Here is a 59,857-nt window from a genome sequence, read left to right as displayed (position 1 = left end):
AATGGAGAAAGGGAAGAAATGGACTTGTTGGGTGACCATGAGGAAAATCTGGCAGAAAGGCTCAGTAAGATGGTGATTGAAAATGAACTAGAAGATCCAGCTATCATGAGGGCAGTGCAGACCAGGCCAGTTTTACAACCCCAACCAGGAAATCTGAATTCCAGTATCTGGGATGGATCTGAAGTTATGAGGCAAATCCGAGGACCACTGCTCACTTAGGAAATGTCTACAGTGTCTGTATTAGAATATGCCTTGCCTCAGAGGCTCCCCAGGGTCCAGAAAATGATTGGGACCTTTCTGAACATGCATTACCAAGGTGGTCAACTTCACCTGTCATTGGCAGTCCTCCTGTTAGAGCTGTCCCCATAGGCACCCCACCTAAGCAGATGGCCGTACCCAGCTTTACCCAACAGAGCCTGTGCAGTCCTATTCCACAGACTTTCCTCCGCCTGAAACCAGCAACTGAAAACGAAAGCCAATTTGGAAGATTCTGCGTTCAAAGCCTGTCCATTTTTCGGCCCCCAATGCCACCATGTTATCCTGGTCCCTATGATGAGAGGATGCCTCCAAATCAGCTCTACAGTGTCCTGAACTCTTCCCTCCTGGGTCACCCTTTTCCTCCTAGTGTTCCTCCTGTTCTCAGCCCCCTTCAGAGAGCACAGTTCTTGGAGGAGCACAGCTACAGCCTGGACAGATGTCTCCCAGCCAGTTTGCATGGGTCCCTGGATTTGTTGGTAGTCCACTTGCTGCTATGAATCCCAAGTTGCTACAAGGGCAAGTTGGGCAGATGCTTCCCCCAGCACCAGGCTTCCATGCCTTCTTTAGTGCTCCACCTTCTGCTACACCACCTCCACAGCAGTGCCCTCCTGGCCCAGGACCTCACTTGCAAAACTTAAGATCTCAAGTCCCAGTGTTTAGACTGGACACAACTCCCCTCCATCCACAACACCATTGACTCTTGCATCAGAGACAGCAACAGAATAGAAATCAGCATCAGAATCTCAGTGGTGCAGGAGATAGAGGAAGTCACTGGAGAAGTCATCAAGATCATCTCCGAAAGGATCCATATGCCAATCTCATGTTGCTGTGGGAAAAGGATTGGGCCTCTAAAATTCAGATGATGCAACTGCAAAGCAATTGTCCCCACCTGGATGATTTTTATTACCAGAATTACTTTGAAAAACTGGAGAAACCATCAGCTGCTGAAGAAATACGAGGCGATGGCCCTAAAAAGGAGCACACCAAGCTTATTACCCCTCAAGTGGCCAAACTGGAGCGCACGTATAAGCCAGTACAATTTGTGGGCTCTTTGGGAAAGCTTACTGTTTCTAGTGTGAATAATCCCCGAAAAATGATTGATGCTGTTGTGACATCTTGGAGTGAGGATGATGAGATAAAAGAAAAACAAATTCGAGACAAGAGAAGAAAAACCCATCATAATTAAGAAAACCTACAGTTTACTCCTTGATGTGGAGGACTATGAAAGACATTATCTCCTAAGTCTAAGACAGCGACCTGCTCTAATGGATGAGCGAAAGTACGGAATTTGTAGCATGTATGACAACTTAAGAGGGAAACAGCCTGGACAAGAGAGGTCTAGTGATGACCGCTTTGTACAGATCATGTGTATCCAAAAAGGGAAGACAATGGTTGCCCGTATTCTTCCTTTCCTCTCCACAGAGCAAGCAGCTGACATTTTCATGACAACAGCCAGGGACCTCCCTTTCCTTATCAAGAAAGATGCACAAGATGAGGTGCTGCCATGCTTACTGAGTCCCTTCTCTCTCCTCCTCTATCATCTTCCAACAGTGACTATCACCAGCCTTTTGCAACAGCTAATGAACCTACCTCAAAGTGCAGCTACACCGGCTCCCTCCAATCCTCACTTCACTGCTGTGCTCCAGAACAAATTCTGACTGGATTCCACTGAATCCCTAGATCATTTGAGAAATGACTTCTAAACATTGGGTCTTCTCATCTGTGATTATGGAAGATGTTTCAATTTATTAAGGCCTTCCCTAGCGTCTCTCAACAAAATTGTGTAATTTTTAGGTAGTAGTCTTGCATCTGTTTTGTTAAATATATTCCTAAGTATTTTATGTTCTTTATCAATGAAAAATTTTTTGATTTCATTTTCAATTGTTTGCTGTGATAGAAAAATTCAATATTTTTGGTATATTGTCCTTGAAACTACCACTAAAAATCCTTTCCGCAAAGAAAGGTTGACTCAGATGACTTCAATGGCAAATTGCCCCAAGATTTGTCAAAAAAACAAAAAGAATATCTAGGGAAAATAAACAGCTAACATAGAACTTTATGATAAATTATTGACTGCTTTTTCACTAAAGTCAGACTCAAGGTAAGGATGTCTGCTCTGATAATTTTTTTTTTTAAGACAGCGTCTTGCTCTGTTGCCCAGGCTGGAGTGCAGTGGCACGATCTTGGCTCACTGTAACCTCCACCTCCAGGGTTCAAGCGATTCTCCTGCCTCAGCCTCCCGAGTAGCTGGGATCACAGGTGCACCACCACACCCAGCTAGTTTTTGTATTTTTAGCAGAGATGGGGTTTCGCCATGTTGGCCAGGTTTGTCTTGAACTCCTGACCTCAGGTGATCCAACTGCCTCAGACTCCCAAAGTGTTGGGATAACAGGCGTGAGCCACTGCGCCCAGCCTTGCTTTGAACATTTCCATTCAACACTCTACAGAATGCCCTAGCCTGTGCAGTATGGCAAATAAAGGAAATATAAATTAAAAGGAACTGTCTTGACAGATGTCCTGATTGTGTTTATAGAAAATTCTAAGTAATTTATAAAAAATAAACCCTGCTAGGCCAGGCGCGGTGGCTCACGCCTGTAATCTCAGCACTTTGGGAGGCCGAGGCGGGTGGGTCACGAGGTCAGGAGATCGAGACCATCCTGGCTAACACAGTGAAACCCCGTCTCCACTAAAAATACAAAAAATTAGCCAGGCGTGGTGGCACGTGCTTGTAGTCCCAGCTACTCGGGAGGCTGAGGCAGGAGAATGGCGTGAACCCGGGAGGCGGAGCTTGCAGTGAGCCGAGATTGCGCCACTGCACTCCAGCCTGGGCGACAGACCAAGACTCCATCTCAAAAAAAAAAACAAAAAAAAACCCTGCTAAAGCTAAGTGAATTTAGCAAATCATAAAATGTAATATCAAGATACAAAAATGTAAATACTTTAAGGACAAATTGTTTCTAGGTGTTAAAGAACAGATCATTACAACTCTAAAATCTTACCAATAAAATAAAAAGAAACTATAATACTGCCTTATTTGACTATAGATGAAAAAGTTCTAATTAAAATATCACCAAATGGACTCTAGCAGTATGACAAAAATTGTAGCATATTACAAGAAATGTTTAAAATTTAATAAAGTCAGAAGTACAAATCAATACATCAATAAATTTAAGGAGAAAAACATAAAATTAAAATAGATAACAAAATGGCCTTGGAAAAAATTCAGCAGTTTTTAAATTAACAATCACTACAAAAGTAGGCATCCTCCCTCTACCCCTACATATATTGAAGGAAATTTAAAGTCAGCAGAGAATTTATCCCCAAATGAAGAGTGAATATTATAGTAAATGATTAAATGTAGGTTCTTGAGGAAACACAGGACCAAAGAAAAAAATGTTGGGAAATATTCCATTAAATTTGGAAACAAAAGATACCTACTACCATAATATTCAACTGTGTTCTGAAGATTCTAGCTATTGCAATAAGAAAAATAAATATAAATACTGGAAAATAAAATTTTATTTGTGTAATCTGCAAAGATTACATAACTGATAACCTATAAATCTTAAAATGTCTCATAAAGATAGAATGCATGGTCAGGCTATATGCATATGGTGGAAAATACTGCATCAACATAGCAAAGTATCCAGAATGACATTCACGTCAATTAGAGGGAAGAAAACAACAAGACAAAAATAATGGAGAAAGCCAAGAATATGAAAGTCAAAGTAAAGGAATGATGATAGGCCAAGAAATACATTTGAAAAGTGGCTTAAGTCAAAATTTAGGAATGCATACAAAAACATACCTAAACTGAAGCTATAGCACTCAATTTACCAGTTCTCATGAGTCTAAGAGAACAATTTGGAAATATCTAGTAGGGTATACAGAACCCATGGTTGATTTAGTATTATCTAACATAACTGAAAGAGTGTATGATGTATGAGCAATTGTACTTCTATGTATATACAGCTACTGAAATTCCAATTCACATAAACCAATGATCACAGACAAGGATATTTATTGAAGTATATTTGAAATAGTGAAAACCTGTTAAAACATAAATACCAATGAAAGTTTAAATTCATTATAGTACGTTCAAATAAAAAATTGAGCCATCCTCATTAGTATAGTAGTGAGTATATAAAAACAAAACTGGGCCAGCAATTTATTGCAGAGGAATATGTGAGCAGCAGAGAAATATACAGTTCACTTCCTTTCCCAGCACAGCTAAGCATCTGCCATTAGATCTGAATATTCTATCTTTGGGGTCACTCTTTTTTGGTTATGGCATTTCCAATGTGGGCTCACATCCCAAAATATTAGATATTCTGAATGAGACTTCCTTAGTAAAGTTTATCATGCACTAGATAAAATTAAGCAAATTTTCTTTACTGAAAGACTCAAATCTTTTGATAGCCTGATAATAAGCACTTTTTTAAAAAAGGGATTTAGTATTCAAAACTTCACAAGGCTGTGTGCCCACAAACCAATTCTCAAGTGTCATTAAGTACTACTGTTCCCAGAGACGTTCTTTTAGATATGTTGTGTTAAGGCACTGGTACTTTGGAGGAACAATCCACTGATACATTAACAATATTTTGCATTAATATATGTCTCAAAATACTCTGCTTTTTGTTACATCCAATTATTGTTATTTGTAAAAATAATTTGCAAATGTTGAGCAATGATATAATTAGATGGTAAATGACTTGTACAATGATATATTATGGCTGTCTTATTTGCATAAAATGGACCTGGAGTTGCAAATCATAATGGATCCATGAGATCACAGACATTTTGGTTGACAATGGACATTAGTCTAAGTTGAGGAAAGTGGTAGTATGGTAGTCTTAAAGAAATGAGTTACAATTCTTTTTAAGGAAGAATTGAATTTCAACTGTATGTATTCACGCAAACCCCTACATGCCATTAAATCTATATATTTTGGTGCAGATGCTTTTGTATTCTTACCGGGAAGGCTTTTCACAAAACTGCTTGATGACTGCCACCTGGTTGGAAGTATTGTCAGATGCCATAAATTGTAAGATACACCTTGATTTCAAATATGTGAAAAATTGTGCTCAGTGTTAAGCATTGAGGAAATTATCATATCCAATCTAAGCCACAATTTGGCCATTTAAAGCTAAGAAAAACTGAGAACATGGATCTTGAAGATACTTGGACTGGATCAGCTCTTCCTTTCCCATCATTAATTTAGAAAACTAGAACAGATCTATCCCTGGACAGTCCAAGTAAACAAATTATTTTGCTTAATTGCTTTACTAGGTTTTTGAATGAATGTGCTGATGGTTTAGAATTTCTGCTTTCTTCGTAATGACTCACCTACATTTTTGCCTTTTAAGAACTATCCTCATCTGTTGTATTATCAGGATTATAATATCAGTGTAGAAAGAGCGAGTGACATTTTGATATTACTTCCTCCTTGAAATTTTCAATAAAACAAAAAAATATCTCCTCCATCTGTACTTACATCCAATTCTCATTCACAATGCTGTGATTATCTTTTTCCTTTGATTAGCTATACTAAAATCAAGTATTAATATTTTTTCACAAAGCCTTAATAAGTCTATTTTATTTTCAAATTCATTAACTCCTTTTAATGATCCTCCCTTCTTTCTTATATTGACTTATTTTTCCCTTAGTTTCTTGAGTTTAATGCTTCTTCATTCTTTTAACAGTTTTATAAGTGATTACTATGTTAAAGAGACAGTATTAAGTCACTGGGAGTAGGGTGGTGAGCAGAAGAAACAAAGTGCTGGCCCTCAATATTTGTTTCCTGAATATATTAACAGGTTATTGACTTTTCACTGAGCACAGGTTTGGCCACATTCACAAATTCTGATCTTACCATTCATTTCTAAATTGTCCTTTATGGTTTCATTTTCTTTTTGATCTAGTGTCATTATATTATTGGAGATTTTAAATTTCCGAAATGCCAAAGTACTACTCTACAGATCGTTTACTAAATTAAAAGATTTAGCTCTACAACAGAGAAACCTGGTGATTACCATATGAAGCAAGTATTTCAGTTACCTATCGCTGTGTGACAAACTACTCCAAAACTTAGTGGCTTAAAACAGGCCATATTTTACACGTAAATCTGCAATTTGGGCAGGCTCATGGGGGAAAGCTTTTCTCTGCTCCACTTAGCACCAGCTAGGACAGCCTGAAGGCTAAGGGTTAGAATCATCTGAAGGCTCATACCCTCATACACTTGGTGCTGGATGCCGGCTGTTACCTCAATGACAGCTGTAATCAGGACAGCTTTACTTAGCTTTTCTATGTGGTTACTTGGCATCTTCATAGCATGGTGGCTGGGCTTCATCCCAAGTGGGTCAGGCAGAAGCTGTATTGCCTTTTATGACTTAGTCGTGGAAATCACAGTGTTACTCCTGCCATAAACACAGGCCCACCTGGCCAGATTCAAAAGGAAGGACCATGAGCTCTACCTCTTGGGGAGTGTTGGTATCACATTGTAAGGTGAACATGCAGAATGGGATATATTGGTGTGGCCATCTTTGGAATGTATGTTCTGCTACACCAAGTGAAAGAACTAAGGATACCATAGTGGTATAATGACATTGTATGCCACCTAATGGGTTACAAATTGAAATACAAAATTTCTCCCATTAAGTATTCTTGCCAAAATATTTAATCTGTCCCTAATTGGGTCTCTAATCCCAAATTCCAGTTAATGGGAAATACTGGGGATAAAAAAGCACATTTAAAAATACTTTGGGAAGGCCGGGTGCGGTGGCTCACGCCTGTAATCCCAGCACTTTGGGAGGCTGAGGCGGGCAGATCACCAGGTCAGGAGATCGAGACCGTCCTGGCTAACATGGTGAAACCCCGTCTCTACTAAAAATACAAAAAATTAGCCGGGCATGGTTGAAGGCGCCTGTAGTCCCAGCTACTGGGGAGGCTGAGGCAGGAGAATTGCCTGAACCCGGGAGGCGGAGCTTGCAGTGAGCCAAGATCGCACCACTGCACTCCAGCCTGGGCGACAGAGCGAGACTCCATCTCAAAAAAAAAAAAAAAAAGTCAGTGTTGCAATAAAGTTGTGGGGGGAAGGGCCATTCTTATTTTAAAAGAGACGAACAATGCACAAATGTAATTCATGAATTTGGTTCCTGAATTTAAAAATAAAATTTAAAAATGCTATGAAAATCATTCTTTACACAAGTGAAAAGAATGAACACAACTGAGAATATGAACACAGACTGAATATTACAGATTATGGAATTATTGCTAATCTCCTTAGGTGTGAAGTTACTGGGGGTCAAATCTTTTGGCTTCCCTGGGTTACACTGGAAGAAGAATTATCTTGGGCCAAACATAAAATATGCTAACAATGGTGGATGAGCTTAAAAAAAATCACAAAAAAAATCTCATGTTTTAAGACAGCTTACAAATTTCTGTTGGACTGCATTCAAAGCTGCCCTGGGGCACAGACAGGTTGGACAATTGTTATATAGCAATTAAGTAGGAGGCAGCCTTTATTCTTAGATGTGACGTGTTATAGTATCTGCAATTTATACTCAAATACTACAGCAAAATATGTAAATATTATGTATAAGCAAACCAAATGTGACAACATATTAACAGTTGCTGAATCTAGATAGAACATAACAGTGTTCATTATTCTTTTAAGTTTTCCAAATGGATAGTGGCTGTTTTTAATTTATCATTGTGGGCAGAAAAAGCGACTGACATACCTGCTTTTTGGGTTATAAAAAGAAAAAAGCATTATAGCTATCCCTGAGTCTTCAAAACTTTACTCTCATAATCTTCACACCCATCAAATCTAGAGATTTCTTTCTCACATTAATTTTCAGAGATAGGTTCTGACTTTATAAATGGAAGTTTAATCTATTTTACTGGATATTATCTCCAGTTAATTATTCCAATCTAAATAAGGAGTGAAAGGTAATGGACAGTTTTTACAAATTCCTTACACCCACAGGGCCTTCCTCTCACATGAACGTACTAAGTGTATCCCTAATGAAAAAAATAAAGCAATATTTATTGATAAAATGCTGCGTGCCAAATACTCTTTTAAAGGTTTTATCTTTTATTAGCATTTCATCCTCACAAAAATACTATTAGGTGGTACTGTTATTACCATTTTAAAAACCAAGGCACAGGGGCATGTTTTGCCAAACACCACATAGGCAGAGGTGGAATTATGAGAATTATATTATTTATATATATCATAAAGATAGGCCAAGGCTGGTCTTTCCCATGTTCATTACATTAACAGAATCATTTTCCGTTACAGTGCTATATAAAGTGTGGTCCATGTGTTGACACTGGCCCACAAATTGTTTGCTTCTGGTCTCTGCAAAAGTTATAGATACCGAGAGCAAGTATTTAGAAATGTTTGCAGCAATCTGACAGAGTTAACTCAGTTAAATACCATAATAAAAAACTGGGGCTTTTATTTTGTATGTCTGTTTTTTTCTTTTCATTTTTCTGGTAATCTATTTATTTATTTAAGAGACAGAGTCTTGCTCTGTTGCCCAAGCTAGAGTGCAGTGGTGCGATCTCAGCTCACTGCAACCTCTGCCACCTAGGTTCATGCAATTTTCCTGCCTCAGCCTCCTGAGTAGCTGGGATTACAGGCACCCGCCACAACGCCTAGCTAATTTGTGTATTTTAGTAGAGAAGGGGTTTCACCATGTTGGCCAGGCTGGTCTTGAACTCCTGACCTCAGGTGATCTGCTCACCTGGGCCTCCCATAGTGCTGGGATTACAGGTGTGAGCCACTGTGCCTGGCCCGCATTTTATTTATTTATTTAGAGACAGGATCTCACTCCGTCACCAAGCTGGAGTGCAGTGGCACAATCATGGCTCACTAAAGCCATGAGGCAGGGTCTCACTATGTTGCCCAGGCTGGTTTCGAACTCCTGTCTTTCCACAGTGCTGGGATTACAGGTGTGAGCCACTTCACCTGGCCCATTATTATCGCATTTTAGAGAAGCATGTTCAACAACAGTTTGTAGGGGAAAAGGCCCTTGATGGTTTGGGATGCAGTGCATCAGTATCAATCTTCTAAAGTCTAACAGGGACTGAGTGATGCTATAGTCTTTCGACTCTTTAACATACGAAATAATTTCTGATAAATTGTGAGCATGAAGTAAAAGGGATTCCCACATGTTCCGTAACAAACAGAAAATTTCTTAAATTACAAATTCTCTGCTAAAGGGCATTTTCTAAAGGCCATCGTATTCTCTTTACATTATGCATAGGACTTCCTCACTAATATGATTTCTCTGATGTAAAGTAAGTTGATCACTACGAATAAAGGCTTTTCCACATTCTTTACATTGATAGGGTTTTTCACCAGTATGAATTCTGTGATGTCGAGTAAGTTCTGAATTAACACTGAAGGCTTTCCCACATTCTTTACATTTATAGGGTTTCTCACCCGTGTGAACTATGTGATGTCGAGTAAGTTCTGCTTGAAGACGAAAGGCATTCCCACATTCTTTACAGCTATAAGGTTTCTCACCAGTATGAAGTCTAAAATGTTGAGTAAGATGATACCGACGACTAAAGGTCTTTCCACATTCCTTACATTCATATGGAAGCTCACCAGTGTGAATTCTTTGATGTAATGTAAGTCGATAACTGCAAATAAAAGCATTCCCACATTCATTACATATGTAGGGCTTCTCACCAGTATGGCCTCTGTGATGTTGAGTAAGATGATAGTGCCGACTAAACGTCTTCCCACATTCCTTACATTCGTAGGGTTTCTCACCAGTATGAATTCTGTGATGTTGTGTGAGATGAGTGCTACGAATAAAGGCCTTCCCACATTCTGTACATTTATAGGGTTTTTCACCAGTATGAATTCTGTGATGCTGAGTAAGTTCTGTTTGAAATCGAAAGGCTTTCCCACATTCATTACATATGTAGGGTTTTTCACCAGTATGAATTTTAAAATGTTGAGTAAGATTATAGCGACGACTAAAAATCTTCCCACATTCTTTACATACGTAGGTGCTCTCACTGGTGTGAATTCGCTGGTGTGAAATAAATTGATTGCTATGAATAAAAGCCTTCCCACATTCCTTACATTCATAGGGTTTCTCACATGTATGAATTCTGTGATGTTGGGTAAGTTCTGCTTGAAGACGAAAGGCTTTTCCACATTCGTTACATATGTAGGGTTTCTCACCAGTATGAATTCTGTAGTGTTGAGTGAGATGATAGCGACTATTGAAGGTTTTTCCACATTCCTTACATTCATAGGGAATCTCACCAGTGTGAGTTCTCAGATGTAAAGTAAGTTGATAACCACAAATAAAGGCCTTCCCACATTCCTTACATTCATAGGGTTTCTCACCAGTATGAGTTCTATGATGCCGAGTAAGTTCCGTTTGAAGACGAAAGGCTTTTCCACATTCTCTACATTCATAGGGTTTCTCACCAGTATGAATTCTATGATGTCGAGCAAGTTCTGCATGAAAACTAAAGGACTTACCACATTCTTTACATTCGTAGGGTTTTTCACCAGTATGAATTTTCTGATGTTGAACAAGGTATGAGCCATGACTAAAGGCCTTCCCACATTCATTACATTTATAGGGTTTGACACCAGTATGAATTTTCTGATGTTGACTAATATGTCGTTGTACCCTAAAGGTCTTGCCACAAACCTTACATTCATAAGGCCTCTCACCAGTATGAATTCTTTGATGTTCAGTTAGTTGATAATGAAGTCTAAAGGCCTTCCCACATTCTTTACATTCATAAGGTCTCTCACCAGCATGAATTGTCTGATGTACTCTAAGGTCTCTAACACGACTAAAGGCTTTCCCACATTCCTTACACTCGTAGGGTTTCACACCAGAATGTATTCTCTGATGTTCAGTAAGGTGATAATGAAGTCTAAAGGCCTTCCCACATTCTTTACATTCATAGGGTCTCTCCCCAGCATGGATTGTGTGATGTACTCTAAGGTCTCCCACTCGACAAAAGGCCTTTCCACATTCCATACATTTATAGGGTCTCTCACCAGTGTGAATTCTCAGATGTTGAATAAGGTATGACTGTTGTCTAAAGGCCTTTCTACATTCCTTACATTCATATGATTTCTCTCTAGCATGAATTTTTGGATGTAGAGGATGAGATATTTGTTTTTGGATTAGCATTTGACTAACGCATCCCATCTGATGTCTCTCTTGTCTCTCAAATTCATGTTTACACTGCAAACCATTTCTGAAAATGGTGTCCTCATGGATGGTGTTTTTACTTTTTTCCCCTGTCTGCAATTGAGATAAATAGATTTTGCAAACATTCTCTTCTGAAAGCAAATTCTTGGTAATATACTTGTATTCCAAATCTGCAAAAAAAAAAAAAAAAAAAGCAAAGAGTAAACAAATGCTATAATGCTATTTTTCTGTGTTGGGGCAGGGATGGGGGTTGTACCTCATAGTAGAAATAAAAGATAAACAGAAATAACATACATTAGAAATAAATGGTTTAGAGCAGGATTCAACAAACTTCTTTAAAAGACCAGATAGTGAAGGTGTTAGGCCTTGGGAGGCATATGGTCTCTGTCACAATTACTTAGCTCTGTTATTACAGCACAAAAGTAGCCACAGATGATAATAAGTGTGGCTGTGTTATAATAACACTTGACTTATGGACACTGAAATTTAAATTTCAAAAAGTGTTTACATGAAACAAAATCTTGATTTTTTCAACCATTAAAAAAATGGAAAAAACAGTTGTAACTTAAGAGCCATGCAAAAACAGGCAGTGAGCTATTTGGCTCATGGGCTATAGTTTGCTGGTTCCTGGCTTAGAGAACTCTAAATTATTGTAGTGCAATTTAAAAGAAGGCAAAATACCTCAGAAAATGATGTGACTTTTAAGAATTGTAAAATAGGCCGGGTGCGATGGCTCATGCCTGTAATCCCAGCACTTTGGGAGGCTGAGGCAGGTGGATCATGAAGTCAGGAGATCGAGACCATCCCGGCTAACATGGTGAAACCCCGTCTCTACTAAAAATACAAAAAATTAGCCAGGCGTGGTGGCGGGTGCCTGTAGTCCCAGCTACTCGGGAGGCTGAGGCAGGAGAATGGCGTGAACCCAGGAGGTGGAGCTTGCAGTGAGCCAAGATTGTGCCACTGCACTCCAGCCTGGGTTACAAAGTGAGACTCTGTCTCAAAAAAAAAAAAAAAAAAAAAAGAATGGTAAAATAGGTGAATAGGATAATAGGGTAAATCAGTGATCCTCTTATTTAGGATGGATTTAGGGGAATTTCTTACATATACTGTTCTTCATGCACCAAACCAGACTAAATCAAAATCTATAGGAGCAAGTCCTGGATATGTGCATTTAAAATCTTTTTCATCAAATGGCTTTGATGGAGATCATTTTGAAAATCTGTACGTAATTCTTTTCCCTTTAGAATAGAGTTTCTCGTTCCCCCTAGAATAAAACCCAAACATATTACCATTGATAAAAACCCCTTTCTTATTTGGAAGACCTCTGCAAACCACCTCTGTAAATATTACAAACAAGTCACTGAGAGGGCAGCTAAGTATAATAACTTAATTTCCCCAAATTACAACATAGTTATGAATATATCTCCCTGATTCCAATCTCATCCTAGTACAGCAATTAAATATGCTCTTTCCTGGATCACTTCCCTTCTGAAAGGGAATAAAGGTACATCCAAAATTGCTCAATCAAAAGTATAAATGGAAAAGTCATTTTTGTATTTCATCATTTTCCAATTACCTATTGTTACCTTGAACATTAGGCATCTCCAAAACTGTTTACATTTGCCCTGTGTGTGTGGCTACTGTTCCTTCTCTTTGTCTCTGTCCCACCTCAAGTACTGAGATATTTTATTTGGTGAGCATCAGTTGTGTTTTATCATTACTCATTCACAGATCCTCAAACTCATTGCTAGTCAATAATTACACTGCAGGTCCTGGCTAGTAGAGTAAGGCAAGGTGAAGAACACAGGCTGTAGAAAGGAGAAAAATAAACGCCTTTATTCTCAGATGTAGTAGGTTGAATTGTGGCCCCCAGAAAAGACATGTTCCTAACTCCCAGTGCCTGTGAATGTGACCTAATATGGAAAAAGGGTGGGCCCTAAATCCAATCACAGGTGTACTTATAAGAGCGAGGCATAGGGAGATCAAGAGAGGGTGCCATGAAGATGGAGGCAGAGACTGGAGTGATGCGTCTGCAAGCCAAGGAATGCCAAGAATGGCCAGTAACTACTATTCTTTTCATAAATTGTTGGATTCAAATGGCTAAAACTTAGTCTAGAATTTTTGTATTTGTGTACATAAAAGATACTGACTTATAGATTTCTTTTCTTATAATGCCTTTGTCTGGTTTTGGTATCAGGGTAATGCTGGACTTGAAGAGTGAGTTTGGAAGTATTCCCTTATCTTAAAGGTTCTGGAAGAGTTTGTGTACAGTAGGTATACAAATGTAAAAATCTAAAACTATAAAATTTCTAGAAAATCTGGGGGCAGTGGCTCACGCCTGTAATCCCAGCACTTTGGAAAGCTAAGGTGGGCAGATCATGAGGTCAGGAGTTTGAGACCAGCCTGGCCAATATGGTGAAACCCTGTCTCTACTAAAAATACAAAAATTAGCTGGGTGTGGTGGCGTGTACCTGTAGTCCCAGCTACTCGGGAGGCTGAGGCAGAAGAATCGCTTGAACCTGGGAGGTGGAGGTTGCAGTGAGCCGAGATTGTGCCACTGCACTCCAGACTGGGTGACAGAGCGAGACTCTGTCAAAAAAAAAAAAAAAAAATTAGAAGAAAACAGAAAATTTTTGTACTTTTTATATTGGGCAAAGATTTCTTAAATATGACTGAAAGGACAATCCATAAGAGAAAAATGTGATAAATTGAACTTAATCAAATTAAGAGATTATGCTATTCAGAAGACACTGTTAAGAGTTTACAGATCATACATTTGATAAAGGACTTACATCCAGAATATATAAGGGACTCTCAAAACCCAATAATTAGCAAACAACCAATGCAATTAGAAAATGGGCAGAAGGCCAGGTACAGTGGCTCACGCCTGTAGGCCTAGCACTTTGGGAGGCTGAGGCAGGTGGATCTGAGGTCAGGAGTTTGAGACCAGCCTGGCCAATGTGGTGAAACCCCATCTCTACTAAAAATAAAAAAATTAGCTGGGCATGGTGGCACATGCCTGTGGTCCCAGCTACTCAGGAGGCTAAGGCAGGAGAATTGCTTGTACCCAGGAGGCGGAGGTTGCAGTGAGCCAAGGTCGCACCACTGCATTCCAGCCTGGGCAACAGAGCAAGACTCTGTTTCAAAAGAAAGAAAGAAGGAAAGAGAATGAGCAGAAGACTGTAATAGACGCTTCACCAAAGAAGATATATGGATGATAAATTAAGAATAAAAAGTTGCTCAGGATTATTAGGCATTAGGGAAATGAAAATTAAAACCACAGTGTGATACCATTACTCACCTATTAGCAAAGCTAAAATTTAAAAGACTGACCATACCAAAGTGCTAACAAGAATGTCGAAGAACTGGAATTTTCATAAACTTCTGCTGGGAAAGTAAAAAGATACAACCACTTTCTTCTTCTTCTTCTTCTTTTTTTCAGACATTATCTTGGTCTGTCACCCAGGCTGGAGTGCAGTGGCACAATCTCGGCTCACTGCAACCTCTGCCTCCAGGGTTCAAGTGATTCTCCTGCCTCAGCCTCCCAAGTAGCTGGGATTACAGATGCCTGTCACTATGCCTGGCTAATTTTTGTATTTTTAGTAAAGATGAAGTTTCACCTTGTTGGCCAGGCTGGTCTTGAACTCCTGACCTCCAGTGATCCACCTGTTTTGGCCTCCCAAAGTGCTGGGATTACAGGCATGAGCCACTGCTACTGGCTGATACAACCACTTTCAAACACAGTGTGGCAGTTTCTTAAAAAATAGACATATATTTATCATATGATCTACCCATTCTACCCCAGACAGTTACCCAAGATAAATGAAAGCATAAGTCTATACAAAGAATTTTACATGAAAGTTTCCAGTAGCTTTATCTGTAATAGCCAAACACTGGAAATAACTCAATGCCCATCCTTATACGTAAATGGATAAGTAAATTGTGGTACATCCATACAATGGAATACTACTCAACAATGAAAAGAAATGAAGTACTGATACATACAGCAACATGGATGAATCTCAAAATAATTTTGCTGAGTGAATGAAGCTAAATTTTAAAAATCACCATATTTTTTTAAAAGGAAGAAAAAAATCACCATATAATTCCATTATACAAAATTCTAGAAAATGAAAACTAAGTTATAGTGACAGAGAGATGATCAGTGCTTACCTGGGCAGTGGGTAGAGAGGGACATGAGGGAGGGATTTCTTTTGGAGGTGATGGATATGTTTGTTATTTTGATTTTGAAATGGTTTCACAATATACAGGGCAACTTAGCAAATTTTATACTTTAAATGTGTGCAGTTTATTGTATGCTAATTATATGTCAATAAAACTGTTTTAAAATGTTATAAAAATTGACACTTAAAATGAGTACATTTTATACTATATAAATTATACCTCAATAAATATGATTAAGAAAATACACTTGTCCTATGACCCAGAAATTCCACTTCCATATATTCCCAAGAAAAATGAAAACCCAAGAGAAATGAAAACATCTGAACACAAAAACAAATGTACAAGAATGTTCACATCAGGTGGCATAATTTACATTGGGAATAAACACCGATGGTTCTTCATCTCAGAACCTTTGCACTTGTAGCTTTTTCTGCTTGTAATGTTCTTCCTCAATACTCATGTGGCCTGAGACCTTATTTTATGTCTCTGGTTCAAATATCATCACCTCAAAATGGCCTTTTCCTGATCTTATCTAAATTAGCCCTACTAACTCCCCAACACTCTAGCTCCTTACTCTACTTAACTTTCTTCACAACACATATGAAAACTTGATTATTATCTGTTTACGTATTGACAACATGTTTTCCTTACTATAATATCAACATCTCTATGACAAGAGTGTCTATCAATAGTGCCTAAACTCTAGCACAGTGCCTGGCTTAGGTTAGGTAAATGGGAAATATTTGATGACTAAAACTTGGACAATGGAGAAATGAATATAAATCAAAATGTTAAAGGAGGCCTGGAAACACACGTAAAATGGTCATCAATGGGGAAGAAAGAAAGCAGCCCCACTTTGAAAGAGGAGAGAAATACGAGAGAAGAGAAACAAGGAGTATGGCAAATTGGGTAAAGTTCCTTTGGTAGCTAATGTAGAGAGAATCTGAATGCTTCCCAGGTATCAGTCCTTTTCCCACAGGCCTCAGGCCTTTGAAGGGAGCTTTCCAAACAACTCAGTGCTGTGCCTCCTCCCTGACATCATGGGTCATAACTTGTGATAGCACCCTCCTGCCTAATTTGCTGTCACTCACCTGTGAACCAATTCCTTGTCCCTTCCCTCATTACTATCCAGGGCTCTTTCTCTTGCTCCAATAAAGTAATCACATCTGGCTTAGGAATGGTATATCCTGCTCATGAGAAAAGAAATGACACATGTTATAGAAAAAACAAAAGCAACCATAACCTTGAAATGACAATTCAGACTTGGTTACATTTGTAAGAAACTGCAGGTGAAAATGGTACTAGACAATGCCATGACAGTAAAGAAGAAAAAGGCCATCTAAGAATATTCACGTTAACATGGACTCACAATTACAGGACTAAAGAGACAAGGTGAGAGAGCGAAAAGGTCTGCTTTGCTGTTAACGGCAGTATAGAAAGGGGACCAGTGAGCACACCCTCTGGAGCCCTACGGCCTGGGTTCAAATCTTCTGCCACCTACCAGCTGTGTGACCTTCAAAGTTACCCTGCACATATTCACTTTTATCAAATGCAAAATGGGGCTGATATTACCGACTTCTTAGGGCTGTGGTGAGAATTAAATGAATTAATATATGCAAAGGCATATAATATGCCCAGTATATAGTATTATTTTGTTGTTGCTACTATTTTCCTAGGAGAAATATACTAAGTTTCCTAAAATATTTCCAGGTTCTTCCTCAGATATTCCTTCAACAGAAAATTTAAATTCACAGACTTTAACTTTCAACCGCAAAGCAGGTTAAGGAGAATATGTCTCCTTTAGGATGGGGTGTGTTGGCTTGAATTTTAAATGACTATTGTTAACTCAATCCACCACTGTATAATCCATGGAGGTTCTTTTGATAATCAAGGAAAACTAGAATTCTGAGACTAGCTGTTGTCTTGTAGGAAGGTCAGATATTAACACAGAACAGCTATAGGAATTCTGAGTATATGCATTATATGAAATCTGATGTCACACAACTCAAACCTGGAAATTATTTAGAAAAGCAAGCAATGACAGGAAAAGTCAGAGGGAGGAGGGAATGTCACTGAGGGTCAGAAAGGTGAAGTTGCTTAACACAGGTGCCCATTTCCACCCCAACACTGCTGAAGCTATGACTTTAGAAATAGGGGGTGTCAGTCAGCCTCTTAAAACAGAGTTCTAAAGTTTGACAGTGGAGAAAGCTGATACTCCAGAAAACAGATTGTAAACGATTTCGAAAGATACCTTACCCAGTGAGACCAGGTTGCTGTAGTTCTCCAACATCACATCCTTGTACAAGTCCCTCTGCACAGTGTCCAGGCACTCCCACTCCTCTTGGGAGAGGTCTATGGACACATCCCTAAATGCCAAAGATACCTGAAATGACAAGCCTATGTATTAAAAAAAAATTAAATGTATTTTCAAGATGGAAAACTGCTTTGCAGGAAAGAAGCAACATAGTAAGCAAATAAACTGGGGCTCAAGCCTGCAATGTGTGTAAAAGAATAAAGAAATTAATATTTCTGAAATAAAGTGTTCATACGCTTTTAAAGAATATTGTTGATGCAAATTAAGTGAAATAGCATAAATAAGCACATTGCCCATTATGTGCCTGCAGTTTAAGTTCTGAATAAATGCAAGTTCCATCATCCTCTCTTCCCTTCAAAAAATTTTTGGAAAAAGAATTTTTTCACCAAAAAGTACTCTAAAATCTCTCTTAGAAAACAGGATTTGACTGACATTACGTGATTTCGTTAAAACTCTGGTTCATGATGATGCAAAATAACCTCATAAGAAAAGTCTTCAGTTAGTATATTTATTGGCTAGCTAATAATATCATCCATCTTAAAGATACAGCAGACTAATTCTTCTTTTATTCTTAGGCATTTAGGTTGGCCAAAATGTTTAAGGTCTTCCCCAGTTCTGTTTCCATCCATCATTAGGGATCAGAGCCTATTTCCAGCCATCATTAGGGATTGGAGGATCTTCCTACCTGCTACCCCTGCCATACCTCAGGAATACTTGCTTTGTTCCTAAGCCAGAGGATGCTGACGTATCCACAATGACACTGATGTCACTGGAGACCAGCACAACCTCCTCAACCACAAAATTGACTTTTGTTTTCTTATTCATCCCTTGGAAATTCCCTGGCTAGATGCCTGAAACTACCATATGCAGGCCCCAATCATACTCCAGCCTAGTCCTCTAAGCCTCTCAATGCATGGGATCTGACCTCTGCCTCTGAGGCTGACATGGAAGACAATGTTTGAGCACAAATAAGAGAAAACAGGAGCAAATGAGGAAGACACTAGGCTATTTGGCACTATCCTTCACTGTGATCAGAGTAACTAGGGAGCAGGTTTCACAACAGGGTTGTCTTAGGAAGGAAGTCTCAAGATAATGAGACTTCAATGATCACATGAATTTAAAAACACAGTATTTCAAGGAAGAAAAACACAAACTTACATTGGCCATGGTTTTAGAACCACAAGAACTTGTCAGTTCTCCTTGAGTTTCCTCCATGGAGAAGCACAGAATCCAGAGAAACCGGGGCTGGGGGGAAGAACAAGTGACTCTGAGACCAGATGTGTGTCAAAACTCCCAAAATGACTTAAGTTAATAAGATCCTGTTATGCCATCATTTATACTTCCAACCCCACCATTCTGCGCAAATAAACTGGGGAAGATATCTCAATATCAAGGCTGGGGTGGTGTAAATTCATGCCCACGGTTGCCAGGTGATGACAACAAAAGTAGCTATTTTTAGGATCTTCTGCATGATGGGTCCTTTATCATATTAACATTTAACCATGCAATGCATTAGTATCCATTCAACAGATGAGGTAATGAGGGCTTAAAATAATGTAACTTGTCCAAATTCACAGTTAGTAAGAGGCAGAGCTGTGTTCTGAATCCACATTTCTCTAATTATAAAGCAAATTATCTTTTTTTTTTTTTTTTTGGAGACAGGGTCTTGCTCTCAACTCTGGCTTTTGCCTCTGAAGCCCAGAATGTTTTCAAATGAAACTTAAGCATGAGCAATTCACTAAAAATAGCAGCATATCATCCACCGAAGTTATTAAATTTCAATACAATGTCAATACCAGTTGACAATTATTAGAATGGCAGACTTAAAAGATTAATAATATGCCAGATGAGCAACATCACAGGGAAATGAATACCGTGTAAATGCTACAGATTTGTAGGACCTTAAAACACGGCATGTAGAAGGATGTGAGAGACTTTTACCATCCAAACCTAATTTTGGGACTCTACCCAAAGCAAATGATGTGTATTAAGATGCATGCAGGTTAGGCCGGGCGCGGTGGCTCACACCTGTAATCCTAGCACTTTGAGAGGCCAAGGCGGGCAGATCATTTGAGGTCAGGAGTTCGAAACCAGCCTGGCCAACATGGTGAAACCATCTCTACTAAAAATACAAAAAAATTAGCTAGGCATGGTGGCACATGCCTGTAATCCCAGCTGCTTAGGAGCCTAAGGCAGGAGAATCGCTTGAACCCGGGAGGCAGAGGTTGCAGTGAGCTGAGATCGTGCCACTGCACTCCAACCTGGGCGACAGAGCAAGACTCTGTCTCAAAAAAAAAAAAAAAAAAAAAAAGATGCATGCAGGTTAGGGGTGCAAAAGGCTTACTGGAAAAAGCAAAAATAAAAAAGATGCATGCAGGAAGGGTAGAATTCAGCATTCTGAGTCCAGCAATAGCTGACTGGTTAGATAAGTTACAGATCATCTATGTAACAGAATATTAAGTAGATATTAAATGCTATACTAAATTGGAGAAAATATTTAAAGGATTTGGGAAATATCCAAGATATGTTCTAAATTAAAAAATAAGGTTAAAACCCAGAATGTACAATATAATTACATTTGTGAAAACATACACACACACACATACATAAAGAAAGAACGAAGGACAGGCAGAAACTAAGAGAGAGAAAAAAGTTTAAAAATGTATATATCTATATGTCAGCACTGCCAAGCTGCATGACATTACTTGATATATTTTTAAAGTATAATCTGTAACTTTAAAAAATAATTTAGGCTGGGCACGGTGGCTCACGCCTGTAATCCTAGCACGCTGGGAGGCCGAGGTGGCTGGATCACCTGAGGTTAGGAGTGCGAGACCAGCCTGGCGAACATGGCAAAACCCCATCTCTACTAAAAAATACAAAAATTAGCTGGGTGTGGTGGCACATGCCTGTAATCCCAGCTACTTGGGAGGCTGAGGAAGGAGAATCACTTGAACCCAGGAGGTGGAGGTTGCAGTGAGCCGAGATTGTGCCACTGTAGTCCAGCCTATGCGACGGGAGTGAGACTCATCTCAAAAAAATAAAATAAAAATTTAAAATATACACACCGGCATACATATGTACTTATTTTTCATTTTGATAAGAGAAAGCCTTTCCTTTGTTGAACAATCTTCTCTTCAACTTGAAGGAAAAGCTTAAGATAATCTAAAACCAGCTGATATATATATAAATATAGTTATATATATAATATATATTTATATATTATATATAAATATATATTATATATTTTATATATATTTATATATTATATATCTATTTATATATTATATATTATATATTATATATTTTTATATAATATATAAATATATATATTATATAAAAATATATTTAATATATAAATATATTTATATATTATATATAATATATTATATATAATATATTAATATATTATATAAATATATAAATATATTATATATAATATATTAATATATTATATATATTTTATATATTATATATAATATATAAAAATATATTTATATATAATATATATATATATATTTTTTGAGATGGAGTCTCACTCTGTCACCCAGGCTGGAGTGTAATGACGCAATCTCAGCTCACTGTAGCCTCCGCCTCCTGGGTTCAAGTGATTCTCCTGCCTCAGGCTCCCGAGTGGCTGGGATTACAGGCACCCACCACTGCGCCCGGCTAATTTTGGTATTTTTAGTAGAGACAGGGTTTCGCCATGTTGGCCAGGCTGGTTTCGAACTCCTGACCTCAGGTGATCTGCCCTCTTCAGCCTCCCAAAGTGCTGGTATTGCAGGCATGAGCCACTGTGCCTGGCCAACAGCTGTTATATTTTTACTGAATGTCTTTTTTCCCTTTAGCTCATAACATTGGAAGCAATTCTTTTGATTTTTCACATATGTCCATGTATGTATGCTAATATATTGCAATGTCTTATACATATGAATGCTGGTCACAATGAAGTGGCTTTTCATGTACTCCTGACAAACATATTGACAGTTTGTGCTCTGAAATTTTCCTTTCAGCCACAATATCCTCCAAACTGCTGCTGAATAATCTTGTCCCATTAGCCTCACTTTGAATCTAACAATAAAAACTTTGTTTTTGAATCTAACAATAAAAACCCATTAGCCTCACTTTGAATCATTACAATAAAAACTTAAGGTATGAAATTGTGCTGTTCAATACAAATATGGTTATTTAAATCAAATTTTAAGCTGGGCACGGTGGCTCACGCCTGTAATCCCAGCACTTTGGGAGGCCAAGGCAGGCAGATAACGAGGTCAGGAGATCGAGATCATCCTGGCTAACATCGTGAAACCCCGTCTCTACTAAAAATACAAAAAAAATTAGCCAGGCATGGTGGCAGGCGCCTGCAGTCCCAGCTACTCGGGAGGCTGAGGTAGGAGAATGGCGTGAACCTGGGAGGCAGAGCTTGCAGTGAGCCGAGATCGCACCACTGCACTCCAGCCTGGGCTACAGAGTGAGACTCTGTCTCAAAAAAAAAAAAAAAAAAAAGTTAAATCAAATTTTAAATAAAATTGAAAGTTCAGGCCGGGCACGGCGGCTCACGCCTGCAATCCCAGCACTTTGGGAGGCCAAGGCGGGCGGATCTTTTGAGGTCAGGAGTTTGAGACCAGCCTGGCCAATATAGTGAACCCCTGTCTCTACTAAAAATACAAAAATTAGCTGGGCATGGTGGCTGATGCCTGTGGTCCCAGCTAATCAGGAAGCTAAGGCAGGAAAATCGCTTCCACCCGGGAGGCAGAGGCTGCTGTGAGCTGAGATCTCACCACTGTACTCCAGCCTGGGCGACAGCGTGAGACTCTATCTCGACAAAAAAAAAAAAAAAAAGTTAGTTTCCCAGTCACACTAGCCATATTTCAGGTGCTTATTAGCCACATGTGGTGAGCAGCTACCCCACACTGGAAAACATAGAACAAATCCATCATCATGGAAAGTTCTATTGGACAGCACTGGACATCTCCTTCCTATGAACTCCCAAGGCCTGTGACCTGAATTTCTTTACTGTTTTTTATTATCTTCTACCTTATACTTATTCAGTCTATTCTGATTTTAGACTCTCTGCTGTACAGTAGCACCTATGTGTTTTCAGTTCTTGTATTCCTCTAATTACTAACACAAGATTCAGTATACTGTGAGCCCTTATGTCTGATATTTGACTAAAATTCCAATTTTTGGCATTTTTTTCTTGCAAGTGGCTATTAAAGCATATTAAGACATATACATAAGACATTTATCATATAACAACTTAAAATAATCAAATATTAAAAATACTAATAGCTATAGTAGGCAGCAGGTTAAATAAACTATGGTCAGTTATGACGGCACACTAAGGCCTTACTAATACTAACTATATTGGTCCATATTTATTTTTGGAGGAAGACATCAATGATGAGTTACTGACTGATACAGGCAAATTAAAGGAGCATATGCCATTATGGGCAGGGTTATAACGTTGTCATTAATAACACAGACTCTGTTGTCAGATTTTCAGAATGTGAATCTTAGTCTGACAGCTACATACTTTTCAGTTAGTTTGCTGGTAAATTAGGGATAAAAACAGCACCTATCTCATAGGGTTGTCATGAAGATTGAGATAATACATACATCCCACTTAATAATATATAATTACATAATAAAAGTTAGCCAGTATTATTAAAATACAGGATATTATGTCCTTTGTTCCACTGCTATTAAATAAAATCATTTTATATTATTTCATTTTTTCTAGTAAAGTTTGAGTCTCATGCCCATTTTTTAATAATGATATTTTAAGTATTTCAGAGCTGAGCCTTGAAGATGCAATTATTTTTAATTAACAACATTCGTAAAACAGACTCCCAGAAAGATAATCAAGAAATCTCTTCTTGGTAGAGCGCGGTGGCTCACACTTGTAATCCCAGCACTTTGGGAGGCCGAGGTGGGTGGATCACCTGAGGTCAGGAGTTCAAGACCAGCCTGACCAACATGGTGAAACCCTCGTCTCTACTAAAAATACAAAAATTAGCCAGGTGTGGTAGTGGGTACCTGTAATCCCAGCTACTCTGGAGGCTGGGCAGAAGAATTACTTGAACCTGGGAGGCAGAGGTTGCAATGAGCTGAGATTGAGCCACAGCACTCCAGCCAGGGCAACAGAGTGAGACTTCATTTAAAAAAAAAAAAAGAAATATCCTCTTTTGTTCTTGCAACTACCAAAGGGGGGACATCATTCTTCAACATAAAACTAGCTAAAATAATCTAATTAAGGCAGGGGTCCCCAACCCCCAGGTCACTGACTGACACTGGACCACGGCCTGTTAGGAACTGGGCCACACAGCAGAAGGTGAGCAGCAGGCCAGCAAGGGAAGCTTCATCTGTATTTACAGCTACTCCCCATTGCTAGCATTAACCACTTGATCTCTGCCTCCTGTCAGATCAGCTGCAGCATTAGATTTTCATAGGAGTGCGAACCCTATTATGAACTGACCATGTGAGGGATCTAGGCTGCGTGCTCCTTATGAGAATCTAATGCCTGATGATCTGTCATTGCCTCCCATCACCCCCAGATGAGACCATCTAGTTGCAGGAAAACAAGAACAGGTCTCCCACTGATTCCACATTAGGGTGAGTTGTATAATTATTTAATTACGTGTTATAATGTAATAATAATGGGAATAAAATGCACAATAAATGTAATGTGCTTGAATCATCCTGAAACCATCTCCGTCTCCCTGTCTGTGAATAAACGGTCCTCCATGAAACCAGTCCTGGTGCCAAAAAGGTTGGGGACTGCTGTAATAAGGCATTCAATAGATAATTTTAATATGAGGTTCAATCTTGTTCTCCTGTTCTATATGGAAAGATTTACATGAATATTTGTAGCTGTTACTATCTTATTCTGTTTTCTTTTTCTTATTCTTTTTTTTTTTTTTTTTTTCGAGAGGGAGTCTCACTCTGTCGCCCAGCCTGGAGGGCAGTGGTGCTATCTCGGCTCACTGCAACCTCCTGGGTTCAAGCAATTCTCTGCCTCAGCCTCCCAAGCAGCTGGGATTACAAGCGCATGCCACCACAGCCGGCTAATTTTCGTATTTTTAGTAGAGATGGGGTTCCACCATCTTGTCCAGGCTGGTCTTGAACTCCTGACCTCGTGATCCACCTGCCTGGGCCTCCCAAAGTGCTGGGATTACAGGCTTGAGCCACCATGCCCACCCTTATTCTGTTTTCTACTGTTATAAATCTGTCCTAGAAAATGTTATTTGCATAATGGAACCCTGAAAAAAACCTAGCCAAGATAAGAGTATTGCTATGTCCTGTAAAAGCAACCTTAAAAATCTAAAAAAAAGAGTATAATCCTGAAGAACTATCTTACTTGATAAATTATGTCATATTAATTATCCTTGATTGGTTTATATAACCCTAAAAGGTGTAAATTTCTCAAAGGGTAATCAAACTTAGCAGGATTCATTGGTGTTTTCCTCTTCTCCCTATGTGCACAGAGTTATAAGAAGCTATGGTTAGGGAGAATTAGTTTTTCTAACTAGAAGCTGGAAAGTCTTGTGTCCTTTGAATAATCAGTTAGTGCAATTTCTATTCTGCAGAAAGAAAAGTGCAGGTGCTGTGCGCACACACACACACACACACATACATACAAGTGTGCTGAAAAATCTTGCTGAAATAGGTCGGGCATGGTGGCTCACACCTGTAATCCCAGCACTTTGGGAGGCCGAGGCGGGTGGATCACCTGAGGTTAGGAGTTCGAGACCAGCCTGGCCAACATGGCGAAACCCCATCTCTATTAAAAATACAAAAAATTAGCTGGGCGTCGTAGCAGGCGCCTGTAATCCCAGCTGAGGCAGGAGAATTTCTTGAACCTGGGAGATGGAGGTTGCAGTAAGCCAAGATCGCATCATTGCACTCCAGCCTGGGCAACAGAGTGAGACTCTGTCAAAAAAAAAAAAAAAATCTTGCTAAAATATAGCTCCCCAAAGTGTTAATAGTGATGCTGGGGCTATTTTAACTTTCTTCTTTATAAGTCCCTTATGTAATATAATGAGTAACTAAATAATTTATAGAAGGTGAATATTCTATAACCAGAAGTATACAATAAATCTATATCCAATTATAAAATAAAATGTTTTAACACATCAGAAGCAAATTGGTTTGACATGTATGGAAACAATAGGAAAACAGCATGACCATTATAAATAAATGCCTGCCAGTTCTTGAACATTCTTCTTCAATTCAACAAGACCTTTTCACTGTTAAGATTCTTCTCTTAATACACAAGCCAGGTGAACAGTGTCTGCAGACTGAATAAGAAAATTTGAACAAAGCAGACAGAGGAGTGTTTGGTTCTCCCCTACTTCTCCAGCAAATAATCAGTTGAAATGTTAATTTAGATATAATGCTTGTTAAATGTCTTTAAATCCTAATATTAGTGAGATTCATATAAAATTTAAAATTTGCAGCTGGGTGCGGTGGTTCATGCCTGTAATCCCAGCACTTTGGGAGGCCAAGGCAAGTGGATCACCTGAGGTCAGGAGTTCCAGACCAGCGTGGCCAACGTGGTGAAACCCTGTCTCGACTAAAAATACAAAAATTAGCCAGGCATGGTGGCAGGCGCCTGTAATCCCAGCTACCTGGGAGGCTGAGGCAGGAGAATCACTTGAACCCAGGAGGCAGAGGCTGCAGTAAGCCGAGTTCATGCCATTGCACTCCAGCCTGGGTGACACAGCGAGACTCCTTCTCAAAAAAAGAAAAAAAAAATTGCGTATTATTCTTCATCACTATGACTATTACTTTACTCAAATGTACTTTTTATTCTTATGACTAACTCTGTATAAAAATAAATCTCAACTCATGGATTCCTTGGAAAAAAATCCCTGCTCATGTTCACACAGATTTCTATGCTTGGACTTCCAATCACATTCCCACTTCTAAAAGCCTTAAAAGCAGACGACCATTATCACTTGCTTACTGACACCAGTCAGGTCATCTCTAATCCTGTCATATTTTAAAACTGAGGTCTTTGGAGAAGATTGGAGAAGATGGATGATGTGATTCTACCTAAACATTAATCTCAATAAGACAAAGTTTTAACTTTAGATTCCAGGATATGCATTTCTCTACCATTATAGAAAGTGAGTGCAGAGGAATGATTTGAAAAATGAGAAAGTCATTTGGAGGCCCGTGAAGAGGAGGGTCCACCTGCATGGTCCATTGTTCACTGGAAAGGAAGGCCTGGGATAGGTCACTGGACAATTCAGGAAAAGCAAAGCAATGTTTCCATTTCCTAAAAACAAAAACATTTTATGCATTTATTTAAAGATTTACTTAAAGATATAGACCAGAGAGTTGCAATTTATGTGACAAATAATTTAGTCTTTTTAGATTGAATCAAATGAACTTTTTCAAAGGGAAAAATGCAAATGAAAGCTACAGAAAGTACCTGGGGATGTGATTTTTGTGACTGTGAGCAATGAGGTGACAGGCTCTGTGGTAGATTGTGGCTGTGCTTGACATAGCAGTGTGGTACCACGCCGTATGACTGGGTGCAGGCAAGGCTGTGTGAGGATTAGAATGTGTGATTTCCATTTTATGAATAAAAAGGAAATATAAACTTACCTGGACCTGAACTTTTAGACCTGCTACAACAATTGTTCCCTCCTTTTCAGGATCCTTGTTTTGATGAATAGCAGAATGGGGGAAGAAAAATAATCATGAGACAGCAGGCCTTTCTTAGAGCACAGACCGACCTAGAATATCCCCTCCAGCGCCACATCTGTGCTGACCTCACGCACATAACAGCTGTGTGAGAGTGAGGCTGGGATCTGTCTCTGAACTCACACCAGGTTTCTAGATCAAAGGTATGGGAATGCAGTGGTTCTGAAAAATGCAGCTGCCCACACAGCGGTTCCAACTGGGCAGTCTTCCAACCTGTCGTCCCAGGAGTCTGTTTTAGGGACACTTCTAATTCAAAAGTCCAATCGCCAACCCAGGTCTGTACCTTCTTGCTGGGAACCTTCATCCCAGAGCTCGATATGTGACTTCCCTTTTGGGGACACTGCTGTGTGCAAACACCGAGGCCGTGAGGGGGGTAGAGGGTCAGTGACACACACCAGAGAGCCAGGCACCTGTCTCAGCCTCACACCCGCACCCACACCCGCCCAACCCGGTCCTGACAGGCGCCCCGTCGCGCGCACACACACACATACACCGTCTGCCACATTTTGTCACACAATTTCCCTTCTCCGCTCCCCAAGCACGCACAGGCCTGAGGCTCCCTCCGGGCACGACACGCCAGGTCTGGGCCCTGGAGCGCCTCATTTTGGGCGGCAGTTCTATCCCCAGTCCTACTCGTAAGAGTCCCGTTCCGCCTCACCTAGCTCGGACTTCTCGCCCGCCTGTGAATAATAACGGTTCAGGTGACTGAACCGTTAAGAACGCAATGTAAAGGGCCCTTGGGGTCCAGGCAACACTGCCCAAGGGGCTTCTGGGAAATGTAGTCCACAGCCGGAAACTGATTCTTTTGGGCGGAGGCGCAGGCGCGCGCGCATCCGGCGGCTTCGACTCACTTACCAGGAACCCACGCAGGAAGCTGAGGAGGAGAACAGACGCCTCTGGGCCACTCGCCGGGCCACTTGAGCGTGGGACCGCCGAGTGTGACCCTGAGGCCGAGTGCGTGCGGGACCGGGCGATAGCTCCGCCAGGCAGGATTTTGTCTGTTTCACCTCTTGAGGTAGTCCCGGCGTGTAGTACCTAATAGGCGCTTAATATGTGTATTGTAAAGAATGAGTGCCTGGCCATTTGTATTTGCCTTGTGAGCGCGTGTGTGTGGCACTGTGAGGGTTGCGGGACCGACGGAACCTCTCTGGCTCTGGCGGGTTGTGTTTCCGCGTGTGTGTAATTTGAGTGTGAGTCGGTGTGTAGTGAGTGAAGGGATCTGACTGGAGAAAACCACAGAAAATACCCGGGGCTGTGATTTTTGTGACTTTGGTCAATGGGACGACAGGCTCTGTGGTAGACTGGCTGTGCTTGACCTAACAATGTGGTACTATGCCGTGTGGTTGCCGGCAAGGCTATGTGAAGATGAGAATGTGTGATTTGGAAAATCTGGATGTGGAACATCACGGGTGCCAGTGGAATTGTGACTCTGTGTGTGTATAAAAGTTTGCAACCATAGGCCTATATGTCTGTGGTATAAAGAGAATATGTTGCGTCTTCTTGGAGTATCAGCTTTATTTAAACATTTGCATCAGAGAGTTGCGATTTATGTGCCAAAGATTTTTGTCTTTTTATATTGAATTAAATGAATTTTTTACAAAGAGAAAAATGAAAATAATAGTAACTTTCAAAAAATATTAAGAATTTCCTTCCACTCTTCTATTCTGGCAATGGATCTTTGGCAATGGGTCTTTGGCAGATCAATTTGAAAAGCTTGGACTGAGGAAATTATACTTGGAAAGCACATTAGGCAGTCAGCCCTTGGTTCCTAAATACCATGCTCCACTGAAAGGAGCAAGGCTCCATGGAGAAATGGCAGATTCCAGAGCTGGGGAAGGGAAAGTTCAGAATGAACTTGGAACATCTTGTGCTTGAAAGTAAGGAAGTGCTCAAGAATGGTGGGGACGTGTTCAAAGGACATGGAAACCAGATTGAAGGGACTTCCACTGACCAAACTTGACATGGTTTGAGCATCAAAATAAATAATGCTAGTTATAGATTAAAACCCATTAAATAACAGAGGGAATCATAATTCCAAACTGATATAAATTAGTACGTGAAAAAAAATTGAAAGTTTGATGAGGGACTGGATGTTTACATTGTTGCAAAGAACCCCTGCCCCCCCCCCCAAATCCCTTAAAAATGTGTCAATATAAGGCTGGGCACGGTGGCTTATGCCTATAATCCCAGCACTTTGGGAGGCCGAGGCGGGCGGATCATGAGGTCAGGAGTTTGAGACCAGCCTGACCAACGTGGTGAAACCCTGTCTCTACTAAAAAAATACAAAAATTAGCTGGGTGTGGTGGTGCATGGTGGGTCCTGTAATCCCAGCCACTCAGGAGGCTGAGGCAGGAGAATTGCTTGAACCCAGGAGGCGGAGGTTGCAGTGAGCCTAGATCGCGGCACTGCACTCCAGCCTGGGCGACAGAGTGAGACTCCATCTTTAAAAAAAAAAAAAAAAACAAGTGTCCATATGAAAAAATGCTCAACATTACTAATCATCAGAGAAATGCAAATTAAAACCACACTGAGATACCACCTCACAGTGTTAGAATAGCTGTAATCAAAGAGACAAAAGACGACAAGGGTTGGTGAGGGTATGGATATAAGGGAACACTTGTACACTATTTGTGGAAATGTAAATTAGTACAAACATAGAAAATATCCGGAGGTTTCTCAAATTAAAAATATAACCACTATATGACCCAGTCCCACTCAAATTAAAAATATCCCACTATATATATCTGTATATATCCGTATCAGTCCATTCTTGCATTGCTATAAAGAAAACCCGAGACTCGGTAACTTATAAGAAAAGATGTTGAATTGGCTCATAGTTCTGCAGGCTGTACGGGAAGCATAGTGGCATTTGCTTTTGAGCAGGCCTCAGGAAGTTTCCAATCATGGTGGAAGGCAAAATGGGAGCAGGCACATCACATGGTGAAAGCAGGAGCAAGAGAGTGAGGAGGGAGATGGTACACACGTTTAAATGTGCAGATCTCATAAGAACTCACTATTATGAGGATGGAAACAAAGGGCTGCTAAGCCATTCATGAGGAATCTGCGCCCATTATCCAATCACCTCCCACCAGTCCCCACTTCTTATATCGGGGATTACATTTCAGTATGAGATTTGGGTTGGGATACACATCTAAACAATATCATTCTGCCTCTGGCCCCTCTCAAATCTCCTGGCCTTCTCACATTTCAAAATACAATCTTGCCTTCCCAGCAGTCCCCCAGAGTCTTAACTAATTCCAGCATTAACTCAAAAGTCCAAAGTCTGAAGTCTCATCTGAGACAAGGCAAGTTCTTTCCTCCTATGAGCCTGTAAGATCAAAAACAAGTTAGTTACTTCCAAGATAAAATGGGGGTACAAGCATTAGATAGACATTCCTGTTCCAAAAGGGAGAAATTGGCTAAAAGAAAGAGGCTACAGGCCCTATGCAAGATCAGAACCCAGTAGGGCAATCATTACATCTTAAAGCTCCAGAATAATCTTTGATTCCATGTCCCATGTCCAGGGCACACCAATTTAAGAGGTGGGCTTCCAGCCTTGGGTATTTCTTCCCCTGTGGCTTTGCCGGGTTCAGGCTCAGAGGCTGCTCTGATCTACCATTCTGGGATCTGGAAGATGGTGGCCCTCTTCTCATAGCTCTACTAGTCAGTGCCCCAGTGTGTACTCTGTGTGAGGGTTCCAACCCCACATTTCCTTTTTGCACTGCTCTAGTAGAGGTTCTCTGTCAAGGCTTAGCCCCTGCAGCAGGCTTCTGCCTGGACACCTTGGCTTTTCCACATATCCTCTGAAATCTAGATGGAGGCTCCCAAGCCTTATTCACACTCTGTGCACCTGCAGGCTTAAGACCATGTGGAAACCACCAAGACTTATGGCTTGCAACCTTTGGAGCTGCAGTCTGAGCTGTACCTGGGCCCTTTTAAGTCACAGCTGGAGTTGGAGAAGCCAGGATGCAGGGAGACATGTCCTGAGGCTGCACAGGTCACTTCTGGCCCATGAAACCATTCTGTCCTCCTAGGCCTTGGGGCTTGTGATGGGAGGGGCTGCCTCTTAGATCTCTGAAATGCCTTAGAGGCCTGTTTCCCATTTCTTGGCTATCTGCACTTGCCTCATTTTTAGTTAGGCAAATTTCTCTAGCAAATGGTTGCTCAGAAACTTTCTTGAATTCTTCTGAAAATGAGCTTTTCTTTTCTACCACATGGCCAGTGCAAAGTTTCCAAACTTTTACACTCTGCTTACCTTTTACATATAAGTTCCAGCTTTAAGTCATTTCTTTGCTCCCACATCTTAGCATAGGCGGTTACAAGCAGCCAGGCCATATCTTGAATGCTTTGTTATTTAGGCATTTCTTCTGCCAGATACCCTAGGTCATCACTCTCAAGTTCAAACTTCCGTAGATCCCTAGGGCGTGGACACAATGCAGCCAAGCTCTTTGCTAAGGCACAGCAAAAGGGACCTTTTCTCCAGTTCCCAATAAGTTCCTAATTTCTATCTGAGACCTTGGCAGCCTGGACTTCATTGTCCGTTATCACTATCAGCATTTTAGTCACAACCATTTAACCAGTCTCTAAGAAGCTCCAAACTTTCCTTCATCTTCCTATCTTCTGAGCACTCAACTCTCTTCCAACCTTTGCCTGTTATCCAATTCCAAAGCTGCTTCCACATTTTCAGGCAACTTTACAGCAATGCCCAACTTCTCAGTACCAATTTTCTGTTAGTCCATTCTCGAATTGCTATAAAGAAATACCTGAGACTAGGCAATTTCTAAGTAAAGAGGTTTAATTGGCTCACAGTTCTGCAGGCTGTACAGGAAGTATAATGGCACCTGCTTCTGGGGAGGCCTCAGGAAGTTTCCAGTCATAGTGGAAGGCAGAGGGGGAGTAGGCATGTCATATGTCAAAAGCAGGAGCAAGAGAGTGAGGGGGAGGTGCTATACACTTTTAAACAACCAGATCTCATGAGAACTCACTATTGGAAGGATGGTACTAAGAGGGATGGTGCTAAATCATTCATGAGGACTCCACCCTCATGATCCAATCACCTCCCACCAGGCCCCACCTCCAACATTGGGGATTACATTTCAATATAAGATTTGGGCAGGGACACACATTTAAACTATATCAATATCCAAAGGAAATAAAATCAATATGTTTAAGAGATATCTATGCTCCCATGTTTAATGCAGCGCTATTCACAATAGTCAAGATGTGGAAGCAATCTAAGTGTTCATCAAAGGATGAATGGAGAAAGGAAATGGCATATATATAATGGAATAGTATTCAGACTTTAAAAAGGAGGAAATCATGTTGTTTGCAACAAGGATGAACCTGGAGGACATTATGTTAAGTGAAGTAAGCCAGGCATAGAAAGACAAATACTGTGTAATCTCACTTATATGTGGAATCTAAAAAAGTTGAACTCATAGAAGTAGAGCGTAGAATTGTGGTTACCAGGGCCTGGCAGGGGTGGTGGTGGTTGGAGAGATGTTGGTCAAAGGATATACAGTTTCAATTAGGAGGAATTTTTAAAAAGTGTGTGTCGAACTTTGAGTCAGTTCTGAGTGAGACTAGAATGTCCATAAGAAACTGGATGTGACGGAGGCTCAATAATTTAGCAGAATTATGACAAAGAGACAGGGGTGATAAGGTGAATTATATGCCAACAAACTTCTCTCTTGCACCAAGCACTACCTAGGATATTCAGAGCCCATATGGGATGTGGTTTGAATTCTACGAGTTTCATGTACAAGTGTGTATTTTACATATATATATATATATATATGTATATGTGTGTGTGTATATATACACACACCAAGGTATGTATGTACAGTATTTAAACAAGTCACATGTGACCTAGAGGTTTTGCTATTATTCATACAACATGAACTGCTCAAGAAGAAAGTGGATTAGCAAACAGCTCCATCTCTTCCTTTGTGAGGGATACAGGAGGATGCATAACAAGGACAAGGCACAGAGAAGGCCATGCCCTGCGAGGAGACAGTATAAGACTGTCCACAGCAAAGTCTCAATGCCTCGAAAGTGAGGCAAAAGTGCACTTTGGAATAATCAATCAGTTCTGACACTCTGCCACCCCTTGGCCTCCTTTAGCCCTGATGTAGGAAAACACAGGGCCACGATGACTGCTAGATGGATTAAGCATTGTTTTGCCAGTGGTACTCTTATACCCCTTGCTGAGCATGCACCTCCGAAGGGTGCATGGGGGCGGGAGCATACTGGATGCTGGTGTAAGGGAAGTCCCAGTGAACAGTGTTCTGTATTGGGCCAGTAATAGCCTCTACTCCAGATGCCATCTTCTCATGAGTCATTCCAGGTGGTTTCTCCTCTAAGAGCCTCTGCTCAATATGTTTCTCCCCTTGTTCAGAATCTGCCATGATTCCAGGGGTCCCAGGAGAAGTAAGACTTTTTATTTCTTCCTGATTCCATCTTGGAAAGTTGTATGTTTCTAGGAATTTATCTATTTCTCCTATATCCGGGTTCACAATCCCTGGGCCATGGACCAGTACCAGTCCATGGCCTGTTAGGAACTGGGCTGCACAGCAGGAGGAGAGCGAACATTACTGCCTGAGCTCCACTTCCTGTCAGATCAGTGGCAGCATTAGATTCTCAGGAGCATGAACCCTATAGTGAACTCTGCATGCAAGGGATCTAGGTTGCCCGCTCCTTATGAGAATCTGATGATCTGAGGTGGAACAGTTTCATCCTGAAACCATCCTCCCCTGTCCCCTTATCACCCTGGTCTGTGGAAAAATTGTCTTCCATGAAACCAGTCCCTGGTGCCAAAAAGGTTGGGGACCACTGTACTATATTTTCTAATTTGTTGATGTATACTTGTTTATAATAGTCACTTATGATCATTTTTATTTCTTTGTCATTCAAGGTAATGTCTCCTATTTCATTTCTGATTTTCTTTGAGTCTTCTCTATTTTTTTTCTTAGTCTACGTAAGGGATTGTTGATTTTGCTTATCTTTAACAAAAACACAACTGTTAGTTTTGCTGATTTTTCTTTATGGTTTTTCTGTTCTCTATTTTATTTCTTTTTCTTTTTTTGAGATGGAGTCTTGCTCTATCGCTGAGGCTGGAGTGCATGGCGAGATTGGCTCACTGCAACCTCCACCTCCTGGGTTCAAGCAGTTCTGCCTCAGCCTCCTGAGTAGCTGGGATTACAGTCGCCCACCACCACAACCAGCTAATTTTTGTATTTTTAGTAAAGACAGGGTTTCACCATGTTGGCCAGGCTGGTCTTGAACTCCTGACCTCAAGTGATCTGCCCACCTCGGCCTCCCAAAGTGTCGGGATTACAGGAGTGAGCCACTGTGCCCAGCCTATTCCATTTATTTCCATTCTAATCTTTATTATTTTTTTTCTTTCTGCTAGCTTTGCTTTTAGTTTTTTTTTCTACTTCCTCGAGTTGTAAACTTAGGTTGTTTGAGATATTTCTTCTTTTTAAATGTAGACATTTATCCCTATAAACATTTCTCTTAGGACTGCTTTTGCTGCATCCCATAAATTTTGGTATGTTGTATTTTTGTTTTCATTTGTCTCAAGGTATTTTTAAAATTCCTTTTTGATTTCCTCTTTCACCCAACTGGTGTTCAAAAGTGTGTTGTTTAGTTACTATGTGTTTGTGGATTTTCCTTATTTATTGCTGTTATTATTTCTAGTTTGATTCCACATGGTCTGAGGAGATAATTGGTATGATTTCAATCTTCTTAAATTCTTAAGACTTGTTTTGTGACCCAACATGTGATCTGTCCTGGAGGATATTCCAAGTGTGTTTGAAAAGAATTTGTTGCATGGGCTAATTCTTCTTCTGCTGGGTGGAAAGTTATAGATATGTTTGTGGGGTCCATTAGGCTAGAGTGCACAAGTCGGGTTTTTAAAAATTGATTTTCTGCTTGAGTGCTCTATTCATTATTGAAATTGAGGCATTAAAGTTTCCTCCTATGATAGCATTGCTGTCAATTTCTCCCTTTAGCTCTGTCAATATTTGTTTTATGTATTTCAGTGCTCTGATGTTGGGTGCGTATATATTTACAATCTTTATGTCTTCCTGTTGAATAGACCCTTTTATTATTATATAATGACCTTTTCTGTCTCTAATAACAGTTTCAACATAAAGTCTATTTTGTCTGATATAATTACAGCCACCCTGCTCTCTTTGGTTACCAGTTGCATAGAATAATTTCTTCCATCCCTTCACTTTTAGCCTATGTGTCTTTAAAATTTTTTTAAATATTTTTATATTGATAATGTTTATACATATTCATAGGGAACATGTGATATTTTCTTTTTAAAAAAATGTAAATAGAAACGGGGGTCTCATTTTGTTGCCCAGCCTGGTCTCAAACTCCTGGGCTCAAGTGATCCTCCCCACTCAGCCTCCCAAAGTGTTGGGATTACAGGCATGAGCCACTGCATCCAGCCAGATGTGACATTTTCTTACATTCATAGACTATGGGATGCTCAAGTCAGGGTATTTGGGGTATCCATCACCTCGAGTATTTATCATTTATGTGTGTTGGGAACATTTCAAGTCCTCTCTTCTAGCTATTTTGAAATATACATTGTTAATTGTGATCTCTCTACTCTACTATTGAACATTAGAGCGTATTCCTTCTAACTGTGTGTTGTGTACCCAGTCTTTCTTCATCCCCTCACAAACACTCCTCCTAGCATCTAGTATTACTGTTCTACTGTATACCTCCATGAGTGACTTTTTTTTTACATCTCCCAAATGTGAGTGAGAATATGTGATATGTGTCTTTCTGTGCCTGGCTTATTTCACTTAATGACCTCCAGTTCCCTCTACATTGCTGCAAATAACATTATTTCATTCTTTTTTATGGTCAAATAGTATTCCATTATGTATACATATCACATTTTATTTATTTATTTATTTATGAGACAGAGTCTCCCTCTGTTACCCAGGCTGGAGTACAGTGGTGGCTCATTGCAACCTCTGCCCCCCAGGTTCAAGTGATTCTCCTGCCTCAGCCTCCTGAGTAGCTGGGATTACAGGCACCTGCCACTGCGCCCGGCTAAGTTTTGTATTTTTAGTAGAGATGGGGTTTCAACATATTGGTCAGGCTGGTCTTGAACTCCCGACCTTGTGATCCACCCACCTTGGCCTCCCAAAGTGCTGGGATTACAGGTGTGAGCAGCTGCGCCCGGCTATCACATTTCATTTATCCATTCATCTATTGATGGACGCAGGGTGATTCCATATTTTGCTGTTGTGAATAGGGCTGCAATAAACATGGGATTTAAGGTATCCCTTTAATATACTGATTTTTTTTTCCTTTGAGTAGATACCCAGTAGTGGTATTGCTGGATCATATGGTAGTTTTTAGTTTTTTGAAAAATTTCCACATTCTTTTCCACAGGAGATGTACTAATTTAAATCTCCACCAAGAGTGTGTAAGAGTGGTGAAACCCTGTCTCTACTAAAAATACAAAAATTAGCCGGGCGTGGTGGTGTGCGCCTGTAGTCCCAGCTACTGGAGAGGCTGATACAGGAGAATTGCTTGAAATGGGAGACAGAGGTTGCAGTGAGCTGAGATCATGCCACTGCACTCCAGCATGGGCCAGAGTGAGACTCCGCCTCAAAAAAAAAAAAAAAAAAATTCCCTGTTCTCTACATCCTCAACAGCATCTATTATTTTTTATCTTTTTAGTAATGGTCATTCTAACTGGCCTAAGATGATATCTCATTCTGGTTTTGATTTGCATTTTCCTGATGATTATTAATGTTGGGCTTTTTTTTTTTTTCTATTCCCGTTGGCCATTTTTATGTCTTCTTTTGAGAAATGTCTATTCATGTACTTTGCCTGCTTTTTAATAGGGTTTTTTTTGGTTGGGTTGTTTTGTTTTGTTTTACTGTTGTGTAAGTTCCTTTTTTATTCTGGATATCAGTCCCTTGTCAGATTAATAGTTTGCAAATATTTTCTCCCATTCAACAGATTATCTCTTTACTCTGTTGTTTCCTTTCTGATGCACAAGCTTTTTACCATAATATAGTCCCATTTGTGTATTTTTGTTTTTGTTACCTATGCTTTTGAGTTCTAAGCCATAAAATTTTTGCCTAGACCAATGTCCTGAAGTATTTCCCTTGTTTTCTCTTCATAGTTTTATAGTTTGGGTCTGCCATTTAAGTTTTTAATCCATTTAATCCATTTTCAGTTGATTTTTATATATGGTAGATTGGGGTCCAATTTCATTCTTCTGCATATGCATATCCAATATTCCTAGCACCATGTATTCAGGAGGGTATCCTTTCCCCTGTACATGTTCTTGGTGCCCTTGTTGAAAATCAGTTGGTTGTAAATGCACAGATTCATTTCTGGGTTCTCTATTCTGTTCCACTGGTCTGTGTGTCTGGTTTTATACCAACACCATACTGTTTTGGTTATCATAGCCTTGTAATATATTTTGAAGTCAGGTAGTGTGATGCCTTCAGCTTTGTTGTTTTTGTTCAGGATTGCTTTCCTATTGGTTTTTTGGCTACATCAGATCTAAGAGTTTTTTGTGGATTCTTTAGTTTTTCCTAGAAATAAGAGCATATCATTGGTAAAGAGGGACAGTTTGACTTTCTCCTTTCCAATTTGGATGTCTTTTATTTATTTATCTTGCCTGATTAATCTGGCTGGGACTTCCAGTACTGTGCTGAATAGGAGTGGTGAAAGTGGGCATGTTTGTCTTGTTCCAATTCTTAGAGGAAAGCCTTTCGGCTTTTCCTCATTCAGTATATTAGCTGTGGGTTTGTCATATATGGCCCTTACTTTGTTGAGGTTTGTTCCTTCTATGCCTAGTTTGATGAGAGTTTTTATCTTGAAAGGATGTTTATTTTCATCAAGTGCTTTGAAATCTATTGAGGTGATCATATGGCTTTTTTCCTTCATTCTTTTATGTGATGTATCACATTTATTGATTTGAATATGTTGAACTATCCTTGCATTCCTGGGATAAATCCCATTTGGTCATGGTGTATTACCTTTCTGATGTGCTGTTGGATTTGGCTAGTATTTTGTTGAGAATTTTTGCATCTATGTTCATCAGGGATATTGGCTTCTAGTTTTTTGTAGTTGTTGCATCCTTGTCTGGTTTTGGTCTCAAGGTAATGCTGGCCTCTTAGAATGAGCTAGGGAGAATCCCTTCTCTTCAATTTTTGGGAATAGTTTGAGAATTGGTGTTAGTTCTTCGAGAGTTTGGTAGAATTTGCAGTGAAGCACCAAGTCCTGGACTTTTTCTTTGTTGGGAGACTTTTAATTACTGATTCAATATATTTGAATCATTATTGGTCTTACACATTATTGGTCTGTTCAGGTTTTGTATTTCTCCCTGATTTAATCTGGGTAAATTATATATATCCAGGAATTTATCCATTTCCTCTAGGTTTTCCAGTTTGTTAGTGTATAGTTATTCACTGTAGTCTCTGATGATCTTTGGTATTTCTGTGGTATCAGTTATAATACACTTCTGGTTTTGTTTATTTGGTTCTTTTATTTTTTCTTGGTTAGTCTAGCTAGTGGTTTATTAATTCTATTTATCTTTTCCAAGAACCAACTTTTCATTTTGTTAATCCTTTGTATTTTTTTGAGTCTCTATTTTGTTTAGTAATTTTCTGATCTTTATTATGTCTTTCTTTGTACTAATTTGGGTGTGGTTTGTTCTTGCTCTGTAGTTCCTTAAGGTGCATGATTCGATAGTTTAAAATTTTCTACTTTTTTGATGTAGGCATTTATTGCTATAAACTTTCTTCTTAGCACTGCTTTTCCTGTATCCCACACATTTTGGTATGTTGTGTTTCTATTTTCATTTGTTTCAAGAAATTTACTTCCTCCTTTATTTCTTCCTTGACCCAGTGTCATTGAGGAGCTTAATTTCCATGTACTTATACAGTTTCCAAAGTTCTGCTTCTTACTGATTTTTAGGGGTTTTTTTCTATTGTGATCTCAGAAGATACTTGATATGATTTCAATTTTTAAAAATGAAACTGTTCTTCCTGCCCCTTATGTTGGTTATTCTAGGTGTTTTTTTGCTCCACTGTGTTGCTGCAGCTTCTTAACTGGATTCCAGAGCTCTCCTAGAGCTATTTTTATTCATGGATAGCTAATTGTCCACTTTTGTGGAAGGGGGCAAGAATCCCCTACTTTGATATCATGTGATATTACTACCCTTTCTTTGTTTCTTATGACAACATTTTTGTAGAAAAAAGTTGTTACTTTATATAATGTCTCTCAATTTTGTAGTTTGACATATTCCCATAATGAAATTCAGGTCATGGATTTTTAGTGGAATACTGGAATTACTGCATAATTTATGTGTGGCAAAGGCCATAGTGCAAATTAAATGACATGATCTTTGAATAAGATCAAGACTCCTTTTGAAAGGCTGTTTGATCAGGGAACCTGCATTGCTCTACCACCTTATTTCATGGCTATGAGCATCAAATTTTAGGGAGTTGATTCTGACCTATAACAAATTTAGTGCCTTAGCTATGCACTGATACCTCCAGTTTAACCACTACTTATTTGGTATTCCAAGAACTACCCATTTGTCTTTTTTACAATTTTGAAATTTTCTTACAAAAGCAATACAACACTGGAACTTTTGGGCCCATGAAGTCCAAGAGGACTTTATTAACATTAAAACCTAGGGGTTTGCTGCAACTTGGCCTGGTTTTCTAGACTGTACAAAACACCACCTATCTTACGATTTATATTGAGGGACAAGTCTTGTGTTTCTGCATGGGCCAGATCCTTTCAGTGGAGATATTTACAACCAAGTTAAAACTGTTTGTAAAGAATGTGTGGCTGGGCGGGATGGCTAATGCCTTTAATCCCAGCACTTCAGGAGGCTGAGGCGGGTGGATCACCTGAGATTGGGAGTTGGAGACAGGCCTGACCAACATGGAGAAACCCTCTCTCTACTAAAAATACAAAATTAGTTGGGCGTGGTGGTGCCTGCCTGTAATCCCAGCTACTCGGGAGGTTGAGGCAGGAGAATCACTTGAACCCAGGAGGCGGAGGTTGTGGTGAGCCGAGATCGTGCCATTGCACTCCAGCCTCGGCAACAAGAGTGAAACTCCGTCTTTAAAAAAAAAAAAAAAAAAAAAAAAAGAATGTGTGCCACCAGCCAGGTGCAGTGGCTTATGCCTGTAATCCTAGCACTTTGGGAGGGCAAGGTGGTCGGATCATGAGGTCAGGTGAAACCCCGTCTCTACTAAAAATACAAAAATTAGCTGGGTGTGGTGGCACACGCCTGTTATCCCAGCTACTTAGGAGGCTGAGGCAGGAGAAGTGCTTGAACCTGGGAGGCGGAAGTTGCAGTGAACCGAGATTGCGCCACTGCACTCCAGCCTGGGCCACAGAGTGAGACTCTGTTTCAAAAACAAACAAACAAAAAAACTATTTTAAAAAATGATTAATATTGCCAAACCAAAGGTCATGAAGCTATCCTTCTATGTAATTATTTGAAACTTTTTTTACCTCTTACATTCACAATTAGATTGTAGGGGTCCAAATGAGGCAGGAGAATAGTCTGGAGACAGGGAACCTAAGGCCAACCCCTGCTGACTTCTTGGAATTGGACTAAGAGGAAAACCTCACCTCTCCATGACCAAATAACGAGGCCAAAGGCCCTCCTTCTCTGAACCTCCCCTCCCCTGTGTCACAATGGGAATGCCTGTGATTGGTTCATTCTAAATCCCTCATTTGCAGGGTGCCTCTGATTGGTCCTGGGCAGAATTCTTCATTCCTATAGAGTATGACCTGTTAGAGGCTTCTAAAGGATGTTTAGGCGTGTTACTATGCTCTTTTAGTTTAATAAAATCCCCAAGGAACATTACAATCTGGACTTTTGAGCCACTTGTTTGAGCCCTCTCTAACTCTGTGGAGTGTACTTTCACTTCAATAAATCTCTGCTTTTGTTGCTTTTTGTCTGTGCATTTTGTTCAGTTCTTTGTTCAACATGCCAATAACCTGAACAACCCAATTAAAAACTCTTCATCTGGTAACACAGATTTATTTTATCTACATGGAGTTGACAAGGCAACATTTAATAAAAGATCACTCATACTCCAGTGTACCACAGGATTAACTTTGTCAGAAATCAAGTGAGTATATGATTTTCTTTTTGGACTCCATATTTTGTTCCATTGATTTGTCCATTGGTAAGGCCATACCACACTGTATTAGTTACAACAGCTTTACCATCAGTCTGGATATTTGGTATTGTAAGTCTTCCAGCTTTGCTTTTTTCTTCAAATATTCTCTTGGCTATTTCTGAGCCTTTCATTACTTATATATTTCAGAATCAGTTTGTCAGTTTCCAGCAGGACAAAACTGCTGGGATTCTGATTGGCGCTGCGTTGTTTATAGATCAATTTGTGGAGAATTAATATTTTTACTCGTAATCTTCCAATACATTAACATGTTGTATCCCAACATTTATTTGTCTTCTTTGATTTCTGTCAATATTCTGTAATTTTAACTATTTATATCTCATATTTTAAATTTATTCTTGGCACTTAAGAATTTATTTGATAAATGTTATAATTTAAAATTTAATTTCCTATTTATTTATTGCTGATATATGTATTTGATTTTTTTTCAGAGACAGTGGGTCTTGCTGTGTTGCCCAGGCTGGACTTGAACTCCCGGGCTCAAGCAATTCTCCTGCCTCAGCCTCCTGAGTAGCTGGAACTGTGGATGCATGTCACCATGCCTGGCTTATATTTAATATTTTATATTGACCTTTGTTTAGCCACATTGCTAAATTCACTATTTAATTTTAATAGGTTTTGTGTAGACTTAGATTTTCCATATATGCAATCATGACATTTGTGAATAATGAAGAGTTTCATTTCTTTTCCAGTCCCACGCCTTAATTTTTTTTCTTACCTTATTGTGCTAGGTGGAACTTCAAGTACATTTATGTATGTAACTATTAATTTTATTGAGGTACCAATAAAACTACAATAAATTAGGTACAATTTGATAAGTTTTGACATACACACTTGAAAAACCATTACCACAGTAAAAACAAACAAGCAAAAAAACTAAACATGTCTATCACCTCCTACTTTTTTCTCTATAATCTGTCTCACCTGCCCCAAGCCCCATATACCATTGGTATGCTTTGTTACTTAGATTAGTTTGGATTTTCTAAAACTTTATGTAAATAGAATAATACATTATGTATTATTTGTTGTCTGGATTCTGTCACTCAGCATAATTATTTTGAATTTCACGTTTTTGCATACATCAGTAGTTCATTTTCATATTACTGAGTGGTGTTATATTGCATACAAATATTACAATTTGTTTATCCATTCACTTGCTGATGGATATTTGGGTTGTTTCCAGTTTTAGCTACTTCAAATAAAAAGAATGAGAACATTTATTTACAAGTCTTCATATGGATGTATGCCTTATTTTTTCTTAAGTAAATACCTAGAAGTGGCTAAATCATCTGATAGGTGTATATTTAGCATAAGAAATTGTCAAACTGTTTTCCGAAGTGGCTTACCATTTCACATTCCCACCAGCAGTGTGTAAGAGTTCCATTTCTTGACCAGGCACAGTGGCTCACGCCTGTAATCCCAACAACTTAGGGAGGCCAAGGCAGGCAGATCATTTGAGGTCAGGAGTTCGAGACCAGCCTAGCCAATATAGTGAAACCCTGTCTCTACTAGAAATACAAAATTTAGCCGGGTGTGGTGGCAGATGCCTGTGGTCCCAGCTACTCGGGAAGCTGAGGCAGGAGAATCACTTGAACCTGGGAGGCAGAGGCTGCAGTGAGCCAAGATCTCACCACTGCACTGCAGCCTGGGTGACAGAGCAAGACTCCATCTCAAAAAAAAAAAAAAAAAAAAAGTTCAGTTTCTCAGTCATGCTAGCCATATTTCAGGTACTTATTAGCCACATGTGGCGAGCAGCTACCATACTGGAGAACACAGAACATATCCATCATTGTGGAAAGTTCTACTGGACAGCACTGGACATCTCCTTCCTATGAACTCCCAAGGCCTGTGACCTGAATTTCTTTACTGTCTTTTACCTGTAGGAAATGAGGGAGATGCACAGGGCTTTATCCCGTGATTAAGGACTCCATCTCAGGTTCATTTTCCATCCCTTTCCCCACATTTTGGAAGTCATCTGGTTTGAATATTTTGGTTCTCTCAAGCTGCAACCCAGGCCATGCACCTCGTCTGCTCATCTGTCAGATTAAGAGGGACCCAGAGGATCCTATTCAAGGCCCACATTCTCCAAAGGAGTTAAACTTCTAAGAAGAAATTAAATGGATTCGATCTTATCTATTTATTGAAGAAACCAATCCTGGGTAAAGAAAAAAGGGAATGAGGTTTTGGGACAGAGGTGCTGGGGGTGCGAGAGAAGCCCCAGCCCCTGAGTGGTGTGGTGGAGGGAAGGGAAGGGTCACTTGTAAAACTCATGCTCCTGCTCGTCCTTCTTGATGACAGTCTTGTATGCTTTCTCGAAGTCCTTGGCCAGGACAATGTAGCGGTTTTCACGGACAGCCAACATTCCACTCTGTTGAAGGATGAGAGTTAAAATCTACTTCCTGTGGCAGGGCACAGTGGCTCACACCTGTAATCCCGACACTTTGGGAGGCTGAGGTATACAGATCACTTGAGCCCAGGAGTTCGAGACCAGCCTGGGCAACATGGTGAAACCCTGTCTCTACAAAAAATACAAAAATTAGCCAGACGTGGTGGTGGGCGCCTGTAATCCCAGCTACTTGGGAGGCTGAGGTGGGAGGATCACTGCAGTGAGTCATGATTGCCCCACTGCACTCCAGCCTGGGCGACAGAGTGAGTCCCTGTCTCAAAGCAAAACACAAAAAACACTACCCCTGTACTATCCACCCCTAGTGATGGTAGAGGAAGAGAGAGATGGCACCCACGACCCAGGGCAGCCATGAGGGGACAGGACTGCAGCAGAGTGGTTCAGAGAAGAAGGGTCCTCACACACCCGCTGCCTGGATCCAGAGAGAAACCACCACTTACCTCCTGACAGATGGAGTTGATATCAGCTCCTGAAATCTTATCTGGCCGGGCCACATCTGCAGCGAGTTAAGGAAACTATTCCCTGTGTGATGGGGTAAATGCCTGGGGCTGGAAGTCATCTTTGGCCATCTCTGTCACCTCCCCTCCTCCCTGGACCTTGGTCCCACCTGCACAGTCTGGGCTGTGGTGATGGCAGAAGTTGAGCTGAAGATCTAATCCCCGTTCCCAACTAGGGCCCCTCCCTGACTTCTGGAGCAGGATACAGTCTTCCAAGTCAACCTCCTCAGAGAGGTTCATCTTGCTAGTGATAGTGGAGAAAATCAATCTCTTCTGGCGGCGGTCAGGAAGTGGAAATTCAATTTTACGGTCCAGCCGTCCTGGCCGTAGCAGGGCCGGATCCAGGGTGTCTGCTCTGTTTGTGGCCATGATTACCTGACATTGGGGGGCAGGCCAGCTCAGATCTCTGCACTCCTACCTCCTCCCTGTCACGATAACCACCCCTTAGGTGCCAGCCCCCACCTTTCCCCAGTTCCTACACCACACCTCCCCTTGTCCATCCCAAACCCCAAACCTTGACATTGACATTCTGATCAAATCCATCCATCTGATTCAGCAGCTCCAGCAGGATCCTCTGAACCTCCCTGTCGGCTGAGAGTGCACAGCACGGTCAGTCCCAGGCATCCCATGCGACAAGCCTGTCCAAGACCCCGGGCCTTGTTTCAGCATCACTTACCCCCTGTCTGAGCATCGAATCTCTTGGTGGCAATGGCATCAATCTCGTCTATGAAGATGATGGCAGGTGCATTCTCCTTGGCCAGGCGGAACACATCCCGGACCATGCGGGGGCCCTCACCTAGATACTTCTGTACAAACTCCGAGCCCACGACCCGGATGAATGCAGCTGATGACAGGATGACAACAGTTAGGCGGGAATGAGCCTCCTGAGGGGCCCATTCTGCTTTAACAGAAACTGCGAATTCCTTGAAGACATCCTTTTCCTTGGATACCCATACCTAGTAGTTGTGTCATTCCCTCATGCCCAAGGGTGAGCCCCACATCCAGCCCTGAGGAATAGCCATCTACTTGTACCCCACAGTGACCCAGTGGCCTAAATCATGAATCATCCTTACAAATGTGTCACTTTTTTTTTTTTTTTGGAGACAGAGTCTTGCTCTGTCGCCCAGGCTGGAGTGCAGTAGCACAATCTCGGCTCACTACAACTTCTGCCTTCAGGGTTCAAGTGATTCTCCTGCTTCAGCCTCCCGGGTAGCTGGAATTACAGGCGTGCACTGCCATGCCAAGCTAATTTTTGTATTTTTAGTAGAGACGAGGTTTCACCATGTTGGCCAAGCTGGTCTTGAACTCTTGACCTCAAGTGATCCACCCGCCTTAGCCTCCCAAAGTTCTGGGATTACAGGCATGAGCCACCATGTCCAGCCAGATGTGTCATTTTTTTGGCCCAACATTTAAAAATCAGGATATGAAATACTAAAATAAGAAAGAAAAAAACCAGTCTGCATTTCTGGAGCACTTGCAAAATCAGCAAGAAAACAGGCATGCTGCCCATACACTAAGACATCATACTGCCTCGCCAAGAGCTCTGAGTTCCTGTTTGCTATAAGGACCAGCTTTTTAATTTCCTGAAAAAGATCAGGGACCACGGGCATGTTCTGATATAACTGACAATTGGCAATGGGGTTGAAGACAGATTTGTTCTGGGCCCTCCCTTTGGACTTGGAGTACAGTGGTATCATCATAGCTTACTGCAGCCTCAATCTCCTGGGCTCAAGCAATCCTCCCTCTTCAGCCTCCTGAGTAGCTAGGACTATAGGCATGTCCCCACACCTAGCTTTTTAAAATTTTTGAGGAGATGGGGTCTTGCTATATTGCTCAGGCTGGTCTCAAACTCCTGGCCTCAAGCGATCCTCCTGGCTTAGCCTTCCAAAGTGCTGGGATTATAGACATGAGCCACCCCATGCTTGACCCTGGCCTTGTTTCTTAAAGTTACACTTGTTTCTTAAGGATCAGATGCTTTGTGTTGTATGAAGCATACCCCCAGGACTGTCCTTCCAGCCACCAGAGAAGGGAGACATGCAGTCCATAGATAGACTGAGTGGTTTTATGTCATAAGCTAGGAACTGTTCAAGGCTTCAGCCCTGCCCTGTTCACTCCCTAAGATCCAGACTTTACACCTGGCTCAAGGGGTCCCTCTTTCTTGATACTTGCATCAGCTGGGGGCTCATTCAGCATCCTAACCTCAAGATTTCTGACTTTTTCTGCTCTAAACACACCTTGACCACCTGACTTTGGCCATTTACTTGGCTGTTCTGCAAATGTCCAACCAGTTCCACATGAAACCCCCATCCCTGGAATTGCCTTATCTGACCGAGCCTGTCCGTCAGCCTTTCCTACTCAATCACTACAGTCCCCTTCCTACCCCGACCTTCCCTGTCCTCCCAATCTCTCAGCTCCCCCTGGGCTCTACTACTCCTTCCACCTATCCTGGAATGGGCTCCTGCTTCAGTTACTCACTCTTAGTAAGCTATGCTGTCACCGGAACAAATAGATGAATTCCCCCCGAAAAACAAGAGGAAAAAAAGGCTCACACCTGTGATCCCAACACTTTGGGGAGCTGAGGCAGGAGGATGGCTTGAGCCCAGGAGTTCAAGACCAGCCTGGGCAACATAGCAAGACCCTGTCTGTACTGAAAATGAAGATACAAAAATTAGCTGGGCATGGTGGCACACGCCTGTAGTCCCACCTACTTAGGAGAGACTGAGGTGGGGAGGATTGCTTGAGCCCAGGAGATTAAGGTTGCAGTGGGCTATGATCACACCACTGCACTCCAGCCTGGGTGACAGAACAAGACCCTATCTCTCTCTTTTTTTTTTTTTTGGAAACAGAATCTCGCACTATTGGCCGGGCTGGAGTGCAATGGTACGATCTTCGCTCACTGCAACCTCGGCCTCCCGGGTTCAAGCAATTCTCCTGCCTCAGCCTCCCGAGTAGCTGGGATTACAGGCGCCCACCACCATGCCTGGCTAATTTTTTTGTATTTTTAGTAGAGATGGGGTTTCACTATGTTTGCCAGGCTGGTCTCGAACTCCTGACCTCGTGATCTGCCCACCTCGGCCTCCTGAAGTGCTGAGATTATAGCCGTGAGCCACCGCGCCTTGCCAGACATGACCCTGTCTCTAGAAAACAAAACAAAACTCAACCCCAGTCAGCAGCTTTTCCCATTTCTACATCCCTTCTACACCTTCTCTCTTCCCTCCCTCTGCCAGTGACAAACCACCCCAATTCACTCAGAAAAACGACAGAACCTGAAGTGAGGGTCTCTAGTGGGAAAAGCTGGTAAACTTTGAAGGAGGTCTAAAGTTTAGTTCATTGTATTGTACCACTGTTAATTTCCTGGTTTTCCTAATTATACTATGGTTACATAAGATAGTAACATTAGGGAATCTGGGTGAAGGGTACACAGGGCCACACTGGAAGAACTGTCTTGGGCCACACATAAAATACACTAACACTAATGATAGGTGATGAACTTAAAAAAAAAAATCACAGCCGGGTGCAGTGGCTCACACCTGTAATCCCAGAATTTTGGGAGGCCAAGGTGGGTGGATCACCTGAGGCCAGGAGTTCGAGACCAGCCTGGCCAACATGGTGCAACCCCATTTCTACCAAAAGTACAAAAAAAATTAGCCAGGTGTGGTGGCATGTACCTGTAATTGCAGCCACTCGGGAGGCTGAGGTAGGAGAATCGCTTGAACCCAGAAGGCAGAGGTTGCAGTGAACCAAGATAGCACCACTGCACTCCAGCCTGGGCTACAGAGTGAGACTCTGTCTCAAAAAAAAAAAAAAAAAAAAAAATCACACACAAAAAATCTCATAATGTTTTAAGAAGGTTTACGGGCTGGGTGCGGTGGCTCACGCCTGTAATCACAGCACTTTGGAAGGCCCAGGCGGGCGGATCATGAGGTCAGGAGATCTAGACCATCCTGGCTAACACGGTGAAACCCCGTCTCTACTAAAAAATACAAAAAATTAGCCGGGCGTGGTGGCGGGCGCCTGTAGTCTCAGCTACTCAGGAGGCTGAGGCAGGAGAATGGTGTGAACCTGGGAGGTAGAGCGTGCAGTAAGCCGAGATCGCACCACTGCACTCCAGCCTGGACGACAGAGCAAGACTCTATCTCAAAAAAAAAAAAAAAGAAACTTTACGAATCTGTGTCGGGCCACATTATCTGTTTGCTTTTCCAACTAAGACATCACCTCCATAAGGAGGTGTTCTGTTTACTGCCACGTCTCTATTCTTTTTTTTTTTGAGACGGAGTCTCACTCTGTCACCCAGGCTGAAGTGCAGTGGCGCCATCTCAGCTCACTGCAAGCTCCGCCTCCCGGGTTCACGCTGAGTAGCTGGGACTACAGGCGCTGGCCACGACGCCCAGCTAATATATATATATATTTTTTTTTGTTTTTTTTTTTGAGACGGAGTCTCGCTCTGTCGCCCAGGCTGGAGTACAGTGGCGTGATCTGGGCTCACTGCAAGCTCCGCCTCCTGGGTTCACACCATTCTCCTGCCTCAGCCTCCCAAGTAGCTGGGACTACAGGCGACCGCCACCGCACCTGGCTAATTTTTTTGTATTTTTAATAGAGACGGGGTTTCACCGTGGTCTCGATCTCCTGATCTCGTGATCCTCCCACCTCGGCCTCCCAAAGTGCTGGGATTACAGGCGTGAGCCACCGCACCTGGCCCATGTCTCTAGCATCTACAACACATCCTGGCACATAGTAGGTGCCAATAAACAGTCACTGAATGACTGAGTTCTAGGTGTCTATTTCTTTTTTCCCAGTCAAGGCAAGGGACATCTCTGATTGTCATCTTTGCATTCCAGCACAAGGCTTGGTACAGAGTAAAAGTTCAATAAAGTGCCAAGCAAATGAGTAACAATGACAACAGCTAACATTTATTGCCCATTCCAGATGCTTTGTATCAATTTGCTCTTCTGAACACCCACCCCAGAAAAATAGGTACTATGATTGTTTCCATCTGACAGGTGAGGAAACTGAGTCACAGAGAGGTTAATTTACCCAGGATCACATAAGAAGTTGCTGGGGGAGTTAAGATTTCAAAGCCAGGCAGTCTAGCCCCAGAAAACATACTGCTTAACTACTACCTCCTACTGCTCCCTGGCTCACATGTGTTAAGATCTGAACATATGCTTAAGATTTTAGGGCTTTAAAAAAAAAAAAGTTATAGAGTGAGTGACTTTCAGACATTTTTGTCTGGCACCTACAATAAGAAATACATTTTTGGGGCCAGACACATGGCTCACGCCTGTAATCCCAGCACTTTGGGAGGCAGAGGTGGGAGGATCCCTTGAGCCCAGGAGTTCAAGACCAGCCTGGGCAACAGAGTGAGACCCTATCTCTACAAAAAAATTTAAGAATTAAAATATATATATATTTTTTTGAAGAACCACAAGTATACATGAGTGTGCACATCTGTATGAAACAAGTTTCACGAAACAGATGAACTTGCACCATATATACTTGTACCATGGTATAAATACCATGTGGATGTTCTCTGGCGCTTTCTGTTCTATTTCATGTTTCAAAATATTGGCTGCAACCCACAAATTGAAATTCATAATTACTAATAGGTCACAACCCATTGTAGGAAAACACTGCATTATTTCATTAACTGCTCACTATCACCGGGTGAAATGAGTCTTCAACTACTAGGAGAGGCCCAAGGAGGTGAAGTCAGCACAGCCAGTAATATGCACACGTGGGCTGTGACCCCAGAGTCTGTTTCTAATTACTGTGCAGTGCCAGTGAGCGAGCAGGGAGCAAGGCGAAGAGGCCAGAAGATGAGAGCTCGGGGCAGGGGCGAAAGGGCTCACCTGTTGTGTGATGTGCCACCGCCTTTGCCAACATGGTCTTCCCGCAGCCAGGTGGGCCATACATGAGGACGCCTCGGGGGGGATCGATGCCGATCTGAAACCCAGAGGAAGGAAGAGAAGTGGGAGTCAGGGGTTCCACCTCCAACCCCAGACCCAATGGGGCCTCTCCCTTCCCTGCCACCTGCACCGCCTCACCTGCTTGTAGAGCTCGAAATGCGTGAGCGGGAGCTCCACGGCCTCCCGCACCTCCTGCTTCTGGATGTCCATGCCTCCGATGTCCGCGTACATCACATCTGGCTTCTGGTCTGGTGGGAGAGCAGAGCTGGGGCTCCTGGCCAGGTCCTCAAGGTCCCCATGGGGCCCTCCCAGCTGCAGGCTCCCCCTTTACCTGAGGTGAGCATCATGATGCTGCTGTCGGCTTCGGGGGGCAGCACGTCCACCAGCGCATTGCTGTGCTTGTGGAGGGCCACTGAGGCATTGGGCTTGAGCAGCTCCCGATCGATGGTGCTCAGGATGCGCACATAATAGTTGGAGCCTGCGAGAAGGGAGAGAGGAAAACGAGAAGTGTCAGCCTGGAAACTGCCCCTTCCCCCTTCCTCCCTCCTAATCTCCACACCGCCAACATCTCTGGTTCAGACCCTGAGGGGTCCCCTCTCGGCTTCCAGCCTTCCCTCCTGCTGTCCGTCCCCAGTATTCACACGAACTCCTTGTCTACCGCCCTGATTCTCTCTTGACATCCAGCCCTGGCTGTCCAGCAGGCCTCCCCCTGCATCTCATACTAGTGAGGCACACTTCTGTTTCCAGGCTCAGTCTCTCTCCTGATTGTCAGACCTGGCTGACCAGCAGCCTCCTGGACACCTCCCATGATGCTCTGGACTGCCCTCCCTGTCTTCCCACAAACCTACTCCTCTACCCATGGTGCCATCTCAGGGAAAGCCACACTATCCCAACTCCCACAGGTCAAAGAGAAAGGCCTCATCCTGGATACCACCCTCTCCTCACTTCCTCATAGCCCACCAGTCCAATTCCAGGCACAATCGCACACCTTTCTCCAAAACCTTTACAAGAACATGGCTTGGTCCAGAGGAGCAGAGCCCAGAAACAAGAAAAAACAGATAAGATGCCAGTGACAGTGACTATCAAGAGGGCAAGGCCTAGACCTATATAAACAGCAGCAGCTACAATATACTCTGATAAGGACTCTGAGTCCCTATCAGGGCCCAGTATTTTTTTTCTTTTTTTTAGACAGAGTGTTGCTCTGTCACCCAGGCTGTAGTACAGTGTCGCGATCTCGGCTCACTGCAACCTCCACCTCCTGGGTTCAACAGATCCTGTGCCTCAACCACCCGCGTAGCTGGGATGGCAAATGTGTGCCACCACACCCAGCTAATTTTTATATTTTCAGTAGAGACGGGGTTTTGCCATGTTGCCCAGCCTGGTCTCAAACTTCTGGCCTCAAGTGATCTGCCCACCTGAGTCTCCCAAAGTACTGGGATTATACGTGTGAGGCACCATGGCTGGCCTCAGAGCCCAATCTTTTAACACTCCTACTCATCGTTTCAAACTGCAGGCCCCAAACCAGTAGTAGTTGTGAAATCAATTTGGAAGGTCATGACCAGAACTGTGTTTAAAGCAAAACAGACTAGAATAGGATAGAAAACATCAGCATATACCACACCTAGTAAGGCTAAATATTTCATGGTGAAACTTATGTTTTATACATCTATCTAAAAAGTAAGAGACAGATACAGATAATCACAATGTAAAATACATTTCTGGCCAGGTGCAGTGGGGCTCACGCCTGTAATCCCAACACTTTCGGAGGGTGAGGCAGGTGGATCGCCTGAGGTCAGGAGTTCAAGACCAGGCTGGCCAACATGGTGAAACCCTGTCTCTACTAATAATACAAAAATTAGCCAGACTTGGTGGTCCATGCCTGTAATCCCAGCTACTTGGGAGGCTGAGACAGGAGAATCGTGTGAACCTGGGAGGTGGAGGTTGCAGTGAGCCGAGATCATGCCATTGCACTCCAGCCTGGACAAGAGCAAAACTCTGCCTCAAAACAAAAAACAAACAAACAAAAAAAACATAGATATACATATATACGTGTATATATATATATATGTATGTATTTCTACCTTTCGATCAGTCAAAATACTCTGAAGAACATTGCACTGCACTGCCCTGCCTTGTTTGCTGCTGCCTAGCACATGGTAGGAAATAGTTGTTAAGTGGACAGATGAATGAATGAGGTGTCCTTAGCACACCTGTGGTAGAGCCCACGATGGCTGTATTCTGATCCACAGCCTCCAGAAATTGTCCGATGACCAGCGGGATGCTTTGGATTCGCTTCACCTCCTCCTGGGCATGGAGAAATTCCTTTTTCAGGTTCTTTTGCTCATCTTTGATGTATTCCTCCTGCACCTCCAGGAACTCCAGCTCTTGCTGCAGCTTCTGCGAGCAGAGAGGGGACAGAAGGGGATGGCTCCAGACTTGCTGATCCAGAGAGTGGTGGAAAGTGGGGAAGAGTATGAGATGCCAGGTCCTGTGCAAGGTCTGGGTTGGGGGTTGAATGTACCTTGTAGCGGCTGTACAGGTCCTCCAGGTCCTCAGGCTCAGGGCCCAGGAAGGACAGGCCGGTCTGGGGCCGGGACACGGACAGTGCTGGGATCTCATCCTAGACCAAAGGGGATAACTCACATTGGAAGAAGACAGTCCTCTCATGAAAGCTTCTCAACTTCACTAATGTTTGTTCCCCTCCCCACTTCACCCTGATGTCACTTAGCTCCTAACAGACCCCTGATATCTTAAGACCCTCTAAATAGATCCTGGAAACCTTTTGGCCACCTAAACAAGCTCTTTATGTCAACTTGCCCCTCAAACAGATCTTATGTTATCATATACCACTCATAACATGTCCCCAGTGTCACACAACCCCCAACTAGGATCTAAACGTCACATCAACTCCTTATCAGACCCAAATGCCACCCAATCCCCTTCAAGAGGTTCCTAATGTCACATGGCTCTCCTAGATAGGCTGTTAAAGTGACTGCGCCTTCAACGAGTCCCAACATTCCCCAGTTTCCCCTCAAAGATCCCTTATGTCACAGTCTCCTAACTCACATTAGACCTAAATATCACTCAGCCAAGCCACAGATAATACTTAACTACCCGCCCCATTACCCCCATCAGCAAAGCCCTGAACATCAGTCAGCCCCGCAGCCTAGACCCGGGGATCACTCGGCCGCACGGCGGGATCCCATACATCACTCACCGCCTGACCCAATCCCAACGCCGGGCCACCGACCTCACTAAGCACTACCGGCCAGGGTTCGAAATCAATCCGTCTCAAAGACCCACTAACGTCACTCACTCCCCCAGCCCCGCTTTCTGAGCCTTACCTCCTACCATCACTCGGCCACCCAGACAGGCCTTCGAATGGCACAAAGCTCTCCACCGAGGCCTCTGAAATAACCCCAACCTGGGCCGGGGTCCTGGAAGCCATTCCTCCCCCCACTCAGGTCTGGCTTCACCCTCTCCCCGCGAGCCCGGCCCGGACTAAAAAGCCCAAGTCCCCACTGTACCTGAGCCTTCTCCACCAAGATGCCTATCTCCTCCATAGTGACCAAGCCGGCCTCTGTGTGGCCTGGGATGATCTGTCACCGCTTCCGCTGACGACAACGGAAGTCCCTGGCTGAGGAGGCTTCTGGGAAGTGTAGTTTAAGTTACCGCTGAGAGGTGCTGGAAGGGCAGGATAGGACGAAGGGCTGGTCTGGGCTCCGCCCTCAACATAAGCTCATGCGCTGTCCGTACCCGCAGGCGCGAGGGCGGGACGGGAGCTGTGCGCGTGCGCAGTATCACGCGATGGCGCCATCTCGCCTGCCGTGGAGGGCTAGGGGTTCTCTCCGGGAGGTGGCGCAGCCCCGTTGCTCTTTCAACGGAGTAAGTTCGCAGAGCTCTGGCACGGACAGTCTGGCGGCCAACTGCTCTTCGCTTTCTAGTGTCTGGGCTGGAGGGTCCTTGAGCTGGGTTCCACAGAAGGGATTGATCGTACGGGCGGGTAAGGTCTCCACGTGGCGCTGATCCCAAGATTGTGCGCCGCGCGGGCGTGGGAAGATCCGAGCTGCCCCTGAAGGTGACATTTCATACTGGGCTTTACCCCGGGATTGAGGAGCCCCGAGCCCGCAGTGAGCAACCAATCGAGTAGAACCCACGCGTCTGGGCTGGGGAAAAGGAGGCAGCGAGTGCCCAGAAGTTGGGTTGCACAGGAGATCCATAGACCTTAGTTCTGTATCCCAGGTTTCCGCCTTGCAAATCTATGCCAGGTCCTGTGCTTAAGCTTTACAGGCGTCATCGTCGCAGGTATTATGTTTCCTCATTTATAGAGAAGGAGACAAGCTCAGAGCCACGAAGCCACCAGCCACAGTCAACAATGTGCCGAAGGGACAAAGCATAGATTGGGACCCAGGTCTGTCTGTCCCCAAAGCCTGTACTCTTGGCCCCAGGGATACACTGCTACCCTTCACACCAGCTACAATTTTTGTTAAGTAAACCTTTTATTGAAGTTAAATAAAGAGAAGAGCACAAATCATTACAGCTCGACAAAATTACACAAAGTGAACATGCCCATACAACCTGAATCCAGATCGCAAAACCAAACAGTAGAAGCCTCATGTGCTCCCCTTTCCCCCATCCCTTCTTCTCCCCCCTCCACTCCCCGCCCCGAGACGGAGTCTCACTCTGTTGCCCAGGCTAATATTTGTATTTTTAGTAGAGACAGGGTTTCACCATGTTGGCCAGGCCGGTCACAAACTCCTGACCTCAAGTGATCTGCCTGCCTTGGCCTCCCAAAGTGCTGGGAGTATAGGCGTGAGCCACCACTTCCGGCCTCCCGATCCCTTCTAAAGGTTATCATTCATCTGTCTTTTTTCTTTTTTTTTTTAAGAGATAGAGTCTCTGTCGCCCAGGCTGGAGTGCAGTGGCACGATCATAGCTCACTAGAGTCTCCAACTGCTGGCCTCAAGCTATCCTCTCTCCTCAGCCTCTGAAAGCACTGGGATTACAGGCATGACCCACCCCATGTAGCCTTTAAAAATATATCTTTTGAAAGAGGTTCTTGCTCTGTTGCCCAGGCTGGAGTGCAGTGGTGAGATCACTACTCACTCCAGGTTCAACCTCCCAGACTCAAGCAATCCTATACCTCAGCTTCCCAAGCATCTGGAACTACAGGCGTGTGCCACCACGCCTTGCTAATTTTAAAATGTTTTTTGTAGAGATAGGGTTTTGCTGTGTTGCCCAGGCTGGTCACGAACTCCTGGACTCAGATGATCCTCCCACTTCAGCCTTCCAAAGTGCTGGGATTACAGACATGAGCCACTGTGCCTGGTTGGACTCGCCCCGACTTGTAACAGCTGGGTTACTTTTGTTTGTTTTGAATTCTCCTTCTCTCTAGACCAGTACTCTGTGTACTGTGTTTGGCTTCTTTTAGTTAATGTTGTTTTTGTGAGATTCATGCATACTGTGTGTAGAAATAGTTCTTTCATTTTCATTCTGGATGGTTTCCATTTTATGACTATGCCCTATACCTCAGACTGGATATTTTCCAGTTTAGGGGTGTTATGGTGCTATTGTTACTGGGGGTCCTTGTTCTTAGAGCTCCCAAGATGGTGGTGGGCCGCTTCCAAGATGGCAGTAAGTCTCTTGTTCTCTGACCTGGGGTTCTTGGCCTCACGGATTCCAAGGAATGGAATCTTGGGCCATGCGGTGAGTGTTATAGCTCTATTCAGCTCGATTAGGAGGAACCCCGGGCACTTAGCCCGCGCAAGAACAATGGCGAGCCTCTAGCCCAATTGGGAGCGGCAATGGGTGCCGCCTCGCTGGATCAGAAGTGCAGTGGACACCCGGATCCGGAGGGGTGGAAGTCAGCGGCAGGTCTGCCACAGCTGCCATGGCAGCAGACAGCAGCGGTGGACAGTGAGCGAAAGCTCAGCTCAAGCCATAACAAACACAGACCAGAAGAGTGTACAGTTGCAAGGTTTAATAGAGTGAAAACAGACTCCCATAAAATGGGAGGAGACCCAAAGGGGATTGCCGTTGCGGGCTCCAGTGCCTGGGTTATATCCCGCCGATCATTGTCCCTCTCTCTGTGCTCTCAGGCGTTAGATGATTGGCTATTTCTTTACCTTCTGTTTTTGCCTAATTCTCATTTTAGTGAGCTCTCTTTACTACCTGATTGGTTGGGTGTGACCTAAGTGGCAAGCCCCTTGTTTAAAGGTGGATGCGGTCACCTTCCCAGTTGGCTTAGAGATTCTTAGTCGGCCTAGGAAATCCAGCTAGTCCTGTCTCTCACTATGAATATTCTAGTCTCTCACTATGAATATTCACTATGAATATTCTAGTATTCTAGTATGAATATTTCTTTGGGCAAACTTATGTATTCATTTCTTCTGAAAATAGATCCCCCTCCCAAAGAAAAACAAAAACAAAAACAAAATAGACCCAAGTGTGGAATTGCTGGTCGTAGGGCAGGTATGTATTTAGCTTTAGTAGACACTGTCAGACTGTATTAATTTACACTCCCACCATTTGTATGTATACTTTTGATATTTTGTGTGTTTGGACATTGTTTTCTGTTTGGTGGATGGATCATGGGTTGTCACACGAGACACCACTTGTGCATTTACTTTTGGCCAGGAAAATTCCAAACCATGATCTCATAACAGCCCTCAGAGGTAGGTTTGCTTTTCCTCATTTTACAAATGAAACTGAGGTGCAGACAGGGGAAAGCCACTTCCATTAAGTTACAGAGAGAATTGGTGGCTCCTGCTCAGTGGAGACCACTGAGTAGGGAGCATCACTCTGCTGGGAGAACCCAGAGATTCATTAGATCTGGCTCCTGCCTTTCTTAAGGTCCTAGTGTCTGTGTTTCCACAAAAAAAAGGGAAAATGACAATGACAATAAATCTTTTTGTTTTCCTCTGCATGAGCAACTCTTAATTCTGTAAGTTTTTGTTTTTGTTTTTGTTTTTGTTTTGAGACAGAGCCTTGCTCTGGCGCCCAGGCTGGAGTGCAGTGGCACAATCTTGGCTCACTGCAACTCTGCCTCCCAGGTTCAAGTGATTCTCATGCCTCAGCCTCTGGAGCAGCTGGGACTATAGGCGTGGGCCACCACACCTGGGTAATTTTTTGTATTTTTAGTAGAGACGGAGTTTGGCCATGCTGGCCAGGCTAGTCTCAAACTCCTAATCTCAAGTGATCTACCCTCCCAAGCCTCGAAAAGTGATGGGATTACAGGCGTGAGCCACCGTGCCTAACTTGGGCAACTCTTAATTCTGTATCCCAGGTTTCTACCTTACACCCAAAAGGCAACCTCGATTTTTACTTGAGACTTAGAATCTATTACTTAAAATGGAATCCATCATCTTGCCCCTGGCCTCCCATCCTTCCTGTTTCCAGGCTTCAGACTGAAACTCATCTGAGAGCTTTGCCTTTATTCCCCTAAGCCCAAATAATTGCCAGGTTCTCTCTGGCCCCTTTGGTAATGACAAATCAGTGTATCCCTTTGGAATTTTTATGGATAATAATCATAAATAACCATTTCCTGAACACTGACTATTGTGAACTAAAACAAAAATCAGGCCAAGTGCTCATTCCTGCTCCTATAATCTCAGCACTTTGGGAGGTGCAGGCAGGAGGGTTGCTTGAGCCCAGGAGCTCAAGACCACCCTGGGCAACATAGTGAGACCAAAAAATGTTTAAAAATTAACCCAGCATGGTCGTGCGCCCGTAGTTCCAGCCACTCAGGAGGCTCAGGTGGGAAAATCACTTGAGCCTAGGAGGTCAAGGCTGCCAGTGAGCCAAGATTATGCCACTGCACTCCAGCATGGGCGACAGAGTGAGAGACCCTGTCTCAAAAAAAAAAAAAAAAAAAAAAGGAAGGAAAGAGAAAAACCTACTTTTAGAGAATTAAAGTTAGTTTGATTCAGAAGTCTTACTGAGGATCACAACCTGGGAGAGTCTTTCAGAGTAACCGTTGGACTGCTCCGGAGGGTTTCAGCCTGCGGTTTTTATACAGGTGGCTGCAGCTCATGTTCTCAGAAGTTACAGGAGAGCAAAATCCCATCAAGGTTTGGGTGTGACACATAATCATTAATCCTCTTCGATATTTTCATACACACAGGCAGAGGCAAGGGCTAGGATCAATGAACTTTTCTTTTTTTTTTTTTTTTGAGACCCAGTCTCCCTCTGTCACCCAGGCTGGAGGGCAATAGGACAATCTCGGCTCACTGCAACCTCTGCCTCCTGGGTTCCAGTGATTCTCCTGCCTCAGCCTCCCAAGTAGCTAGGATTACAGGTGTCTGCCACCATGCCCAGCTAATTTTTGAACTTATCTTTTCCAAAATACAGTGATTTGGGCCGGGTGCGGTGGCTCACGCCTGTAATCCCAGCATTTTAGGAGGCCGAGGCGAGTGGATCACCTGCAGTCAGGAGTTCGAGACCAGTCTGGCCAGCATGGTAAAACCCCGTCTCTACTAAAAAATACAAAAAATTAGCTGGGCGTGGTGGTGTGTGCCTGTAATCCCAGCTACTCAGGAGGCTGAGGCAGAAGAATTGCTGGAACCTGGGAGGCAGAGGTTACAGTGAGCCAAGATGGCACCATTGCACTCCAGCCTGGAGACAGAGCAAGGCTCCCATCTCAAAAAAAAAAAATCTCTTTTCTTAGAAATTTGAAAAAAAAGGCTGGGTGTAATGGCTCACGTCTGTAATCCTAGTACTTTGGGAGGCTGAGGCAGGCGGATCACTTGAGGTCTGAAGTTTGAGACCAGCCTGGCCAACATGGTGAAACCCCGTCTCTGTTAAAAATACAAAAATTAGCCTGACATGGTGGCATGTACCACTGTGGCTTCTAAGTCCAATTTATCAATTTTTTCTTTTATGAGTCATGCTGTTGGTGTTGTATTTTTAAAAACCTTAGCCTGGTGAAAACTCACAGTTTTTTTAAATGTTTTCTTCAGAAGTTTGATAGTTCAACTGGCTGGGTGTGGTGGCTCACATCTGTATTCCCCCCACTTTGGGGGGCGAAAAAGAAGTTTGATAACTCGATATTTCACATTTACATCTATGTTCCATTTCGAGTTTGTTGTTGTTGTTTTTGAGACAGAGTCTCATTCGGCCGCCCAGGCTGGAGTGCAGTGGTGCGATCTGGGCCCACTG

General features: G+C 42.3%; 2 protein-coding genes and 1 pseudogene across 6 annotated transcripts; 1 reads left to right on the top strand and 2 right to left on the bottom strand.

Annotated features, from left to right (window-relative positions):
- Positions 1-222: 222 nt before the first annotated feature.
- Positions 223-6,889, top strand: LOC100993330 (protein PAT1 homolog 1-like; annotated as a pseudogene).
- On the bottom strand, positions 4,263-43,874 carry ZNF546 (zinc finger protein 546). Of its 5 annotated transcripts, none has more exons than XM_055103620.2 (7): positions 28,222-43,874; positions 27,577-27,630; positions 27,160-27,244; positions 19,120-19,206; positions 17,904-18,030; positions 16,739-16,834; positions 4,263-11,632 (listed from the first exon to the last, which is right to left on the bottom strand). In XM_055103620.2, the coding sequence occupies exons 3-7, from the start codon at positions 27,163-27,165 to the stop codon at positions 9,516-9,518; spliced, it is 2,433 nt and encodes an 810-aa protein (XP_054959595.2). In that variant the 5' UTR covers positions 27,166-27,244; positions 27,577-27,630; positions 28,222-43,874; the 3' UTR covers positions 4,263-9,515. The 5 variants fall into 5 exon arrangements, with proteins under 5 accessions (XP_054959595.2, XP_034800169.2, XP_008963197.3 ...); XM_034944278.3 differs by having other exon boundaries at positions 27,082-27,244; positions 28,334-43,874; XM_008964949.5 differs by having other exon boundaries at positions 28,334-43,874.
- A 138-nt stretch (positions 43,875-44,012) lies between these two features.
- On the bottom strand, positions 44,013-54,520 carry PSMC4 (proteasome 26S subunit, ATPase 4). Its single transcript, XM_003812496.6, has 11 exons — positions 54,229-54,520; positions 53,223-53,321; positions 52,912-53,098; positions 51,033-51,179; positions 50,840-50,949; positions 50,645-50,738; positions 45,472-45,639; positions 45,310-45,386; positions 45,002-45,170; positions 44,739-44,794; positions 44,013-44,262 (listed from the first exon to the last, which is right to left on the bottom strand). The coding sequence occupies exons 1-11, from the start codon at positions 54,262-54,264 to the stop codon at positions 44,149-44,151; spliced, it is 1,257 nt and encodes a 418-aa protein (XP_003812544.1). The 5' UTR covers positions 54,265-54,520; the 3' UTR covers positions 44,013-44,148.
- Positions 54,521-59,857: the final 5,337 nt, after the last annotated feature.

The sequence above is a fragment of the Pan paniscus genome, chromosome 20 (assembly GCF_029289425.2).
Source record: "Pan paniscus chromosome 20, NHGRI_mPanPan1-v2.0_pri, whole genome shotgun sequence".
NCBI classification, from domain to species: domain Eukaryota; kingdom Metazoa; phylum Chordata; class Mammalia; order Primates; family Hominidae; genus Pan; species Pan paniscus.
The sequence above is the reverse complement of the archived record's forward strand: the minus strand, read 5'-3'. Positions and strand labels throughout refer to the sequence as shown.

Bases quoted from the DNA above. Each gene is read 5' to 3' on its own strand.
- ZNF546 (XM_034944278.3), bottom strand. From the start codon at position 27,165: ATGCAGGTGGACCCTCCTCTTCACGGGCCTCCAAATGACTTTCTCATT. The intron at 19,207-27,081 runs GTAGAGAAATGC...TCTTCCCCCCAG, and splicing joins TGCACTCACTTTCTATAATG to CCCCGGTTTCTCTGGATTCT. The intron at 16,835-17,903 runs GTAAGGTATCTT...TCTCATGAGCAG, and splicing joins CAGCAACCTGGTCTCACTGG to GATATACCATTCCTAAGCCA.
- PSMC4 (XM_003812496.6), bottom strand. From the start codon at position 54,264: ATGGAGGAGATAGGCATCTTGGTGGAGAAGGCTCAG. The intron at 53,099-53,222 runs GTACATTCAACC...CTCTGCTCGCAG, and splicing joins ACCTGTACAGCCGCTACAAG to AAGCTGCAGCAAGAGCTGGA. The intron at 44,263-44,738 runs GTAAGTGGTGGT...ATCCTTCAACAG, and splicing joins TCAACTCCATCTGTCAGGAG to AGTGGAATGTTGGCTGTCCG.